We start from the raw sequence: 72089 nt of genomic DNA on the forward strand, positions 1-72089 counted from the left end.
TCTCGGTTTGTAATTGGCCGATTTTTTTTTATTTTGACTCAATTATGTCACGTTGGGTCCTAACGCACCCCACATAGTATCAGTCAAATCAGATCTGGATTGTACATTTAATTACGATTTTTCAAAATAAATGAAATAAAGTGTGTGTCCATATATTGTGACCTACTGTGTAGTTAATAACGGGCATATAATAAATGTCTTACAAGCCTTTAAAGTGTGATCATTGATCCAGATAACTGAGAATATCTGGAAATTAACATATTTGGAGCGTGGAGGAGCTTTGCGATCTTTGACTAATCTTGTTTTTGTGTTTTTCTGTTTTATTTTATATATTTTTGTATTATTTTGTGTATTTTTTGCATCCTATTGTGTATTTCTCTGTGATTATGTTTGTATATTTGAGTCATTTTGTGTATATTTGGTGTCACTTTGTAAATTTTCTGTATATTTAGTCTTCTTGTTTGTTTTTGGTTATTTTTGTCTATTTTTATATATATATATATATATATATATATATATATATATATATGTCAATGTAAAGTAAATGTGTGATTGGAAGTGTGCTCAGACATCGCGGCCTCTCGTGCCTTTTCCCTTTCATTCAGTCAGGGACTGAGTAACATGATTAAATGACAAACTGTGGCACATGATGCTGATCTTTTTTAGGCTGTTTCTCTAATTCCAAAATGAAGAGGAGTGTGGATTTTATTCTGCAGTCTAAATTAGAAAATCTGGTTTTCAAGCAGCACTTTTAGATGGCCAAGTTCCAACTTGGGTCAGTGGTGGATCAGATGCTTTTGCTGCTCAGATCAAGATCAGTAAAAAAAACGTGTTTGATTCTCTAAAGCTGCAGAAATGTCTTTAATTTGTGTTAGCAACACAACATGATGAGAATGGGATCAAGCCTGGCCTTTATCTACTTTAACCAATGAGGTTGTATGAATCAGGGGTTCTTAACCTTTGAGGTCGCAAGACTTTTGGAGGAAGTCGTAAGATGCCTTGAAGAAACTAAAAATATATATTTTTAACAATCTGATCTAGGGATGTACTGATTCACTCAACTCCCGATACGATTCAATTCACGATACTGGGTTCACGATACGATTCTCTCACGATTTATTTTACAAAATGGGACTGTACACAAATGACTGAAAAATATTCCTTTATTTTTTGGGGGAAAAAAACTAGAAAATACTCTATTGTTTTCCTTTTATTTTTCATTATCAAAAGAATCCCTTGATAAACTATTCAAAACAATGCAATTTAACGAAAAATAAATATTTATTTATTTATTTATTTATTCAGTTTATTTCCGTCATGGTTACATTCACTTTTTTTTTTTTTACATTTTTTTTTTTTTTTTTTTTTTTTGTACATGCCGAAAAAGGAGACGAGAGAAGCAGTTTGCTTATCTGGATCCCGTCCCCTGTTTTACCATCGCAAATTTACATGGGTTTACATGTCTCTCTGGTCAAACATTTTTGAGTTGTTCTGAATAGTCCTTTTTTGTGTATTCTCATCTGTAGTCAGTGTTGTCTTTTTTTTTTTTTATTCCTCCTCCTCTCTATCGTTGTTCATGTTGGCGTTGTTCCCTGCCAGACGTTGTTAGCATTCCTCCAGTGCAAGAATAGTTCCTCTTTCGAAGGTGTTTGGAATTTTTTTCCCTTTTCATCCATAGTGTCACCACTCGGGAATGTCTCTTTTGGACACACAAGTTTGCAGCTTGTTTTGTCTCTACATCAAGGTTAATCCAGCTGTTGTTAGTTCTATTGGCAGTGTTGTATTTTCCAGTGTTAGATTTAACTTGTATAAACACATTATTATATCTTAGTTCATAAGCAAGGTAGTAATTTCATTGTACAGGAAAATGTGTTTCTAACTGCACATATGACAATAAACACTTTGAATTTAAATTTAATGTAATCCTTAATCACCCCACCACCTAGCAATTGAAATGAATAAATGACAGACCTTTTTTACTCTTGGTTTCCACATTTAATTCAGTCTCCGTAAAATAATCACAGTCTGAGTTTTGTTTCAGTGTTTATATAGATCTGGGTCCATATCCATGATTACCATCAGTAATGTTGTTGTTTAGGTGGATCCTTCGTATTTTCCCGTCTTCTATCGTTTTGATGAGGATTGGTTTTCCGTTTTCTTCTCCCAGTGGTGTGATGTAAATTCTGCAGTTCCTTGTCCACGTCTTTAAAATCTTTCCTCCTTTTTTTATTTGGCGTGCCTTCCATGTGATGCTTGCATTTTTTTTTTGTCAGGTTTTCATTAATAAAAACCTTCGTTTCCTTCAGCTTTCTTCCTTGCTTCAGTAGTTCTCCTTTGAATTTCATATTCGTGAAGGTTATTTTTACAGCTCTGTTATCATTTTTCTTTGGCAGGAGATGGCAGGAGTTGATGTTGTCAGGGTAAAGGACAATGTCCTTCGACTCCAGGTAGTCAATGACCTGTTGTTCAATCGATTTTGTTTCTTCGTCACTCGCGTAACTCCTGGGTTTTATCTTTAGGCCTGTGATGATGACATCTTTCTCTCTTTCCTTTAGTTCCAGCTGTTCAACCCTGGCGTTCAACAATTTTATCTCTTCAGCATTTCTTTCATTCTTTTCTTTCAGTACCTTTGCTTCGCTTTGTAGGTTTTCCAGTGAGTTTTCCAGCGTCTTTTCCAACGACTTTATCTCGGCAGATAGGTTTCGTAGACCCTCGCGTATCATCTCCTTGACCTCTTCCAAACCCGAATTGGGTTCTGAAGGGCCTCCCTGCGGTTTTCTCACCATTTTCCTTCAGTCTTGGGCCCAATTTTTCAGGCTGTTCAGCTGTAGCCAGCTGTAGCCAAGGTCGTGTTATCGGAGCGAATGAAAACACGTCTGCTCTCTCCAAAGACCAGAGATTTGCTTTTTCTGAATGATCCTGAATGAAATAAATAAAGGAATAATACAAATGAAGAAGAAGCCTTGTAATTTAAATTCTGGTTCTATAGTAAACAATGCAAAACTGCATAATAGTTCTTTTTCTTTTTAAAAGTGCAACTGAAAATGTATTTTGTGCCATAACAATTGGACTTAAAAAAAAAAAAAAAAAAAATCAGTAATTTATAGGGATGTAACGATTCACTCAACTCCCGATACGATTCGATTCACGATATTGGGTTCACGATACAATTCTCTCACGATTTTTTCATTTACAAAATGGGACTGTAGACAAATTTTTTTTTTGGGAAAAAAACGAGAAAATACTGTATTATTTTCCTTTTATTTTTCATTGTCAAAAGAATTCCTTGATAAACTATTCAAAACAATGCAATTTAACTAAAAATAAATCTTGAATTAAATAAATAAAGGAATAATACAAATGAAAATGAAGCCTATTTATTTAAATTCTGGTTCTATAATAAACAATGCAAAACTGCATAATAGTTCTTTTTCTTTCAAAAGTGCAACTGAAAATGTATTTTGTGCCTTAATAATTGGACTTTAAAAAAAACAAAAAAACATCATTGCACTGATTTATGTCATATTTGTTTGGACCAGCAGAGGGCGCTGGTAACACAGTGGTCGGTTGGCATGCAGATATCTTGCAGTGAAGAAGAGAAGCTATGCTAGCAGACAGAGCTAATAGAAAAACGTGACTTTTACAGATATTCAAGTAATATTACAGATATTCTTTCAGTGCTAAAGGGGTAATTAATCATTTATTAACATATTTAAGAGTAGAAGGCAGCCAGAAAGAAAGTATTAGTAGACTCCGCCCACCGCCAACACTTCCGGATAGCGCCCTCTGCTGGTTAAAAAAAGTACTGCGATTCAATTGTCAGAAAATCGATATCAACCGTGATACCTATGAATCGATTTTTAACTGCCTGACGACTAATCGTTACATCCCTAGTAATTTAACTAATTTACGTCAGATATTTGTTTGGACCAGCAGAGGGCGCTGGTAACCCAGTGGTCGGTTGGCATGCAGATATCTTGCAGTGAAGAAGAGATGCTATGCTAGCAGACACAGCTAATAGAAAAACGTGACTTTTACAGATATTCACGTAATATTACAGATATTCTTTCGGTGCTAAAGGGGTAATGAATCATTTATGAACATGTTTAAGAGTAGAAGGCGGACAGAAAGAAAGTAGTAGCAGATTCTGCCCGCACGTACACTGCTGGACAAGAGATAAAAAAAAGTACTGAGATTCAATTTCCAAAGTATCAATGTCAACCGTGATACCTATGAATCGATTTTTAACTGCCTTACGAGTAATCATTTCATCCCTAATCTGATCCAATTTTTCATTATTTTTACCCTTTTTCTGCAACTACACCAAATTTGCCATATTTTAACTTATTTTCATCACTTTTTCTTGCCACATTATTGCTCCTTTTAATGCATTTTTGCTACATTACTCCCATTCTGACATATTTCAATGCCTTTTCTGCATATTTCCCACTTTCAAGATATGTTCAGCACTTATAAACCCTTTCCACCACCTTTTCCTCCTATTGTCACATATGTTGACACATTATTTATATAATATAATAGTTTAAACTGATTGTTCCTTAGTTTTTCTGCTACTTTTTAGCCAATATTGGCACTTTGATCCCTATTTAGAACTTTTAACCAAATTCTGTGGTTTTTAAAATCCCATTTCACCATCTTTTCCACCATATTTGGTCACTTTGAACCCATTTTATTTGTGATTAAAACCAGTATTTCCATCTTTAAGATGACTATAATAATAATAAACATTCCTGGATAACAGTGGATATTATTCAGATGAATAAATAAATGTGGTTATCACAGATTCATAGAACAATGGACCATCATTTTACTGACTTTATGGATGGACCCCAAAAATCTCTCCCCTTTATTCCCCCTTATAGATGGTCCTGTCTCCACATGACTGTTCTTCAATGTTCATGTCTGTGTTCAACCACCTTCAGCTACAGTAGGGGTCCCCGCTCTCTGGGACCTTTATTTTGGGGGTCGTGAGAACCACTGAACTAAATCACAGCACATTAAAAACACACTTCAGATGAAGCTCTGCCTTCATTTTCAGTCACAGGGTAACATGATCACTGGACTAAACGTGACACCTAGCGTGAGATTAAGAATGGGATTAATGGGCAGATATGAACATATTTGTCCGTTTGTTACACCTTCTCAACATTCAGGCACCAGCTTTTCAGGAAGAATAGTGTGTAAACATGTGATTTTGTCACAAAAATGCATGTGAGGCCTTTCCGTGTCATGTTGTTTCTTTGTTTTAAATACAGAGAGTGAGCAAAAAGAAACGAGTCATATTACCTTTTTATTTTCTGTCTGTTTTCCTGTTATTACAGATAATTGGAGTCTATTATTATGCAGTACTATTCATATTAATTATTACATTCGATTCTTTATTTATTCTCAAGTGGGAATATATAAAATGTTCAAGAAATACATTTTTTCCCTCACAATTTATTTCAGGGTTTTTCAACCTTGGGTTCATGACTCCATATGGGGGTCACCTGAAATGTCTAGTCAATAATTTAAGAAAGGAATTACTGATTCATTATGTTTTATTATTATTATTATTTTAAAAATGAAAACAACACACATTCTTCATTTTCTTTTATTTTATTTATATATATATATATATATATATATTTTTTTTTTTTTTTTTTGCTCAAGGACAAGAAAAAGAACTAAACTCTTTGTGTATAAGGAAACTCAAACAGAGAAAAACAATCAGATGTTCAAAATAACAGACAAGATCCATGTATACTTATAACTGTAATAATATGTCTGCTCAAAAGGGAGTGGGAAGAAGAAAGACTTGTTTAATCCCACCCCCAGTTCCTAATTATACAAGTTCATCATAATGCTTTGAGCTGTTTGGACTTCAAGAAATACACAATACGTACTAAACAGAATAAGAGGGAAAAAAACCTATGAAAAACTAACTAATGATCAGTAACTAAGATTTACAAGAATACAAAGCAAAACAACCAACAATGGTAATAAATTCTATTCAGTTCAATTTACAATTAAAGACAACACGAGCCATAGATGTAATCAGTATATTAATTCTATATTCTATATTTTTACCTCATCAAATATAAATCTAAAACGTAATAATATCATATAATAATGTGAAGTAAAATGATTAACAATAAACAAAACAAAATAACATAATATAAATGTTTTTTTGTTTTTTTAAGTCACTAATTGTGTCTACTTTGTGTTTGTAGCACAGTATAACAAAGAAAAATAAAGTCTAATTAAGTGATATTAAAATGGGGTCACGATCCAAAAAGGTTTAGGAACCACAGATTGATTTATTTCTTCTTCTTTTTTTCTCTCTCTTGCTGTTGTAACAAACCTCTGTGGGAGATGAACACATCTCTATTTGATTTTCCTCTTTTATCACATTTTAAGGACATGTGCTGTAAATTAAAAAGAAGGAATCTCACACACGCTCGTATTTAAATTAAATAACAGCAGTGACTGCCCTTCAAACAGGAGGCGGTATCACGTGAAAGCGTAGTGACGGGGCGGGGCCACGGGACCGCTCGTCCAATCAGCGCCTCTGTTGTGCTGCGTTCTATTGGTGGATAAACATTGAGCCGCTCAGTCACAGTGAAAGGAGAGAAGAGGCCGAGTTGTTATACTAGGATTACTCACCTGCGGTTCAGAGTACGGTAGCATCCCGTTAGACGAAGAAGAAGAAGAAGAAAAGGAGACAAGAACGTGTCGCACAGACTACTGTGTCTTCTCCCTCCGCGATAAGCTGCTAGCATCGGTAGCTAGCATTGCAGCTAGCCGTGTTAGCTTGTGTTTTTCCACACGCTGCGGTGCTGCTGACCTCTACCACCGCTCAGCTGAGTCCCTCCTACCTCTGCCCCCCGGGCCTTCATCCCTGTCTCCGGTACCCAGCGTGCTTCCCCGTGGACGGCTCCCGAATATGATCTACAATGAGTCAGAGAGACACTCTGATTCATCTTTTTGCTGGAGGGTAAGTGTTTGCTTCACGGCTAGCTCCTCGGCTAACACTGCTAAACACTCGTGTTTCTGTGCAGTGGGTTGTCAAATAAACACAACAGTTACAATCAGAGTGTCAGGTGTCAGGCACTTTAGTTCACAGGTGTCAAACTCAAGGCCCGGGGGGCGTAACCGGCCCGTTTGAGCTCCCACTTCGGCCCGCAGGAGAAAGTAGAGTAACTTCATTGATTTTGCAGTGGAAAGTTACTGTCAAGACAGCTCAGATCAGATAAAGTGCAAGATAAAACAACAACAACAAAAGAAAAGCATCACACAGACAGAATATACCCAAAACACACCCGAAAAATAGTGCAACGAAGGAGTAAAAATACAACAAACAATAAGAGGCTATTAAAGCTGGGCAATATTGACCAAAACTCAAATCTCGATATTTTTTTCTGAAAATGGCGATAAACAATATTAATCTCAATATTTTTTAACTCGATAAAGTCTGTGAATTGTACTGTGTGGTTGTATAAATAAAAGCAAGTAAAAAAAAAAAAAAAAGATATATCACGATATTGTCATTTTCTATATCACTAAAATAGAAAACTCTATATATCTTGAATCACAATATATTGCCTAGCCGTAGAGGTTATATATAAGGAATATAGATATATATATATATTTACAGACGATGCAAGGAGAGATGCCTTAGACCACATGTGTCAAACTCAAGGCCTGGGGGCCCGAAATTGGCCCTTTAGAGCGCTCAATTCGCCCCCTAGGAGAAAGTAGAGTCGCTTTATTGATCCTGCAGTGGGGAAAGTTACTGTTATGACAGCTCAGATCAGATAAAGTGCAATGATAAAAACATTAACAACAGAAAGCAACACAGAATACACCCAAAAGACACCTGAGAAATAGTGCAACTAAGGAAATATGACAACAAAAAAATGATACTATACATATAAATATAATATAAAAGTGTACTATAAAGAATATAGATGTATACATTTTTACTGATAGTGCAAGGAGAGATGCCTGAGACCAGCGATTCTCAACTGGTGGGTTGCGGAGAGTGTTGTGCTAGTTACTGAAAAAAAGTAACTAGTTACCGTTACTAGTTACTTCATTCACAAAGTAACTCAGTTACTATTTTGATTACTTACACCAAAAAGTAATTCGTTACTGGAAAAAGTAACTTTTGAGTTACTTAGAATTAAAGAATTGTATTATTTTTTGGGTCATTAGTGTCCGTACAGCTTCATATCAGAGCTGTAATAATATAATAATCCACTGTTGATCAACTTTGTGGTGGAGGAATAGTGGTTAAGGAAGCTGGTTTGTAATCAGAGGGTCAGTGGTTGGAATGCCTCTTACTCCTACTCCTCCTGCTCCTGTATTAACATTGTTTTGGATAAAAGCCTCTGATAAATGAAATGTTTATGTATCCAACCCTACAGTTTATAATCATTTACATTAACAGAACTAAACTCTGCTCAGTATTAATCTTTACAAACACCAATCTCACTGAAACACTAAGTATTCTTTCAATACCAGTTTATTTACCTGAGACCAGCAGAAACTGAAAATGTTACAAGGAATTGTGAAATAACTAACATAAAGCAACCTGAATATTATTCAGAATCAAAAATCTAAAGTAAAGTGGCTTCATCATCATAGAAACGGTTGTGTTTAGCCTTAGAATGTTCCCTTACAGCTTAAGTACAAAAACTAGCAACAACGAACACAAAAAACCTTCTAAAATACATAAATGAAAGCAAAAAACTGCTATAAAACAACAATAACAGATGTGCATATAAAACAACAAAACTGCTGCTCAAAAGTTAAAACTGCAATTTTACAGCCTTAGCACAGTAATGTAAAGTAAGCTGTGTGTATTCTGCTGTTGAAAATGTTTGTTATTTACAACAACATACCGTGCAATAGTTTTGCTGACCTGTCCCTGGATAACAGTTGTTACGGCAGAATTTACGGTTGACCTCATTTAGTGACATGATTCATTGCTCTGGTTGAATGATGGAATCCAGGAGAAGCATTGATGATTTTATATAAAAAGTTTATTCTATTGCTAAGTAAAAAAGGTACAAGATGGAACAAAGTGAAACAAAATTAGCGTCCGTCCAGGCGGACGTCCGAAGGAAGTGCCGCGCCCCGCTCCAACAGTTTCAAAGCTTAAGCTTTTTATACAGATAAGAAAAGGTCCCAACAGTGAGAGACAAAAGGGAGGGAGTCAGATGCCCATAGTGGCAATGTTGGAGGATGATGAAGATGTTATGAGAAGGTTTGGCTCCAGTCTTTATCTGTCTTGATAAGTGTGTACGTCAGTGTATGTCTGCATGTGAGCAGAGATTCCTTGGCAGAGACTGTGCTGCACTGAGAATAATACGATCTGTACTGTTTAATCATGATTCAGCTGTTCAAAAGTGTAAAGATTAATGGAGTCGTCATGTATTAAAACATGACAAATTGTACACATGAACATACATTTGAGGATATGATGATGAATATAAAAATGACCATAACATTCCCCACTTTTGGTCGCCTCAACGACCAAATCAAGAAACAAAATTATTATATTCCACCTTTGCTGTCTGTCAGGGTTAACCATTAGCATCGTTATTGTCATACATTGGATATATTCTTCTTTTGTGAGGCACAGATATATCAAGAAAAATGTGGAAATAAACCTTAAAAAAAACTTCATCATTATTATCAATGGCATGAATCATCAAAAATCATCCTTTATTACATCTAGATAAGCAAAAATCATCATTTGCATCAAGGGCATCACTCGTCTTCATCGGCTTAGTTCAGTGGTAACTGGGGTAACCAATAGCCATGGTTAGAATCACACTTGATTGGTGGCATCATGAGTGAAGAACCTTGAGTATTTTCCTCAATCGTAGCAGAAGGGTTTATGACTGTATTCCTGCAACTAGGTGTGAGGTTGTCCTCCCTCAACCTAGCTATGAGCATTTGGTGTGGCTTATAAACAAAGCTAGGCCCTTGTTTTAGAGCGTTTTCTTGTGTGTGTGTCTCAGTGGCCTTGTCGGTTCCCCCTTCATTGTTCGGTCAGCCTCCGTCTCAGCATCAGCTGGTCTCGGCAATCATCTTGGATCCATGTCGCCCGCTGTGCGACCTTCACTGCCGTGTGGGTCGTTCATTTCGGTCGGCGTTGTAGATGATTGGTTGTTGTCTGAGGAAGGGTAGTCTCCACACACCTGGCAACCTCTCTTGGGATCGGAAGGTACCTGAACAGAAGAGGGGGAAAAACACCGAAACAGAACTCTTGGGATTGGCTGGTACCTGAACACAGGCGCGATCCCACTACTGAGGCTTTAGCTGGTACCTGGTACCTGGTAGGCTTTAGCTGGTACCTGGACAGAAAAAAAGGGGGGTGGGGGGGAAAAACACTCACCCAAATAAAATAAAATAAAATAAAATAAAATAAATAATAAAATAAATAAAATAATAAAATAAAATAAAAAATAAAAAAAAATAAAAAAAAAAAAAAAAAAAAATAAATAATAAAGTTTAGGGGTGTTAGGTTTAGTTAACTAACTAAATGAATAGTTAGTATGGCCAGGAAGGCAGAGACAGGTCAGAGGTCAGGATCTTTTCAGATCCTAAAAGGTGCTGCTGCACAATCACACAATGGTTAGGTGTGGGTTAGTGAGCTTTTAGCCATGCTAGCTCTGTAGCCCATTCGCACGCGAGTGGGAAAATTTGAGGCTGAAAGAAAAGCAGGAAGTATTAATTCGATTTTCTTTTCCTGGAGTAAGAAGAAGCATAGCTGGAGTTGCAGTGATTATCTGTGGTACATCTACTTACCTGGTGAGAAGCAACAATTTGAGAACCACTGTTTACAAGGACATGCAAGTCGGACGGAGAAGGACATGCAAGTCAGACGGAGAAGTGTGGAGTGTGATTACATGTCTTCTCAAGATGAATACATACAATTGGGAGACATGGAGATGTGAGAAAGCTAAATGAGTTTAACCAAATAAATAAATAATGTTATTTATTTATTTAAATTGTTTGTTTATTTTCTTTGCTATCTCTTATTTGTGAAGGAGAAATCTTATTCTATCCTTTATTTATTCTGAATAATGTTAACACTCCACACCTATTTACATAGCCTAATTCTTTTATAGAGCTGAATTTGTCAGTTCATTTATTTCATTATTTTCCCTCATAATTATTATTTGAGATGTAATTTACTTAATTTTGAAGGTCAATTGGTGGCAAAAGTGTCTCCTATTCTCTGTCTGAACCAGAGTTTAGCAAGATTATTGGCCCTTTAAGGTTAGACAGAATTAAAGTTAAGTTGAGTCGAACAATCATATTGTCTTTTGCTCTCTGTATTTATCCCATTCGTAGGGGTGACGAGCCCCAGCACGGTTTGGAGAGCTTCCTTAAATGCTTGGAAGTTACTCAACTTTAAACTATCTCTTATTTCAATCAATTATCAAGAATTTCAGGAGGACCCTTTTTTAAATCTCAGGCGACCCAGATTGGGCCACCAACCCAATGTTGAGAACACTTAATTTTTCCCTTAAACGTGTCTAAACCCAGTGAAGGTGTTTTATGGTCTTGCACGCTAAGTGCTGTTGGAACAAGAAGAAAATGGTTGGAGGGTTTTGGGGTATATTATTTTCCTATGATAAAATATAAATCAAAAATCAGAGGGACGTTGGCCCGCTCCCTTCCCTTTTTTACATAAGAATACATTTGGATTCTTAAAACCATATGATAAATATCATTGGAAAATCACTTATCTGATCATTTTGGATGTGTCTCCGTTTTCCTCTCTCTTGTGTCCGCCTGCCTTTGTGCCCTCCAACCTCCTCGACCTCCTTCTCCTCAGCCATAAAGGTCAAAGCCAGGGTCAACTGTACGCTCCTTTTGGAAATTTGAAGATCTGTCCCCACTTTTGCAGTTGGATTGGAAGTCGCTGTAGTCTCTGGAATAGATATTATGTTAGAACATCCACAATATGTCATATTGTCACGTGTCTATTTCAATCTATTTCCCCTTTGCTTCCCAGTTACAGTTATGGACAATACTTCCCTTTAATTCTCATCCTTCATCATAAGAAGCAGTGACCAGGCATGGCGGCGAAGAGGAAGGATCGGAGTCGAGAAGGCGGTGGCATTCTGTTAGGAAACACTCAGAAACAGAAAGAGAGGAAACCATTAAGACTTAACTGGATAATTTAAAATATCTCTTTTCTTTAGTTGGATCTGATTTGTCTCCTTACAGCGACCTGTATTTTGGAAAAAGCTACATAATAACAACAACTAAGACGAAGACGTAGACAAGTGCACACCACAACGAGTATACACATATAACAACAAAAAACATGGACACTGAACATGAACAGTAAGGTCAGTCAAGGTCAAAGCCAGTCATTCCACTGAAAGTGGTATCATATATAAAAACGTCGTTTGGTGTTTTTAAACACCCAGAAAAAACCTTTAAAACCTGGTAAACTTTTTAGAAGGCCCAAGGCCTAAAACCATAGTTCTTTTAACAAGCAGCAGTGTTTTCTGAACACCCCACTACATAATTGGCAAAAACAGGGAGAAGATCTAGTGCATCAAAACCCAGGAGGAAAGGAAGGTGAAACAGAGGAACATGTGTAGTCAAACAGCCATTCATCGGTCAATCACTCAATGACACGTCCACGGCACATTCGCACTCACAACACGGTTCTCTCAGGCATACGTAACGTGTCATCATTCAGTCACTCATGCACCGCACACGTTCATGCCTCAATTTTCACGTCCATGCATTCACAAGGTTTTGCTGCATAGTGTCTAAGTGGAATATAGGTCTCATCTAACCCACCAATGGCGATAGCCAGTCCACCTCCTCTCTCGGGGTCAATGAGCTCTTATTGCCCCCTCATGCTTGGCAACCTTTTAGTGTTAATTAATTGCTTTTTACTGGTATTGTCTGATTACTAAGAGGTACGCTCCTTTTTACTTCCGCCTTGGCGGAGTCTACACTTAGAGTATTGTCCCTTGCAGTACTGACAGTCTACTAGCTGCTGATCAGGCAGAAATCGCACGGCCATGCACAATAACCAAACTCAACCCCGGTCCGCGGGGGAAACTCAACCGCTGTCCATCTCCAGAAATGTAAAAAAGAATCTCTGAATCAGCAGGAAACTCAACCACCGCTCTTGAAAAATAAGAGTTTGGGAATAACTCAACCACCATAAACTCCAGAAGTCTAAGAAAAAACCTCTGAATCGGCAGGAAACTCAACCGCCACTCTTGAAGAATAAGAGTTTGGGAATAACTCAACCACCATAAACTCCAGAAGTCTAAGAAAAAAACCTCTGAATCGGCAGGAAACTCAACCTCGGTCTGCAACCTGAGGGAAACTCAACTGTCAGAACTTTCTGGGCACCTCTAATATCACTCAACATTGAACGGAGCACGCAACCTCTAATAACCCTCACTCTAAGGGAACGTAGAAATTTGTTCAGAATGGTATTCGGTTACCAAGCATGTATCAAATCAGGTGGACTGCTATCCCCCGAAGAGTGCTTTCCCTAGCAAGGTTTATGCTTTTTCTGCACATTAAACCAGGACTTCTTGTTTGAAAAGTAATTGCCTATGTACTCATAGCAACTAATGGGACATTTTTTTTCTCAGGAAAAATTTGGTACCCCCCCCCATGCTGTCGAGTGGCTTTGGGCCGGCCAGACAGTCCGACGCGGTTAAGGGGGAGGCGCGCAAAATGAAAACAATGAATGTTGAACTAGGCTGTCTGTCGCAAGCAGCTTCAAAAAGGGTAAGGTACAGATTGTTTACGAGGGTATCGGTCAAAAAAATGTCAAAATTTAAACTTGTTGAGGCTGCAGTCCTCAATCTCTGTCTCAATTTCCTGAAATTGAGTAAAAACAAAAGAGAAAAAGAAGAATCGTTCAGAAATAACAAAGGAGAAAAACGTGTGAGCTCAAAAAAATCATGGCCAATAAAAATTAAAACTTCAGCTCCAAAAGCTGAAGCAACAGAGGGCTCTGTCTTCAGCGGATGTAACCATATCTTGCATTGTGGGGGGCCTCCCCTCAATCAAGAAAATAAATGAAAGAAAAGCAAACAAAAACAACCTTATCAGTAACACTATTTTCTTCCCCTTTGTTTGTTGTTTTCTCATAAAGGCCAAAGCAGTGTAAATAAATGAGCAACATAATGAATAAAAGCAAAGATAAATGATGGGCACACTTGATCTCATGTGGCAAACAGAAGGGTTCTGTGTGAAGTTCTGGTGGTCCTGTGTTTCTCATAGTTGTGAATGTGGGTGTGTGACTGTATGTCTGGTCTGTCTGCGTGTGAGAGAATAAATGAAAACAAAATAATCTAGTGCACAGTCAGAAGATAGAGGGGTTAGTATTGTGCGAAGGAGAAGCTTGTTGGCTATTTGCTAGTTGTCCCCCTCCATGCCAAAGTTCAAGGCTAAAGTGATTTAGCACTACCACCAAAGGCTGTGGTGGACTTCTTGTTGCTTGGTATCCTTGTGGCTTTTGAAACAGTGTCTTTTTGGTGAAGATTTCCAGCAGACGTGTGACCAGTCTGCAGTTGCTGCCCATCATTCAGGCAGTAGTCGTGGCGTTTAACTCGCAACTCATTGGTGGGGGGAGTGTCCACTCCGACGCCCACAGGTTCTCAGTCTTTGATGATGGGGCATTGGCATGCGGCCCATTCATAGACGATGAAGAGTTGACTTGGGACTGAGCGAGTTATTTCAGCATTGCTTTGCTGAATGGGAGTTGAGTCCTTGAGTCCTGAAAGGTCACACACCTTTGATTGTCCATTTCCTTCTGATGCTTGGTCCTTTGAATGATGTTGACATTCCATTAGCGTAAGAGTTGAAGGTGATTTCATTCTTTCATTGAAGATGTCGTTTCTTCAGGGGGCAACCACAAAGCCAACAGAAACTAACAATTTAAATAATAAAAAATGATAATGATGGTAACAGTAATATTAAAATAAAATAAAATGAAATACTGTATTCATCTGTGTGTGTGTGTGTTTGAGTGTGTGTTGCCCATCAAACATGAAATCAAAATAAAATAAAAATAGTGTCTGTGTGTAATGGCACTATTCTGTAGGCACAGGAGAGGTGAGAAATCACAATGTTGTGTCACAAGTGTGTAGTGCACTAAACTGGCCAGTGAGGGGCGCCACCTCTCTCTTGGGATGGGTGTGGCTGTGCGTGTGCGCGTGCCTGTGTGTGTGCTCTCTCTCTCTCCCTTTCTCTCTCTCTGTACGTACGTGTGTGTGTGTGTGTGTGTGTGTGTGTGTGTGTGTGTGTGTGTGTGTGTGTGTGTGTGTGTGAGTGTGAGTGTGAGTGTGAGTGTGAGTGTGAGTGTGAGTGTGAGTGTGAGTGTGAGTGTGTGTGAGTGTGTGTGAGTGTGTGTGTGTGTGTGTGTGTGTGTGTGTGTGTGTGTGTGTGTGTGTGTGGTCACACGTCCAAAAAAAAGAAAAACACAGCAGCGACGTGTGTGTGTTTGGCTCTCTGTATTTCTCTCCCTTTCTCAAAAGCTGACACTCGTCCAAATGAAAGCATTAAAGCCAAGCCAAAGGGAGAAATCTGATTCCACGTTTAAACAAAATAAAAACAAAGATAAAAAAAAAGTAAAACTCGCCTGAAAGCATGATCTGAGTTCACATCATACCAAGATTGTATATGCGTATGCATATATTATTTGTTATTGGGTTGTTCATCTGTTTGATTCACAGAAACACAATTTAGGTTAGATTCGGGGTTTTAATCTATTTTGCTTTCGGTACAGAGGTGAACTCAGATCATGGCACCGCTGGGATGTTTTGGAAACCTTGTTGCCCGTCTATCTATGGTCAGGACCTCACAGGCTGTCTGTGGGTGTCCGAACGAAACCAAAGTAAATAATGACCAGCCGTATTTTATGCCTAAACAAAATATCCGAGCCCGAAGAAAACCAGAGAGAACCTACAGCATTAAAAAGCACAGAACCTCAACCATTTGAGCCTTTCTCATGGCTATTCACTGCGTCAAAACACAGAACAGCTGAGGATCAAAATCAAAGCTCAAAGCTGAAAATCAATACAATGCTTGACTGGTTCCAAAAAAAATCAACACAGAGCGAATATATATATATGTAAATGAAAATTTATACATATATGTTTATAAAGGCAGCTTTACCTTAGTCCGAATTGGTGTTTGAGGTTCAACCGATGGTTCGTGCTCCAGTCTCTGTCCGAGGGCGGACCACCGCGGGCCAGCCCCGGGGCTTCAAATGTGTCGACCCAGTGCTGGTCCACGATCGACGCCCCACAGAGCAGAAGATGGATTCAGTTCGTCGACGCCAATTGTTACGGCAGAATTTACGGTTGACCTCATTTAGTGACATGATTCATTGCTCTGGTTGAATGATGGAATCCAGGAGAAGCATTGATGATTTTATATAAAAAGTTTATTCTATTGCTAAGTAAAAAAGGTACAAGATGGAACAAAGTGAAACAAAATTAGCGTCCGTCCAGGCGGACGTCCGAAGGAAGTGCCGCGCCCCGCTCCAACAGTTTCAAAGCTTAAGCTTTTTATGCAGATAAGAAAAGGTCCCAACAGTGAGAGACAAAAGGGAGGGAGTCAGATGCCCATAGTGGCAATGTTGGAGGATGATGAAGATGTTATGAGAAGGTTTGGCTCCAGTCTTTATCTGTCTTGATAAGTGTGTACGTCAGTGTATGTCTGCATGTGAGCAGAGATTCCTTGGCAGAGACTGTGCTGCACTGAGAATAATACGATCTGTACTGTTTAATCATGATTCAGCTGTTCAAAAGTGTAAAGATTAATGGAGTCGTCATGTATTAAAACATGACAAATTGTACACATGAACATACATTTGAGGATATGATGATGAATATAAAAATGACCATAACACAGTCACAGTCCGTTAAAATCCAGCCGCTGCAGAGGCTTCCATCACGTTCACCAACGCAGCGTTAGCTTAGCTTCACTGATGCATATATCTTTTGGAGACAGGTAAAATAATACGTGTATTTCCACTCTGAGAAGCTCGTCCTGCTCTCGCATTGACTCGCCATGATTGGTGCACGTGATGTAAACAGAGACACGCCGACAATGCTTCTTCTTCTTCTGTTTTACCGTGGTTGGCACGGCGTCCCACAAAAATTGTAGTGCCACTGTAAACATGAAGTATACTGCAGCTAGCAAAGTAACGGACAAACGTACCATATTGTAACGGTAACTGCGTTATGTCTTTAAAAAATACAAGAGGATCCAGCTGCAGAACTTCCATGACCCGCTCCTCCATGACCATCTCCTCCATGACCAGCTCCGGAAGTGACATCAGGAAATGAAGAAAAAAATACAAAATAAAATCGATAGCATAGCCATGTCAGCTAGGCACTTCCGGATGGTTTATCTGCATTTTAAAATTTTTGTTAATCGGATTCCTCAGCAGTGTTACATTGAAAAAACAAAGTATAATGCACCTCATCAACAACATATAAATTGATCAACATTTCCATGAATGATTTTGAGCCTTTTGATTTCCTCTAGAGACACAATTGTTTTATTTGTGCTGCAGTCCTATCACAACCTCTTTGTTTTAACCTTAAAACGGGGATAAATGTAGGATAAATTCAATGTATAAAGATTCACAGCATTGTTAGTACCTTAACACTTTAAGTACAACACATGAAGGTTAAATATTTCATTAGGTCCATTTTATGATAACTGTGTCATATATTATTTTTTGTGATTAAAGTAATTCTTACAGCCCAGAGCTAATTGTTTTATGAAACAATATCAAAACATTCAAGATGTGGTTTTACATTTTGTTACAGTTGTGAATAGGCATACTGTTATTAACCTATTAAGTGTAAAATGCCAGATACAAATACATTGACATTAGAACCACTAAAACTTACCTTGGCGAGCACTAACAGTAAATGTTGTGAAAATACTTCTATAATTTTGTTCCAAAGAAGTATCAAACCAGTATTATTTAAGATATAAGTAATATGGATCATACTTTGTGAACTACAAATGAAGTTATGTAAGATCAACACAAAGCAATATTAAACAAATACAGTAGGCTGTAAACATGATGAAACTTAAGGAAGACATCTGTTTTGTGTCTGTATTTAATTTAATTTTAATTCAACTTTATTTATAAAAATCCAACTAAAAGAAAAAGTCACATCATAGTGCTCATAACAAAATATATATATATAAAAAAAAAAACAACAATTCCACATAAAAAAGCATCAGCTACAGTGGAAAAAAAACTCCCTTTTAGAATAGAAGCTTTTATTGTCATTGTACATATGTACATTATTAAGGTGCTCTCCAAGAATGACATAAAACACACTTAAATAAAATACTGGAAAAGGAAAGACGTATAAATATATAATACTATAAAAAAAACTCAGCAAATTATATACATTACCATACACACAATATAAAAATATAAAGTTAAGAGATAAATAAATATAACTCAGTGTATTACACTTTGATGTGGATTATTGCACATTGTTCATGGTTCTCATGGCCCAGGGATACAAACTGTTAGTCATTCTGGAGGTGGAGCTTTGATTGATTTGTATCTCCTTCTGAGGGGAGCAGGGTGGGAGGGGTCAGAGAGGATGGGTCTGATGGTGGCCCAGGAGAGCTCCTCCTGGATGTGAACACCCAGGAACCTGAAGGATGATACTTTCTCCACCAGGTCACCATTGATGATGAGAGGAGCATAGTCTACTGGGTTCCTCTTGAAGGTGATGGTGTTGTGTGTTTCTTTTGGATATGTGTAGGGACATTTTTTCAGAATATTAACAGGCTACAGTGAAGATATTTGACCATTTTAGACTGTACTTTAGGTGAAAGAGTGGAGGGAACTGCAACTGTTGAAGCAGGTTGTGAAGGAGAAGGAGTGACTAGGATAGGTTCAGTAGAGGTAGGTAGGCATTGGGCACATATTGAGGTGTACTTCCATATGACCCACATCTCTGCACTGTAAAGTGCAACAGCAAATCAACATATCTAAAACAAATAGAAGCAAAAATAAAATGATTACTAGACAAAGAATAGAACAAGGACGGAAATAACTTGTATAACTAATAGGAGCATTTTTTTAATCAGCATTGATATCAGATGTGCATTTACACAATAGGCTGTCTGCGTGTATGTGAATCTTACCTTTAAATGCTATTGTATTTTGCACATGGACATCAAAGTGTTTCTCCAACTTATATAACTTAAATGACTGTAGTTTTGGGAAAATGAGGCAGTGATACTGAAGCAGCAGCTCACCTCAGGTTTGACGTCTTTTTTAAAGATTGAAACATGCATCTGAAAATAACAAAACGTTTAAAACATTAAGCATCAGTGAGTGAACTGGGTTCATTTGGAAAAAGTTGCTTTAATTCTACAACAATAATTCTTCGGTTTTTTTGTTTCAAAGCCAGATATTTTCCGGTATAGATATAGAATCAACTGTACTTTTTAAAAAGACAAAAACAAAACAATGTGCTACCATTGGTATTTTGATTATCTTGAACTTAAAACAATACAGAAATGCATCGGTTTTTTTTTGGAATTTGGTTTTCCAGTTTCTGGTTTTAAATTAAAAATAATCAATTTTTTTTAAAAATTTGGTTTTGAAACTAAATAACTAAAGAACGAAGGGTACACGAAGCCGTGTATCATTCGTTCATCATTATATAACAAAAACATGAAAAATGAAAAAAAAAACACTTATTATTTGATATTTGTTTCCAAAACCAACATGAAAAAATGAAAAACGCCTTGTTTTTCAAATTCAAACTATTTTGCTTCGGTACAGAAAATGGAAAACAAACACCTTTATTTGTTTTCTCCATTACCGATTTGCAAAGTACGTGACCCGGAAGTGAAGCGTTACACATTCTGAGATATCTTTAGCTCTGCAACACTTAGGAGTCTCTAAATCCTCCTAAATGTCTGTGAGGAGGTTCTGTGTTAAACACCAGCTAAAGCAAATAGGACACGTTTCTGATGCACAGTTGGAAGCAGCGATCTTGTCATGCCGAACTGCCGTTAGCATTAGCCGTTAGCGTCGGATGAGAGTAACTTCCGGGTCACGTACTTTGGCAAATATGAAATATGATACACGGATTTACACGGATTAACAACAAAATTTGGTCAGAGAATGATTTTTATGTAACAATCGACACAAAACCTTCAAATCTACATTTAAAATGTGTACAGTTTTAATTTATATTATGAAGAACCTCTGCTAAATAAGACAAACAATGCCATCCTTTTTTAATGGACACACAAATACAATAACTCAAACGATATTTTTATATTTCCCAGGGTAAACTGTGAAACCTTTATTATAAAAAACGCACTCGATTACGACTGTTATTACAATCTAAATCAAAATTAACCCTTGCGACTAATTTCAATGGCATGACATAATAGAAAGCTTAAAATTTGTACATATTTTAAAGAAAAATAGCCCACGTTAGCTCTGCCTCATTTAAAAAAAAGAAAAGCTTTGTGCTAATGTCGTTCTTGTATTTTAAATCAACAGATCACCTGAAGAAACTAATAGTAATAGTCTGCAGCTGGACCCCTCTCGTCTGAGCACTGCATACGTTGAAGATTAATAATTTTATCGATATTTTAACATAAACAAAACTCTTTACCTACTATGTCCTGAGAAAGGCTGTTCCAAGAAAAAACACACGTGTACCACTACTGTCTCGTCTAACAATAGAAGAAGAGTAGCTTCTTTTCCTTTGGTTGTTGACGGCAGTTGGCACCCAAAATGTTGCAATACTGCCACCTTCAGGTGAAAAGCTGCTGTGCAGGAGCCCATATATGGAGGGTTAGATTCCAGAGCGGGGCATGGAAGACCGGGGCATGGAGTTTCTGCAGCTGGACCCCTCTCAAAAAATATTGCGTTACAGTACTAGTTACTGTCAAAAGTAATGTTACTGCCCAAAACTGGTCTGCTCTGATTTAAGATTCAGTGATGAATTGTGTGGGTTTTTTTTTGTGTTTTTTGGCAGTTTAGCCCGTGTTTAGTGCGGTTAGACTGTGATTTTGAAACGGCCAGGATGGGAGGGGGGTGGGCGGTGCACCATAATAAACGCTCCCTGAAACATTTCCCCATTAAAAAAACGTACTTTTCCTCACGGTGATGGCGTTTCAACCCGAATCTGTCCATTTTCACGTTCAACGGTAGATTCCGTTTTCATTGGTAAATTCTGTGATTTCGTTAACGTGGATTTTTATAGGGCCCTAGTGTAGTTGTTGTCAGCGCACTCAGATACTCGCTGCAGCTCGTACAAGCGTGTGTCCTATAACCATCTCTGGTTGGCCAGCAGCCCATATTCTGATAACACTACTTCAAGAACACAGAACAGGCTTTTGTTCTCCTGTGCAAAAAGTGGCACTGAACACTTGGTTTCATATTTCAAATTAAAATCAAGCTGCAAAAACAAACACTGAACTTTGGTTGCCAACAATGAGGTTTTTTTACTCTAATCCAAAGTAGTGTAAACATGACCAAACACATTTTCCACATCTAAAAGAACACAAAAGTACAATTGTAAATAACACTACATCAAGTTCACAGAACAGACTTTTGTTTTGTTTTGTCTGTTGTGTAAAAGTGTTTCTGACTGATTGAACAATATATTTTTAAGAGAGAAACACTTACAGTACACAGCATCTTTTCAGTAAACACAACAATAACAGAAAGCAGCATATTTCATATTAAAACCACGAGCTGCAACACTGAACTTTAGTGTGTACGCCGGTTCACTTGCTTCCCAAGTTCCCATCCTCTTTTACTGGTTGTCAGGGTTTTAATGGCCACATTTACATGGGAGCTTTAATTCCTCTTTAAAGTGGAATAAAATGCTAATTAGATTCCAAATTAAACTTAATTCCGAATTAAGTGGCTGGTTTATTCCGTTTTTTAATTCAGAATTAAATAATTCCTCTTTCTTAGTTAATTCGGGTGGTTCTGCACTCACCCAACGACGTGCTGGCGACGACATTATCCAAGATGGCGGCGGCTCGGACTCCAGCCGAGACTATTTAAGAGCCTTAAAAGACATGGATATAATGAAGAGTAGATGGAAACAAGCAGACTTTCACACGGACACACACAAACTTATTAAACACACGGACCTCGGTAAACGGAACAGGCTTCACCGGACGGCAGGCACTAGGACCCAGAGTAAATACGGCCCCGTACTGCATTTACAGGCTGTAACATCACAGAGTCATTTTACCCATTGTTAGAGCTACTGTCTTTACCAGAGAGCAACTATTTATTCCTGGTGATTGTTTTCTGGAGTTTTACTGGGATTTATATACCGGTGATTCGTTCCTATCTCCCTTCCACACCTTTATATTAAATTAAAACAGAGCAAATTGTTTCTTACATTCCCACATGCAGGTATGGACCAATGAAAATAAACCTACAGTAAATTTCCACACATATTTAAGCTCAGTTAAGGGTCAACCATTAACTTAGTAAATTCTGGTTTTCCAATAATTCCCATTGTAAGTTTCCAACTTCCCACTGGTTGTGAAATTCTGCTAGTTGGAATATTGTATAGATGCTCATAGGGGTGTCAGGTTTATTAAATCATCAGCTTGATCTGGTTTAATTATAAGAAATCAGAAAGATATATTTATCAATCATAACTTTATGTAACTCATTATTAGATAAATGAAAAAGATTCATCAGCAGTAAAAACACTAATTGAGTTATTTATGCTTTTCATGTGCTTTTTTTTTAAAATAATTTTATTTCAAGTGAGGGAATAAATGAATTACATACAATAACACTAGTAATCAGCTCATGAACTCTGAGTCAGCAGTTATTGTAGCCTTTTTTTATGTGTCTACTGTTGATGTATTAAGATGTATGTGTTTGTAAGGAACCTGTTTACACTAAGTTGTGATTTTTTTTATTTCTAGTTTTTATTTATTGTGATTTTTATTGTTATGATAAATACCAGAAATTATCGGGATACTTTTTTTTGTCAATATCGCCCATCCCTACTTCTGATACAAATCTGGTGTTACGACTTTGCCTATTTGGTCGATACCAAACCCATACAATCCTCACACATACGTTTATTATTGTGTAATATTAGTAATATTAATATTATAGTGATCACACCATTTTACTCAGACTACAGTAGTCAGCAACAGTAGGTGTAAGGAAAACGGACCCATGTATTATTTTATTATTAATTAACAAACAAAATGTCATTTTCACAGACAACTGTCATCAAAAGTACTCTGCATTTTTTTTTTAACAGAACAAAGAAAACAATGAACTAAAAAACGTGTCACGCAACTTATGAATAAATTATATAATTGTGTAGTCTACTTAGTCTGTTTATTATTAATATTTTGCATTTTTAATGTTTTTTTTCTGCAACACAAAATATTAATAAGTGAGCGTCCCATTTATTATTAACCTAATAATAATTATTATTATTATTATTATATTTATATTTAAATTAAAAGAACCTGAAATAACCTCAAATCCAATAAAAAAAAAATTATATAATATTGGAGACTTTAGATGCAGGCCAATATAATGTGATACTCTTTTTTTTTTTTTTTTTTTTTTTTTTTTTTTTTTTTGGCTGATATCGAACCAATATCAATACTGGTACACCCTTAAATGCTAATTTTTATGTTTTGATATGATACATTTATTTAAAATGATTCCCAATTTCTGCTTAATTCCAGTGAGTAATTTCCATAAAGTTTATAGTTTTGAATACTCCCATAATTCCCAAGTTTAAGTTCTCGTGTAAATGTTCCGCCCCTTCACAACCATACCTGGAACTCAAGGACATGTAGTGGTATTCAAACCAGCAACCTTCCAGTTATTGGATGTCCTGCTCTACCCTCTGAGCTGCTGCTGCTGCCCAAAACTGGCTCAGGCTTGTTATGTATTTATCTGCACTGAAATAAAACCAATGGAATGGACAGAGGTACAAACTCTGCAGGTTGTGACCTTTGACCTTTGACCTTTGACCTGATCTGATTTCCAACCATTCTAATGTGACGGAATGTTGGAAAAGCAAATGAATGCCCATGTTTTGGAGAGCACTGCAGGTGTAACATAGTAAACTACTAACAGTGTTTACTAAAGTAGAGGTTCTCAACCTTGGGGTCAGGACCCTATTTGGGGTCGCGAGACACTGGGAGGGGGTCGCCAGAGGCTTCAAGAAACTAAAATTATTTTTCGAACAATTTGAGCTAGGGCTGAACGATTTTAGAAAATAATCTAATTGGGATCTTTAGCATTAGCTTGATTTCTAGCTTCAAATGCTTCAAATACAGTGGTGTGGTGGTTTCTTAAATGGTGAAGGAGGTCGTGTTTTGTTTGCAAATGTTATAGTTCTGGAAGTTATTGACGGGCAGATCGAATCCATTGATTCCGAGTGACATAATTGGGATTTTAGATATGTCATCAATAACTGCATTGATTTACAATAGTTATACAGTACACCATCATATGCTACTCATGTATTATTAATAATTTGTTAATAATGCACACGTTGAGTTTATATGCGCTGATAATAATAATATCTAATTATTATTATTATTTCAATGTCTTACTGTTCAAAAGTGCATCACAAACCATCTAATCTGCTCTAGCTCTATTGGTCTACGACAGTCAACTGATCACTTCTGGAACTATTGTGAGACTCCATGAGCCGCCGTTGCTGTAAATTCTTTTTAAAAAAAAAACCGTTGGAGTGAATGTAGTTGTCGCTACTCTCTCTCTACGGCTGTGGTTCACACATGACCTGGTGGGCGGGGTCTGTCAGTCATCTCACAGCAGAATGAGACAGTGGGTGACTTTATGTCTGACTTTAACACCTTTGCGGAGGTAGAAAAGAATGGCGGAAAAGATCGATTTCATATGCAAGGATCGGCCAATCCCCGATCCCCCAAAAATAAGAGAAATCGGCATCGATCAATCGATCGGTGCATCCTTACTTTGAACCCTTTTTACCACTTTTTCTGTCTGTTTTTATCCACTCTGATTTGCAACTTTTAATCAATTTCTGTGGTTTTTAAAATCCCATTTCACCACCTTTTCCACCATATTTGGTCACGTTGAACCCATTTTATTAGTGATTAAAAATAGGATTTCCATCTTTAAGATGACTATAATAATAATAAACGTTCCGGGATAACAGTGGATATTATTCAGATGAATAAATAAATGTGGTTATCACAGATTCATAGAACAATGGACCATCATTTTACTGACTTTATGGATGGACCCCAAAAAGCTGCATGAAAAGGTTGAGAACCACTGCACTAGAGGAAGGAGTTAAAGCTCTGTGGTTTCTTTTGTTCTCCTGATGTTGTGGCTGTAGGGAGGGAAGAGAGAGATTTTAAAATGATTCTACCTGACCCAGAGAGACAGGGGGCGGAGCTATGATCATTGAGAACACGCCTGTTTCTGTGAGCGAGACTTTTATCAGTTACTACTCATCTTGTGCCTCCTAATTTCTTTATTGAACTCTGAATTTCAGTTTAAAGTGTGATCATTTCATTGGTTTCTGAATTCTGAGTCTGTTGGGAGTGATTTTTGTTTAACTTGAACAGAAATCTGAATGAAACTAATAAGCTTTACACGATCAGGAGGTTGTTTTTTTTATATATATAACATTTGTTGTGTGTGTGTGTGTGGGTGCGTGGCCCTTTAACTGCAAATAAATGTGCTGGTCACGCGACCATGTGCGGAGTGAGGGAACATGTGACCGGATCAGATCCATTATAAGCTGTATGCCGTTTTTAGTGATCAGCAAAATAAACATTGCAGCTGTTGAATTAAACTGGAATCTCATGTGATTCTCAATGACTGCTGTGAAGCATCTACAGAGAGTAAACTAGCTATGGACACAGACCACACTGGAACTATGTGAAGCATCCATTAATTAGCATTAGCATTAGGAGCAAAGACATATTTCCTGATTGTGGCATCGTATAACCTGCTGTTGCTTATAGTGCTTAATCACAGGCGCACAGCGGAGGTGGTGCGCACACACACACACACTTCTTCTGTGTCCACCGCCCTGAAAGAGACAGAAGTGTTCACTATGAAAGCAAAAGTAAATGAGAGGCATCGTTAGGGTTGGGCATCGTTTGGATTTTAACAATTCCGATTCCGATTCTCAATTTCAATTCGTGTTCTAAACGATTCTCGATTTCGATTCTTTGAGTTGTGCTGGTCAACAGGTCACAGGTTTCACAGGATAATTTTTTAATTTGAAAAAGCCTTTACACAGGCCATTTTTATTAATTCACTTAGTTGATGTAGTTTAAAATGGTTGCTGTAATGTAACTAGGGTATTCAATTAACAAAGGTCCCCAACTGTAACTGTAAAAGAACCTGTTTATATTGTGGGGAACATATTATATACATAAATGTAATTGGAGTCTAAAGCCACAAAAAAAACACCACTTTAAAAAGAAAATAGACTAATATAAGACCTCTTTACAGTTATTTGGGTCATCTTGCGCGACTTGCGGCGATGACGCGCTGGTGACGACATAATCCAAGATGGCGGCGGCCCCGACGACAGCCGACACTATTTAATAAAAGCCTTAAAAGACATGGATATAATGAAAAGAGTGGATGGACAGAAGCATAAACATGCAGACTTTCACATGGACACACACGGACTTATCAAACCCACACAGACCTTGGTAAACGGAACAGGCTTCACCGGCCGGCAGGCACTAGGACCCAGAGGTGGAGTAAATGCGTCCCCCGTACTGCATTCACAGGCTGTAATATCACCAGTTTATCATTTTACCAGTTGTTAGAGCTACTGTCTTTACCAGGGAGATAATATTTATTCCTGCTTCGTGTTTTCCAGACTTCTACTGAGATTTTTACTGGTGATTAGTTCCTATCTCCCTTGCGCTCCGCGGTCCAAACTGAAACCATGTGTTATTGTTGAGCTGCTGATTCAAAACTACAATCAAAATAAAGGTGAAAACAGTTCTCATGGGTGGTGTTCTGTGTTATAGTCATAAACATGCAGACTTTGACACGGATACACGGACTTATTAAACACACACGGGCCTTGGTAAACGGAACAGGCTTCATCGACTGGCAGGCACTAAGACCCAGAGGCGGAGTAAATATGTCCCCTTACTGCACAGGCTGTAATATCACCAGTTTATCATTGTACCTGTTGTTAGAGCTACTGTCTTTACCAGGGAGATCATATTTGTTCCTGGTTATTGTTTCCCGGAGTTTTACTGGGCTTTTTAGTTCATATCTCCCTTTCACTGCACGGTCTAAACTGAAATCGTAGCCACACACACACACACACCAGTCGCGTTCTGAACACATCTTATACAAACCCCGCATAAAAAAACAGCGCAAGCCGCAGAAACAAACTAGTATGGGCATTTATGACTCGAAAACAATAATCGAAATGCAAACATCTTTGTAACAATTCTGGAACCGGTTCCTATCTGAAACCGGTTCTCGGTGCCCAACCCTAGGCATCGCTCCGCTCTAGGACTCTCTTTTAACATGTTCGGCCTGAATAAACAAAACAAATGCGCACACATACAACACACACACAGACACTAACAGCAGACACTGTCCCCTCTTTCAGAGCTGGTAGACTGTGTAAGAAGTCCGGTGCTCAGCTGCTCTGCTGCCAACCGATCGACATTTTTACCGTTCACTCATAGGTTTTAACCTTTGTGCATAAATGTGAGTGAAATAAAGCCGTGTCGCGTAAAGCAGACAACACTTCGGTGTTAATGAGACGATAAAACAATGCAATGGGAGCATCTACAGAAAGTTTCATCATGACAATGATGTCATTGATCGCATCGGCGAATTAAGAAATTACAGAAGATCACATTACCGTATTTTTCGGACTATAAGGCGCACTTAAAATCCTTTAATTTTCTCAAAAATCGACAATGCGCCTTCTAATCAGGTGTGCCTTATGTATGAAATTAACTACTGTGCTTCAACATACTGAACTGAAAAAGTGAGTGTATTGTTCTGTATTTTATGTGTTAAACCTGAACAATGTTGAGAATTATTGTTAATGAGTTGAATAAAGTTTGACTTATCTGACTATTTTATTTCGCTTAATGCGTCTTAATAATAATAATAATAATAATAATAACAAACCGGTGCGCCTTATGTATGAAAATAGACCCAGTCAGACCCATTCATTGATAGTGCGCCTTATAATGCGGTGCGCCTTATAGTCCGAAAAATACGGTAATTACATAAAATGCAAAATATCGGCTGATGCGATATAGCCGATCAGATTGGTGTAAAGCCTAGAAACTAATTTGTTATGTTTGTTTATCTTTTGTAGCAATGGTTAACGTCTAACTGGTTGCGCCCACACAAACGCTCTACGCGCACACACACAAACCACCACACTCTGCACGCTCACATACAAACACTCGTGGTGCGCGCGCACAAACACTGCATGCACACACAAATCTCTGCAGATGAATTAAACGGCTCTATAGTTTGAACCTAATAATAATAATGCATTGGATTATACTGTATATAGTGCCTTATAGGGCTGGCGATACCCTCGTATGATATATTGCATTATTTTTCCCTATGATAATGCTATTATCATGATACGGCAATAACCAATATATCAAGGGAAATTTCATCCACGATACATCATGATATCTGTCACTGAAGAAATTCAGAATTTACCTACTGCACTGAATCCATTTAATAGGATTTACTAAACATTGTTTATCAATTTCACATGAATGACGGTCAAGTAAAACAAAGTGTATACTGCACAGTGGCTCTTCCCCACACACACACACACACACACACACACACACACACACACACACACACACACACACACACACACACACACTGTGCATTCGTAAATATCCACTCTATACCTATTGTCTCATGGTATTATCTCTGTGTATCATGTGTATATATATACATAGTTTTCATCATGTCTTGTATGTTGCAATTACAAAAAATTATTAAATATCTTCATATCAATATTTTTGCACACGCCACATCTTAGACACTCAAAGTGCTTTACAGAATTACGACATAATTTTTTCACTCCACACTTAGTGGTGGTAAGCTACTCTTGTAGCCACAGCTGCCCTGGGGCAGACTGACAGAAGCATGGCTGCCATAGTGCACCATCGTTTTCTCCCACCACCACCAACACTCACACACACACTACATTCATACTTGGCAATGTGGGTGAAGTGCCTTGCCCAAGGACACAGTGACAGATACCACTGGAGCGACTGTCCCCCCCACTGGCCCCTGGAATTCTCAGTGGTCTCCATCCAACTACTAACCAGGTCCAGACCTGCTTAGCTTCAGAGATCTAACCAGATCATGCAATGACAGCTGGAATGGAAACAGTTTGAACTTAAACCACTGACACTGACATCACCCCTCACCTCTGCTCTCCAGTCCACTGTGTGATCATGTGATGGCCTGCCTGCCCTGTGTTGACACAGCTTTTTATCTGCGTTCATACTATTTGAATAATAACTCGATTAACCCAGAAACTGGACTCTCTGACGGTGTGACAGAGAGGAGGAGCCTGTCCAAGGTGAAGGCCATCTTGGTCAATGAGTCCCACCCACTCCATGATGTGCTGGTCAGTCACAGGAGAACCTTCAGCACCTTTAGAACCATCAACACCAGGCTGATCCCACCACGGTGCTCCACAGAACGCCACAGGAAATCATTCCTGCCTGTGGAGATCAAACTTTATAATGCATCACTGTAACTGTATATTTGTATTATTATTATTATTTATTTTTCACTGCTGTAATATGTGTGTATTTAATTATTATTTAATATCAGTCTTCTACTTAATTACATGCATTTTTTTTCTTCTCTTTTTCTTTCTTTCTTTGTTTAACGTTTATTCTTTCTATTTGTAATATTTCTTGAGCGGCTGTAATATAAGTTATTTCCCCCTGGGAAAAATTAATTACTTCTGATTCTGAATACCAATGTCACTCCTACGTTTGATCTCAACCTTTGCTTTATATAATCATGTCACAAATGTTAAAGTGCCCTCATGGTTTATTTGCAAACAAATATTATGTAACGGCTGCTGAAAAACATGATCCATTAAGGCTGGGACCATATGCTTTTGTTCCCATTGCATTTTAATCACCATAACTTGATAGTGATGATTATTGCTTGGTTGTAATTATTGATTATTATTTTGATTATCATATTTTGTATTTTTGGCCAAAAAACGAATCCACTGAAATAAATTAATATGCAAATTATTAGTCCCATTGCATTTATGGCTCTAATCTGAATGAGTATACATTTTAATTTTGCAATTGTATAAATTGATTAAAATGGATATAGCTTATGTATTTATTTTAGTCATTTTTGTTGTTTTGTATATTTTTGGTGTAATTTTCATAATTTTTCTTTTTGTGTTTTTGTTGTAGTTTTGTATAGTTTTGAGTCTTTTTTTTATGTGTGTTTTTGTTGTTTTGTGTTTTTTATGTAATTTTGTGTACATTTTCATTATTTATGGAGACTTTTGTGTTTATGGAGTCTTTTTGTTTTCAATTTCTGTTTTTGACGCCATTTTGGAGTATTTTGTGTATTTTTGTTTTAGTTTGTTGTGTAGAATAGAATAGAGTACACCTTTATTGATCCCCAGAGGGGAAATTCACTTTTGCAACAACACGATTAAACAAGATCAGATGATAAGAAACACAAATTAATTACAACACAAATAATACTGCAAAAAAATTAGAAAATATGTATGTTTTTTGTGTCATTTAGTTTGTTTTCTTTGAATGGATGCATAACATTAGACCCAGTTGCCCATGTGTTTGATTCTGATCTGAGGGCCAAATCATCATTAGACCTTTTATGTGTTTTTAAATTCACTTTGTCTATTTTCTTGTCAATATGACACATTTTTGTTGCCTTTTTGTGTGTTTTTCGAGTCATTTTGCGCATTTTCATGTGCATTTTGTGTCTTTGAAGTCCTTTTCTATATGTTGTTGTTTTTTAAGTCAATTTGTGTTGAAGTGTGTGTTTGTCATCATTTTGTGTACTTTTAACATTTTGTGCATTCCGTTTTCTGTGTTCCTGCATTTTGTGCGTCATGTTGGGCTTCATTTAACTTACAACTTCCTGTTTTATAATTTTTTTTGGGGGGCTGCACAAAATTAGACCGAGGGCTGCATGTGGCCCCCGGGCCACCAGTTGCCTTTGTCTATTTTAAGGTATTGGTTGCTTATTGTAGAATATAATAGAATAGAATTAACCTTTATTGATCCCCATGGGGGAAATTCACTCGTTGCAGCAACACCATAGAATAGCCAAAGTACAGTAAGAACAAAAATAAAAACCAACATAGGATAAAAGTGCAAATATACAGCTGTGGGACAGACATCAATTAGAAAAAGATTAAAAAAAAAATCAAATAAAATGTATAACAAAACAACAACAATGGCATAAAAAACACAACAATGTGCAAGTGACAAATGAAGGAATATTTGTATGGCAATAAAACGTGGATTAATGCGTTTCTTGCTGAAGGTTGGATGTCTTGGTTAGATATTAGATGCTTGCTCAGTTTGAGACCAATGTGTCTATTGTTATGGTCTGATTGAGTAGTGTTTAATACATGTGGTCACACCATTGTTAGTGAGCAAGTCACAGAGCTGCTATTGTTCACTGAAGCATTTCTACAGCTGTTTGTCGTCTACGTTCCATGGATCTTTAACATTCCATCAGTGCAGCTAAACTTTAGTCGGTCTGTGCTTCACATCCTCACCTCCTCTACCTGTTTCTCTCTCTCTGTCATTCCAGATGTGGAGGCACGGTGGGGGCGATACTCACCTGTCCGCTGGAGGTGGTGAAGACGCGTCTGCAGTCGTCCTCCATCACGCTCTACGTGTCTGAGGTGCAGCTCAGCACCGTCAACGGGGCCAGTGTGGCCCGCATGTCGCCTCCTGGTCCCCTTCACTGTCTCAAGTGGGTGTCCCAGTCACATGGTCTGAGTATATACAGTATATATTTTTTTGTTTGTATTTTGCTGTTTTTATCTGTTCTATTTATTATTCAGTTTATTTCTGTCTAGGGATGTAACGATTCACGATACTGGGTTCACGTTACGATTCTCTCACGATTTATTTTACAAAATGGGACTGTAGACAAATGATGATTGAAAAATATTCCATTATTTTTTTGGGGAAAAAAAATAGAAAATACTGTACTATTTTCCTTATATTTTTCATTGTCAAAAGAATCCCTTGATAAACTATTCAAAACAATGCAATTTAACTAAAAATAAATCTTGAATGAAATAAATAAAGGAATAATACAAATGAAGAAGAAGCCTTGTAATTTAAATTCTGGTTCTATAGTAAACAATGCAAAATTGCATAATAGTTCTTTTTCTTTTTAAATGTGCAACTGAAAATGTATTTTGTGCCTTAACAATTGGACTTTAAAAAAAAACAGTCATTGCCCTGTTTACATCAGATATTTGTTTGAATCAGCAGAGGGCGCTGGTAACCCAGTGGTCGGTGTGCATGCATATATTCTGTGCAGTGAAGAAGAGATGCTATGCTAGCAGACAGAGCTATTTTAAAAAACCCCGACTTTTACAGATATTCATGTCATATTACAGATATTCTTTTGGTGCTAAAGGGGTAATGAATCATTTATGAACATGTTTAAGAGTAGAAGGCGTACAGAAAGAAAGTAGTAGCAGATTCCACCCTCTGCTGTTTTAAAAAAGTACTGCGATTCAATTTTCAGAAAATCGATATCAACCGTGATACCTATGAATCGATTTTTAACTGCCTTACGATTAATCGTTACATCCCTATTTCTGTCTTATTGTGTGTTAGTGTAATTTTTGAGAGTTGTTGGTATTATTTAAATTATTCTCTCTGTATGTGTTTTTGGTGTCGTATGGTTTTCTTATGTCGTTTTATATGTGTCTCTGTTATATTTTGTGTATGTTGTAGTGATCTTGTGTATGTTTCTCTCATTTAGTGTGTCTTTGTTGTGGTTTTGTGTGTAATTAGGGATGGCTCTTGATATGAATTTAGCAATTCCGATTCCATTATCCTTACCTCTTATTGATTCTCATTGGGTGAGGGAATGAAATAATATAAATTGATTTGTTTCTTTTAACTCTTTAAAAAGACAAAGATAAGATAATGGATTGTTTTCACTGGATAATAATAAATACAATATATGGCACTTTGGCTACAAACATTTGAGAATATTTACAGTGCTCCTTTTGAACTTGAAGAACTTGATCCAAAACTAATTCAGACATAAAACGAATAATTCTTCTCTAAAAAAAGAACAAATTGACCAAAAGCTTATCAACTGTGTTAGACTATTAGCTATTTCTGTGCAGAAAAAGTAGCGTGTTTACCTTGTCAGAAAGGACATGAGATGGTTCTGGTCTTAGTGTCTCTAGCTGATGGTGTTGAGGATTCTTGAACACAGATGTATTTCTCAACTAAAGTTGACACCATTGGCAATGTGTCCCTTTTCATCCACCACCAGAGGGTGGCGCTGTCTTTGGTTGAGATGGGAAGAAGGTTTCTATGTAGTTGGACTTCTTCATCCACTCTTTGGACTATGTAGTAGGGACCTATAAAATCCACGTTTACGGAATCACGGAATCGACCAATGAAAACGGAATTCACTGTTGAACGCAGAAATAAACAGAATCGCATGAAACACTGTCAACAGGATGTTTTTTTTTTTTATTGGAAAATGTTTCTGTGGACTGCTAATTAGTTTTTTATTGAAAATTGCCAAATACAATGTAATTGTTTGTTCCGCAACTCCTTTGTCCTGAACTCCTCCTAGGCTATTAATGTAGCACTAATGACACGTATGTCAACTCATAGGGACAACGTCAAGGATGTGCAGTCGGCCTTTTTTGCCACCAAAATGTCAAGGTCGCGTCAAGTGTCAGAACCCAAAATTTTACAAGTTTGATCCTTATATTTCTGAAAAGTTAATCTCAAGTGGAGTAATTTATTTTCTTGGATCGAAACTGTACGACCTACCAGTAAAAAGATCAGTAGGGGTCAAAGTTCATGACCTCACAAAAAAAAGTTCTTATAACTTGCGCACAAATTGAGATACAGTTCTCAGACTGGTACCATTGAACAACATTTCTTTTCAAAGTGTGACCTTGAACTTTGCTCAAGGTTAAAATAAAATAAAAAATCCCCTATAACTTAATGACACATGTCATCTCATAGAGGCAATGTCAAGGATGTGCAGTCGACCTTTTTTTGGCGCCAAAATGTCAAGGTCACGTCGAGTGTAAAAAACACAATTGTCCATATCTTTACCAATATTTATAGTACAAGTTTGATGCTTATACAGTATTTATGAAAAGCTCATCTCAAGTGGAGTATTTTATATATTTGTACCGAAGCTGTACGACCTACCAGTAAAAAGATCAGTAGGGGTCAAAGTTCATGGCTCACACCATAATAGAAAAATAGATATAACTCTAATATACAAAGTTTAAACTGCCTCATATTTGATACACGTGATGACTGTTCATCCCTAAACAAGACTCATTGAGAAAACTACCCATCATGCCTTGCGGTCTCAGAGCGCTCCGCTTTTAGTGGCGTCCAACGCTAACGGCTCTAGCGGAAAGACGATATGTTATGTTAACTTCAATTTTGTGTTGGATGACTCTTATAAGATGGGAGCAGGTCGCTGATGAAGAAAAAGCAGGCTGCGATCAGTGGGAGGAGCCTATGATGTCACTGGAAAATCCTTCGCCATCACATTCTAAATGCTGTGTCTTGGCTGGTTTTCCCTTTACATTTAGCACGCCATAATAGAAAAAACACTATAGCTCATATACAAAGTTCAAACAGCCTCATATTTGATACACATGATCTGTCCAGCCCTAAACATGAATCAATGTGAATATATTCACCTATTCACTCAAGATCATATTTAAGGTCAAGGTCAGTCTTCTGTTTTTCCTGCATTATTATTTTCAGTTTATTTAGTAAAAACAACAACATTAAAGGACATTACTCAAGAAAAGACACACAATAAGATGTCTTCCACATGAACATTTCTTACAATTCAGAAATGTGTACTTTTAACCAGTTTTATGATATAGATTTGTTTTCCACAAATTTTGCAGTTTCAATTTTCAATTGACAAATACGTATTTGCTTTGCGAATACAGGTTTTTCCTAGTTTAAATAGTTCTCTTTCAGTGTGTGTTTTTTGTCATTTTGTATTTTTATGTATTTTGTAGTGATCTTGGGTATTTTTCTTTCATTTTGTGTAATTTGTTGTTTGTCTGTGCTTTTTATTGTTCAGTATATTTTGTGTGTTTTTGTTGTTGTTTTGTGAGTTGCTGGTAATATTCAGTGGGATTGTCATTTTTAACTAAAAATAAACATTATAAAACCCATGTTTTTCATGCTTAATTTTCTTCTCACTCAAGTACCCCCTGTTGTGCCATCGCCTACCCCTAGGGGTGCCCCCATTTGAGAAACACTGCTTTAGAGCAGTGCTTTTCAAACTGTGGTGTGGAATGGAGGTATGACAGGTGGGGCGCGACAAACAGGAGGACATTTTTAATTTTTATTTTTTGTTTTTGTGTGTTTTTGTTTGAACAGTCACACAAAGTTTACAAAGGGTTGCATAAGACACAATTTGACTGATCTTTACAAGTTCTTCAACGTGCTCATAGTGGGTTTTTTTTTCTTCTTCTTCAGGTTGATTTTGGAGAAAGAAGGACCTCGCTCTCTATTCAGGGGTTTGGGCCCAAACTTGGTGGGCGTGGCACCATCCAGGTGAGAGTGTTACGTCCATCGCTTTAGGGGACAGGGACATTATGTGGATTGTTAAACTGAGCAGATTGGTTATACTTGCATACGTTACTTTAGTAGTTATTAAAAAACTACAAATTAGATCAGGGAACAACAGTTGGAATCAGGACATCCACATTTCACTCTTTAAATTTTAATTTGAATAATGTTTAAATAGGAATTCAGAATCAATTTAATCCTAGCCTGGAGATTGAAAGGATTTTATTCTACTTTTATATTTAAGGCAGACAAATTTGCTCCAAAAACACACAATATTACAGAAGAATACACAACAAGGACAACATCAGATACATAGAATGGCTACAAATTTACACAAAAAAAAATATTATATATATATATGACCAATACAAAAATTCAGAAATTACAGAAAAATAAACAAAAAGACTGCCTAATTACAGTGATTACAAAAATTGAGAAAATTACACCAAAAACACATAAGACTGAGAAAAAGAACACAAAAGTTACAGAAAATAATCAAAAACACAGTAAAAATCCACAAAGTGACTAAAAAAAATTAACAGGACCACTATAAAAACATAAAAAACATTACAGAAAAATAAACAAAGACTGCAAAAATACACAGACTATAATACAACAGAAAAATGACAAAAAAATGAAAAATGCCACTCCCAAAATACAAAAACCAGACAAATGAACAAAAAATGACTTCAAAAATTAACATTATGACTCCAGTAACACCAAAAATAATGGAAAGATAAACAGGTCTCACACCTGGTGTGGGACCAAGACTGACACTTAAATGATTGATTTACACCCGTGAGTGACTGGTGCTCATTTCCCCGTGTGCAGCGAACCGTTGAAAATGAAGACAAGATGTCACTTGTCCTTCCACGTCGACTGTCACTACTTCAACTAGTTAAGCAGTTAAGCATCACCTGACAGCGATAGCAAGACCTTCATTGGCAAGGCGAATACGTATTTGGCAAAAATTACAACTTGTATCTGGATTTGTTGACAAGTTTGTTCTTTTTACTAATGCAATTGAAAGTAATAATGCTGGAAAAACAAAAGACTGACCTTAAATGTGACCTTGAGTGAAGGTCAAGGTCACACATTGAAAGGAAATGTCGTTCAATGGTACCAGTCTGAGCACTGTATTTCAATTTGTGGCCAAGTTATAGAGAAAAAAGTATTTATTTTTTTTTGTTTTTGGCTGAGCATCATCGTACTGAGAGCGTTGAGTCTCACTTTATTCACTTTTCTGAGGAGTTCTTGACCTTAAACTTATAGGAAATAGTTTTTGTGACTTCATGAACTTTGACCCCTACCAATCATTTTACTGCTAGGTCGTACAGCTTCGGTCCAAGGAAATAAAATACTCCACTTGAGATGAGCTTTTTATAAATGTAAGCATCGAACTACAATTATAATTTGCAAAAATGCAAAACTGGGGAACCATGTTACAGTTCTTTGTACAGTTCTACACATATGTCATTAACAAATATTAAAAAATGTTTCATATCAATCTTTCACACATTTTACCATTACAAAATAAATAAATAAATCTATGGTTTTACTGACACAAAAAAAGGCTCAGACGCCCTCACCAAAAATATTAAAATCAATATTTTCATTGATTTGGAACCCTAACAAGGTAATCAGTAGATAAGAGATAAATTAAATGATAGATATTTGTTTTTAGTGTATTTTACAGTTGATTTAGGACCCGTTATCATAAGCGATAGTTAACTTTTATTAGGTTATTTATTTTAGGCTCAGTAATTGTGATTCATTGTACTTTAACTTTAGTAATTGAGAAGGTAATTGTATATTCTGAGGATAAAAATAATAATGATCTTTTATGTATTGATCCATGACGCCTACATAATCGTTGGCAGCTTTAGCACTAAAGTGTGTGCATGCGTGTGTGCCTGTGTGTGTGTGTGCGCGGAACAATGCCACAGGGCTGTTTGTGGTCACCAGGTGATGAAAAAGCCTCACGTCTCCATGTTCATTAAGGTGTAGTTTATCATCAGATTAATGCGTTTCTTTTGGAAACAGCAGCAGCATTGTTTAGAAAACAGAGCGACTGCTTCCGTTTCTCACTTCTAATTATTAACTGTGGGCTAAAGGGTGAGGAGAGGAGCAGAGTGGAGGCTAATGTAGCAGATGCACACGTGGAGTGTAAGTAAACTCCTGGTCTGTGATGCTGATTAAAGACGAGCCCCGAGCGTCACATCTGTGCTGCTCCAACACCTCCTGATAAGAAGATGGAGTCTTTTTAATTAGAAGAAACAAACAAGGAATCAGCAGCTGGTTTGTCTTATTTTCTTTACTAAAGCTGAGAATGGAGAAGCGTTATATTTAGGGATGTCCCAATACAACTTTTTCACTTCCGATATGATACCGATATTGCAACCTTGCGTATCGGCTGATACTGATTCGATACGATATCAGCACGAATTATAAATGCTTTTATTGCTGATTTTGTAGTTTTTAATGTTAGAAAAGGCTTGATTACTCAAACATAGAACAATAGTCAGCAACAGTAGGTTACTTTGTTGGAGTTTGAACCACAGTCACCTATGGATAGAAGTGCTGGAGCGGAACATTTTAGAGCGCTTATATCGGTGATTTTAGATGTAGTCCGATAAAATCTGATATTTGTTTTCTGGCTGATATCGGACCGATATCCGATATCAATATCGGATTGGGACACCTCTTGCTGTGTTTTGGCCACGGTGGAAAGGGGCGGCACTGTGAGCAACAGCTGTCACAGTCCATCAAACACAATCCTGGCTCTGATTGGTTCTTTTTGCTCGGTCTCGGTGCATTCTGGCAATCTGCCAAAGGCTGCAGGAGCAGCAGGAGGAACTCAATGAGCCTGTTTTTTTCACACAAAATACTAGTTTCATGTAAGGCTGTCCTTACATAGTGACAGCTTTAGCAAATATGACAAAAAGTCACTTTTATAAGAGTTACGGACTGCACCTTTAACGTCTTACCGGGTTAAATCACCAAGGTAACTTAGGCTGAACACCTAACCTGGTCTGGTAACCAGGTTATGAAGTGGATCAGATATGAGCGAGTACTGAAGTCCCGCCTCCTGAACAATCAGTTCTCTTGTAAAATGAGCTGCCTATTGATTAAAAATCCCGGTTGGTGCACATCTGCCAGCTGTAATCTCAACCCCTTTAATTGGAGCGTGCACGAAGGCAGGCTGAAATCACCTGGCTTAAGTAAACGTGTTTGTATCCTGCTTCGTAGTACAGCTGCTCTCTGACAGATAATGTTTGGTTAGGTGAAGCTAATCATCTTTACTTCATCTCCGTGTAACATCCCCTCTTCCTTTTTTTCTTCCTTTCTCTTCCTCTGTGTTTTCCAACAGAGCCATATACTTTGCTGCTTACTCCACTGCCAAAGAGAAGCTGAATGGAGTGTTGGAGCCCGACTCCACGCAGGTGCACATGGTCTCAGCAGGAATGGCAGGTAACGTAGCTCACCTAGAGGAAACACTTTATCTTTTTAAATGATGCTGTAGGTTTCATCACAGCAGGGCCACAGAAATGTGATCATATCTGATCTGAGGGTCACATGATCAACATTCATGTCAACATTAGTGACTGTTTCCATTCCAGTCTCACACATTCTACAAACTGCAGCTTTATTACAGTAAACAACAGTTTGTGTGCTTTTGTTTTCTGTTTTTTTCTTTTCTTTTTTTTTTGGGTTAGTGTAGTTGTTTTGTGTATTTTTGTTGTTGTGTATATTTCTTGAACAATTGTAATTGGCTTGAGTTTTTGGAGTACATTTGTGTATTTATGTCATCTTTTTGTGTCTTTATTGTTGTTTTGTGTGTTTAGAGTCGTTTCGTGTATTTTACTCTCATTGAATGTGTTTTTTGTGTCATTTTGTGCTTTTTTTGTGGTTCTGTAATTCAGTAGACTTAAGAGCTGTTCTACTTATTACATCAATTCCCAGACTGACTTTGACTGTAGTATCATACGCAAAGTTAGTCTTATTGTGTAAAGGTTGCTGATTTAATTTGTGTTTGAATAAAGCAGATCTCTCTTTAATCCTGAACCCATTGCTGCCGCCACTATTCTAATCCATGTGTTCACATATAGAATGATTTGTTCTGAGGTGAGTTTCTTTAATAACTCAGCTTTATTTACTCGTCACTCTTTCTGCATCCAACTTTTAACATGACAAACGGCTTCATGTGATGCGACGTAGAGGTTTACTGCTGCTGTAACTCTGACACTACACACTGGTTGTATTGTTCACCCACTAATAGTGAACAGGGTTGGCTTAGACCGTCATGACACAGGTTAATTTTTCCCTGAACACACCTTGAACCAAGATGGCACCAGCGTGTACCGGCTGCCGTCTGTCTGCTCTACTGGAACTTTTGTTTGTGGCCGCATTGATTGAAATTTTGTGCCAAAATGTCTGCGCTGATAGTGTATGACCATCAGGCACTTATTGATTTTAATTGGTCTTATGAGGTGCGACTTAAATACAACTTTGAGGATCTAGCATCTAGACTCCCTCCACACTTGGCCTCAGTACCTGCTTACCTGCTGCCCTCACCTGTCTCACGGAGGAAGCATGCCGAAAGACTCCTGCTGAGGATTAAGGCGTACTGGAGGTCCAATCCCAGGATTGCTCCTGGATGCCATGAAACTCATGGATTACGGTGGATCCAGCCTGTGGCTCCCATGCATTTGGACCGCGGCCAGCATCATCTGCCACTTAGATGCCACTGTGCAGTCGCCTCCCCCGGAGCCGCGGGATGGATTACGGATGCTTTTGACCGCTGCGTCGCTGCTCTACGCCTGTGTTTGCTAGATGCTAGCCAACAAAGCTCATCTCCTGAAGGACCTGTTCATGTCCCGCGAGCTGGATCTTATGTGCGTCATGGAGTCATGGCAATGGGAGAATGAGTATTTTCATCTTAATGAGCTGTGCCCTCCAGACTGATTCGTGTTTGGAACTCCTTGGGTCATGTGTTGTGGAGGCGGTTTGGCGCTCGTGTACCGAGACTCTTTCAGCTGCAAACTGATGGACATGAACATGTACAACTCCTTCGAGCTCCAGATGTGTAAGGTTGGAAACAAACACTCTTTTCACAGTGTTTTAGTCTACCGACCTCCCGGTCCTGCTCGTTTATTCCTTGATGAATTCACTGAGTTCATGTCATGTATTGTTAAGCTGGAGAGTGTATTAATTCTTGGTGATTTCAATCTCCTCCTGTCCCATGGCAGCTGATTTTGTATCTCTAATGAATTCTTTTTACTTTGTACAGCATGTGTCGGGTCCAACACACTCTAAAGGTCATACTTAACATTTGGTCTTTTCTTTTGGTGTAAAATTGACCAACTAAAATTGAAGATCTTCTAATAAGTGGCCACTGCTGTATTGTATTTAATCTGTCATTTACACTGGCACGGACTAATACCAATGTAAAAAAGCAGAGACGCATTATTAATGACTCTGCAATCAGTGGGTTTTCTGCCTCGTTTGACCCAACTACCTTTGCTAGTTGTGATGATGTTGACACATTTTTGATTAACTTTAATAGACATTGTTTGACTGTTTTGGACACAGTAGCACCAGCTAAAAATACTCTAGGTTCTCATAAAAAACCTTGTCCATGGACGAATGAAGCCATTTTTAGCTTTAGGAGAAGCTGCTGGAAAGTAGAACGGTTGTGGAAAGCCACAGAATTAGAGGTGCATAGACTCCATCTTATAATTCAATTCAACTTTATTTGTATAGCACAATTTACAACAGTCATTTCATTGCGCTTATCAAAATATAAAAGTCATAATAAGAAAGAAAAAACCCAACAAGATCCATATGAACAAGCATTTAGCAATAGTGGGAAGAAACGACTTTAACAGGAAAAAGTCTTCGTTAGAACTCAGAGAGAGAAGGACGAGGAGAAGGCACTGACTGCAGAAAAAACATGATACATTATTATCAAGTCAGCCTGTCTTGGCCTTGGGCCTCACTCCCAGTGGCCTAGTCAACACTTATTATAAAGGTGACAAATCTATTCCCGTTTATTGGTAAGCTAACAGCAACTCGGTGGTCTGTGAATGCGACCGTTCACAGACGAGCCGATGTCCGCTCTAGCGGTTAGGTTATGTCATGATTCAGATAATATATAAGAAATGATAATGGAGTTAAATGAAATAGTAAAACACGCCCGCTCTGCTTATTTCTGAAATCTTGTTTTACGGAATAAGAGAAATCGTAAAGTCTTGTTTGACATCATTGAAAATTTCTGGAACTTCTTTGTGAACAAAGTGCAAGACATTAGGGCCAGTATCATTCCTTCTTTGGCTAGCTTGTTCACTGCATTAGCCCCCGTGTGTTCATGATCCTCCTTCACTCATGTCAGCCTACAGGTTGTAGAGGTTTTAGTGAGCAAGATGAAACCCTCATCGAGCCCTGTGGACGTTGTTCCTACTCCCCTATTTTTAAAGGGTTTTTTTTGTTGTCGGTCCTTGGGTGGTAAAATTGATAAACCTTTCACTTCAATCTGGTTCGGTCCCCAGGCCAGCTTCTTTAAACACATTATGGTGAATCCCATTCTTAAAAAGCCTAATCTTGATCCCGGAGAGTCTATAAATTACCGACCCATATCTAAACTTCCCTTCATGTCAAAAATCATGGAAAAAGTGGTGGCTAAGCAGCTAACCTCATTCCTGGAGCAACATGATTTTTATAATAAATATCAATCTGGCTTTAGGTATATCCACTGAAACTGCTTTTGTGAAGGTTTCCAGTGACATACAGTAATGATGGCCGCTGTCTCTGGTCACTACACAGTTTTGGTTTTACTTGATCTGACATCTGCCTTTGACACTGTAGATCATGGTATTCTCATCGATCTACTCAAATCTGAGATGGGGTTTTCTGGTGCTGTTCTCCAGTGGTTTACCTCATATATAAATGGAAGAACTTTTAATGTTGCTATTAACAATGTAATGTTGAATGTGTCCAACCTGACATGTGGAGTGGCCCAGGGCTCTGTCCTGGGGCCTGTTTTCTTTTTATTGTACCTGATGCCTCTTGGTCGGTTGATCCGTGGTTTTAAAAATGATCTCCAGTTGTATTGATCCTTTAATGACTCAGAGTTTCACTTTTTATTTGAGTTCTTGAATTGTGTATCAGAGACTGGCTGTCATCGAACTACCTTCAAATTAATTCTATTAAAACAGAAACTCTGATCATTGCTCCTGATTAAAAAATAAATTAAAAAAAGTCCCTCTGATGAAGAACTCCCTTGGTGCTCTGGGCTCATTGGTGAAAACCAGCCTTAGATACCTTGGGGTTGTGTTTGATCAGTCAATGTCTTTGGAGGGTCAGTGTCGTGTCAGCTGACCAAAAACTGTTTTGATCACCTGAGAAATGTCTCTAAAGTGAGGAATCTGTTGGCAAAATCGAATCTCGAAATGATCATCCACGCGTTCATATCGTCCCGCATTGACTATAGTAATTCTGTTTTCACCTGTTTCAACAAGTCAACTCTGAACAGACTTCAAATCGTCCAAAATGCTCTGCCAGACTTTAGACTGGTGTACTCAAACCAGCCCACATTCTATTTCATCTTCATTGGCTCCTGGTCAAATTTCGTATTGAGTTTAAAATTCTTGTCCTGACCTCGGTCGCATGGTCAGGCTCCTCTGTATATCACTGACTTACTGTGCGCCTACACTTCAGGGTGCACCCTTTGGTCTTCAGGCCAGGGTCTCCTAAAGATCCTTAAAACTAATTTTAAAACCTAGGGAGACCTGGCGTTCCAGACTGTGGCCCCCAGACTCTGGAATGACCTGCACTAGTCCCTCCGGGACTGTGTGGACTCTTTTAAGAATGATTTGAAGACTGCGCTGTTCAGAAAAGCCTTTGGTTAAATGGATTTTAAACTTTTATTATCCTTTTATCATTTTATGATGCTGTTGTTGTAAATTCTTTGTTTTACTTTCTTTTTATGATGTTGCTCCTGTTGTTTTAATTTCCTCTCTGTTCTGTACAGCACTTTTTGATTTTTATCTCAGAAAACCACTTTATAAATAAAAAAAATACTTACTATATACTTACTTTATGTAACACACACAGCTACACATGCTTTTTTCATGTACTCAAGGACAGCCTCCATTCGCCTCCTCAGCAAATATTTGTGCGTCTTTCTTTCACTTATCCAAATATCACCTGACCGTTTATTCACCATGCAGCGTCTGAGTCCCACCAGAGTCTGTGTTACAAAGGTAGATATTAAGCTCCACCCCATGTTTAGACAAATATCAGTAAGAGTGCAGCACTGTGATTGTGGTCAGAATCTGAAATACGTCTCCTCTGATCCAATTGATGGTGAAATAAATCAACACTTTGTTGGAGAAGTTCACTTAGAAGTTCACACCAACAGTGTTCCTCTCTCTACGTGCTCGTGACACAGGAAGTTACCTGTTACCACGGAGATAGTGAGCCAGAGCTTAATTTGCTGCTCTAGATTTATGAAAGACAAGACAGGCCTCAGCTGGGAAATATGGGAAACAAAAGTTGTGAGGATAAATAAAAGGTAAGCACAGGTTATATTTTCATTTTCTGCCACGCTGCTGATTCATTAGAGGAGTTATGGCCTTATTGGTGTACAAGTTAAAAGTGGCTAAATTAGTGATTATTCTTCACTGTCCTTGGTGCTGAAACATGGCAGATGGTTAATGGACTTGATTTATATAGCGCTTTATCACCACACTAAAGCAGTCTCAAAGCGCTTTACATATCAGCTCATTCACCCAATCACTCTCACATTCACACACCAGTCGACCACTGGGAGCAACTTAGGGTTCAGTGTCTTGCCCAAGGACACTTCGACACATAGTCAGGTACTGGGATCGATCCCCCAACCTCTCGATCAGAAGACGACCCACTACCACCTGAGCCACGGTCGCCAGATGTGACATCTATCACTCAGAGTTAGAGACGGATGCACTCTAACGACGATTGCCTGTGCTTCTTTAACGCTGATTCATCATTATTTTATGAATCATTTAGGTTAATTGGTTGGTTGTGTTCACGTGATATTATTGGTTCATTTAGTTAGAAAAAGGCACTTTCAATTTATTTTTATTCCGTGACATTTTTGTGTCTCTTTCACTGCCGGAACACGCGGCCGGTGTTCCAGGACCTGATGATTTAAGCCCAACGGAGAGGGAAGCCTTTTCAAAGAGGTGTAAACGGACAGACAAAACGCAACAAAACTTTAGCGTTTTCACTTTAAAAAAATTGTTGTGTAAACGGGGCCTAGTTTTCCACTCAATCATCTAACACTGGTTTGGTGCACACAGTTAGTGTGAGTTCATTTTAGAGCCTTAGCGACCATGTTTGCAGGTCCATTCTGTAACTTAAACTTTACCATCACCTTTGTTTCAGTTTGACTTTTGGTTTGTCATTCATTATGGGCTATATTCTCCCATGCGCAAAAGTAGTAAGTAGTCTTCCTCAAACCTCCTGCGCATCACACTCGATCACGCTTTAGAGCTCACAGGTGTCGTATTGATAATGATGATGATGATAACTGATGCGCGCTGATCGTTTTTGAATGTAGACATTAATATAATCCCAGAAACAAACGTTAATCTGTTGTTGGTATCAGGGGGGAAAAAAGAGATATTTTAACTGTGGCTCGGACAGAAAAATGTGTCCGATCCTCACACTGCAATAATCTGATCAATTATCTGATCAAATCAACCTGTTACATTGTTTTTCAACAAAGGCCTTTCAAATTAAAAGTCTACTTTATCATTTTCATGGATTTCAATGATATTTACAAGCGTTGGGAAAACTCCATGTACTTTGATTTCTGGACAGCCCCAAAAAAACGACATCATAGCCCTGTCGGCCTCCCTGGCTTCAGAACGTTTTCATTCACAGACTTAACGCGCTTTGGGTCAATTTTTACGCGTGGTGGGTGTGTCAAGAACCTGGACCGGATAATACACACAGTAGATACACAAGTAACTACAGGCACAGAAAAAAACGCTTAAAGCTGATATCCGGAGTTTCTGAGAGGACGTCTCGATGTCCCGCCCTAAACAGCCTCACTTCCTCCCCCTGCATCTGCAATTTACCAGAAGCCACGCCTCTACTTTTCTGCACGTGCATCGTGGGACATAACAAGGTCTCATTGATATAGGTCTATGGGTCAGGTAAGAGCCAAAATCCTATTTACCTGTTTGCTGTTGTGACACGCGGCCTTGTTCCCATGCACAGTTCTACATTCACTTTGATTGACAGTCTCAAAAACATGAAGTCAAAGCCTATTGGCTGGGTGCAGTCGGTGATCATTTCCATTTGTATAGGGGTCTATAGGACGAAGGAGGGAATTATATACATTAATGTATATGAATGACCACCTGCAGTAGACCATAGTAAAAGACTAGTATTTTTTTGCATTTCAAAAAAATCATACATAAACATAGATTTTTCAGAAACTCTGAAATCAGTTTTAAGTCCAGAGCAGAGAATACGGCTCTATATGAAATGTGTAACAAACCCTCATTAGTGTGTCCTCTGTTGGCCTCTGGATAAGACTGACTAAGCACTGCTGGTGTTTATGACTCTCTCACATGAACTGGATAAACTCAACCCTCTTCATAACTAACATAAAGATTATAGATTGTAAATCTAGATGAGTTTATTACAGTCAGGTCACTGCTTAGTCTTTATTATTGTTTGTTTGTTATTATTCATCCTCAGGTTTTACAGCCATCACAGCGACCAATCCAATCTGGCTCATAAAGACACGTTTACAGCTGGATGCAAGGTAGACACAACACACACATTTCATCATGTCCAAAGGTTCCGTTTTCTCCCAGAATGCCTCTGAAACTTAGTAACACACTCAGTGCTCACTGTGGGCCTCATTTATCAACTGTCGGTATGTTCAGATTTGGGCGTACAACGTACGATCCAGCAAATTCACCAAACTTTGGTATTTATCAATTTAGAGGTGATGGTACGCTACGATCAGATCTCACGTCAGGTCTGAGCTCGTGTAGATAATCTGAGTGGATTAGTGGAGCAGCAGCAAAAGCCTGAAAATAATTATTAAACAAACCTCAGCTGTCATTTAAGCATAAGCAGACACACATTCAGAACAGATGAAAATTGATTATTAAAACTAATTAAACAAAATTAATTTAGAAAAAAGCCCACATTATTACTGATGTCACTTTTTTGCCTTTGCTTTCACAGAAAACCATATAACCCCGCTAATAACCTGTGCTACCGAGCTCAATGTGTGCACACACACATACACACACTTAGATCCTTTGTCCACTATCGAACTCAGAAATTAAAGATACAAGTCAACTCAAAGGATTCGTATGTTTACTGAGATTAATGCTTGAGTCTGTTTTGGTAATCTACTTCACACGCAGACTCAATCATAATTGTAATCACTTAAATGATAATTGATTCCATTTAATCACGATTATAGTTTAGATATGAGCACAGGTGAAACTACCTACTCAGCATTTCTGCTTGACGCACCTCTGACGGTTCCATGAATGTTCTCTCTGTAACCGCAACCCGGTGTCACACAGGAAACACATCATCCGTGTCTGATGCTTGTGACTGTGTCTCTGCAGGAACCGAGGGGAGAGTCGGATGAGTGCGTGGGACTGCATGCGTCGGGTGTACCAGGCCGACGGCTTCCGGGGCTTCTACAGAGGAATGTCGGCGTCTTACGTGGGCATCTCAGAGACTGTGATCCACTTCGTCATTTACGAGAGCATCAAGCGACGCCTGCTGGACGCCAAAGCGCCGCAGAACATGGATGAGGAAGAGGATCCTTCAAAAGATGTTTCAGACTTTGTGGGAATGATGCTCGCTGCTGCCACCTCCAAGACCTGTGCCACAACTATTGCTTATCCTCACGGTGAGAAGGACAGGCTTAGATTATTTTATCCTAACCTCACGGTGAGAAGGACAGACTTAGATTATTTTATCCTAACCTCACGGTGAGAAGGACAGACTTAGATTATTTTATCCTAACCTCACGGTGAGAAGGACAGACTTAGATTATTTTATCCTAACCTCACGGTGAGAAGGACAGACTTAGATTATTTTATCCTAACCTCACGGTGAGAAGGACAGGCTTAGATTATTTTATCCTAACCTCACGGTGAGAAGGACAGACTTAGATTATTTTATCCTAACCTCCTGGTGAAAAGGACAGGCTTAGATCATTTTACGCACACTCGCAGAGGACGCACGCACGTGTGCAACAATTATTACAATGTACAGATTAAACCCCCTACATTGCTGAACACTGAGTGTAGGGGGCGCCATTGTAGAGGCCTTTACACTCAACAACCCTGAATATCACACGATGACCACGGTTATATGTTTTTAAATTCTGAATTAAAGTATTCCGTGGTAGAGTGGGTCATCCAATAACCGAAGGGTTGGGGGTTCTGCTCTATCCAAGTCATTGTCGTTGTGTCCTTGGGCACGGCACTTTACCTACATTCCGTTGTGTGAATGACAATATCTTTGTTTTTGAACATTTGATTGTTCCCATTAATCAAAGATTATTAAAGGATGATCCAAAGCTTATTCACTCATTTAAACCTTCACAGTTCAAACATGTGAGAAGTGTCTCACACACTCTTATTCTTGGTCTACAGAAGTAATCCGTACTCGGCTACGTGAAGAAGGCTCCAAGTATCGCTCCTTCCTCAAGACTCTAACCATGGTTCCCAAAGAGGAGGGTTACCGCGCGCTGTACCGTGGACTCATCACCCACCTGGTCCGTCAGATCCCCAACACCGCCATCATGATGTGCACCTATGAGATGGTGGTCTACCTCCTAAACGGTTAGCGCCTTCTGCTGTTTGGAGCGCTGCTACGAACCTAGAACTCAAACAGTGACTCAGCATCAACAAGGTGGAAGGTTTTGGAATGGTAGTGAAGTAGCAACACAGAAATGATTCTACGTGTGAATTATTCTCCCCTCATTCTCTGATTCAGCTCCACATTAGGCGTGTCCAGCCTCTAAATATGCTAATAGCTAACAGACGTGTAGCCTAGCTAAGCTGTGACGGTGAAGGATGCTCAGCGGACCAATCGGGAGCCGTGCCTTGTGTGGAGACGGTCGGACACGTCCCAGTGTTGAATGTGAAGTGGTCCCAGTATTCTACTGGTGTGAAGGCCATTCCTCTGCAGTGTGTGAAACACGTTTAATCACATGGATCAGTGATCAGCCAATGGGAGCAGAGCACAATCCCCACTCACCTTTAAGTTACGCTTATGGCTCTGAAAAGGTAAAGAAATAAAACCCCACTCATGACAACAGCAAACACTTGAGTGTCATCGTGAAATAAACTAACAAACTTCTATTAGAATGCTAGTGTTACCTATTGATTTATTTTTTATTAGTGATGCACGATATTATCGATATTGGCTTTAAAATGAAGCGATAAAATGAACCAATAAAATAACAAGATTTGTGACCCATAGACACTACATTGACATGAATCTGACGATATAATACAATAAGATTCACGATTTACATGTCACAATACGATATATCCCAATACTAAACAATGCGATATACATGGAAATATCAATAATTACAGATTTCACTCTTAACAAGTACAAAATGGTATGAAATACATTTTTTTAACTTGTAAGAACGAGTAAATGGTAACTAACTTTAATTCAAATGCAAATATTATTTTAATATCTTTATATTTTAATTATTTTTTTTTATTAAATTTTTCACAAAAAGTGATTCTTTTAAGTTCTTAATTTATATATATATATATATATATATATATATATATATATATATATTTAATAACCACATACATCTGCCCAGTATGATTTATTAAAAATAAAGTGCAACTTCCAAAATAAAATGCATTGTGGAGTGATGTAGTTTAATAAGGTCTGATGGTGCGTTCACTGACACCTAGTGACTGGGAGTTTACGTGCTACGCATGTTAGCGACAAATGATTTTTTTCTCTTTATAAAAAATATAAATTAGGATTTTTTTTTAATCGATGCGATAATCACGTGGTGAAATATTGCGATATATTGCCAAATCGATTTTTTTCTTACAAGCTTAGTAGCAGGGTTGGGGTCAATTACATTTATCAGTTACAATTACGTTTTCAATTATCCATGTTCAATTACAATTCAATCAGGATTACATGTTATTTTGTTAGCCTTCCTAATCAATTAAAATATAGGTTTTAATATTTTTGGTTTGGTATAATCCTCCATTTAGTTTTTTTTAATTTATTTTAATTGTAAAATGTGGTCAAACTTGATGTGAAACATAGTTTATTAATTGTTAACTACAGTACATAGAACTGTAGCATGGTTCCCCAGTTTTGCTTTAAATTATAATTTTTGTTATTCGTAATATAAAATAAAATTTTGTAGAAATTTTCTGACAATTACAAAGTCAATTATCTAAACTCCAATCACTATTTAATTACATAATTATAAATAATTATCAGTTACGCAATTACAATTGTAATTGAACCCAACCCTGGTTAGTGGACACGTACGTAGACGCCTCGTAAATTGAATTTATGCATTTTTTTTGTTCAAATATATTGAAAAAGAGCGAGAGGAGGCGGAGAGCAGTGATGCCTCACCTGTGACATCACTCGAAATGTTCCACTCAGTACTATGCACTAACTCTGAGTATATACTACCACAGTCTACTACAGGGGCGTCAAACTTATTTTAGTTCAGGGGCCAAATATTGGGGGGGGGGGGGGGGGGGGTCGATGACGGATCTTCACTTCATTAATTATTCATTTTATAACCAATTTTTGTGTAGTTTAAAGGAATTTTGTGGAATTGTTTGTGAGAAATTGCAAGATTTGTGGAAAAATTTTAACTTATTTTTACAATTTGCAATTAAAAATGACTGCATTCAACGGTAAGCCCATAAAATATGCACAATATCAATATGCACATTGTGCAGTGTCATTATATTTGTGAATTTAAGATATCTACAAATTGGATTATTTGGTAATTTACACAATAATGTTTTCTCTGTCCTTTTTAGCGTCCCGGCGTAACATGTTATTGACGATCAAATTCAGCCGCCGCATTTATCAACAATGTCTCGTCCTATGACACAATGTCAACTCATATTTTCACACAAGGTTGATAAATGAGGGCCATTGAGTGTAAATCCCTTTATGGGTATTAAAGTAATAATGAAATAAAACATATAAACACCTGTTCCAGTTACACGCCAATAACCAAGAAAGAAGAAAAAGAAGATGTGTACCATTTTAATTATTCATGTAAAACAGAAGAAGTTTCTGCTTTTTGTGATTTTATTTTAAAAGTCATTAAACTTTGACTATTTCCTGTGGTTTTAGAGTCAGTTTCACAGAATTGAACTAAAATGAAACGATGAACAAAAAAACGCTTAAACTAAAGAAAGTTTGCATTTGACAGTGTTGTGGATATTTTCTGTAATTAATTTAGTTGTCTTTCAAACAGATATTGTAATGTATTGTATAATTTTCTTTTAATATTGATTTACATTTATTTCTGCCATCATAATTATAATTTATTTTATTGATTTTCTGTATAATTGTATTGTTAAAACATGTGGAAGGAATTAAAGAATAAGCAAAAGCTTTTGACATTTTTTTTTTTAATTAAGGTCAAAATTTAAACAATAATCAGAATTCATATATATATATATATATATATATATATATATATATATATATATATATATACACACACAGTATATATATTCAAACTTGTACCATTTCAATGCAAAAATAACACAATATATGTAAGAAAATCTTCTTGCAAAAGCAGGAAAAAAATTAATTACAAAGAAATAACTGCTCCTATATACAAATATAAAAGTAAAATTACAAACACTTTAATTTCCCGCCTCATACGTGTATCTATGACACACAATGATGGATCTTATAAAAATGATGTTTTTATCACTCAGATACTCTACATAAGTCGGTCAATAAGTATTAAATATTTTAAAATAGAATCTGATGCAAAAATATTTAACGTTTGGTGTGAAAACAATAGTTAATTAATAATGACGTGTTTTACTGACGTTGAAGAGGTTTTTTTTTATTTATTGATTTTGCACAAGGAATGTTTACTGATCATCATGTCTGTTTAATTAGTGCTGTCAAGAGATTAAAGAAATTGTGTGATTCATTAATCTAATTAATTCACCTAAAAATTACTGAGAAAAGTTCTCAACTTCATTTAAATGATTGATATTATTGAGGCAGATCAAAAGCTAACAGTGTCTTTATAAAGTCATTTATTGTTTTAGAAATATAGAAATACAGTTGTTTAAGATTGTGTATTGTTTTAATTAAACAATTTCAAAAATCCTTTTTAATTTTTCCTGAATTTTCAGGCGACCTCATTTAAACTCCAGGTGACCCCACATGAGGTCCCGACCCCAAGGTTGAAAAACATTGATTTAGTTGCTCTTGGACAGATTTATTTCTATATTTTTGATCACGCCTGGGGGGGACACTTTATTAATTTACCACTCTCATGTACCCCCTGCTGTGCCATCACGTACCCCTAGGGTTACACATACCCCCATTTGAAAAACACTGGTTTAGACCATCAGGAGGAATATTGGTGTGTACTTCTGTATATCCAAATAATAGAAAATATTAATGAAATACAAGATGTAGTGCTATAAGTTATCACATAATAAGCAGCAAGAGCACTTTTCTGATCAATACAGTTATTGAACACCAAACATGTTGCTTTTTCCCTGCTAGCTGCTACATGTTAGCATTGAGGCGCGAGCTGCTACATGTTAGCATTGAGGCACGAGCGGCTACATGTTAGTATTGAGGCGTGAGCTGCTACATATTAGCATTGTGGCGCGAGCTGCTACATATTAGCATTGAGGCGTGAGCTGCTACATATTAGCATTGTGGCGCGAGCTGCTACATGTTAGCATTGAGGCGCGAGCTGCTACATGTTAGCATTGAGGCACGAGCTGCTACATGTTAGCATTGAGGCGCGAGCGGCTACATGTTAGTATTGAGGCGCGAGCTGCTACATGTTAGCATTGAGGCGCGAGCTGCTACATGTTAGCATTGAGGCGCGAGCTGCTACATGTTAGCATTGAGGCGCGAGCTGCTACATGTTAGCATTGAGGCGCGAGCTGCTACATGTTAGCATTGAGGCGCGAGCTGCTACATGTTAGCATTGTGGCGCGAGCTGCTACATGTTAGCATTGTGACACGAGCTGCTACATGGTGTCAGTGCCCGATCCTTTCACGGGTCTGATCGCACTCGTAGACTACGTCACTTCCTTCACTCGCAATCTTTACGATAGACCTCCTGGGATGTGGTATTTGAATGCAAACATACTTTTGTTAAATATTTTAATAGTACACATGTAAATTTGACTGTTATGTGGTGTTTTTAATTCTTGAATTAAAAAAAAAAAGACAAAAAGGAAAAACCACCACAAGACAATATATATACAAAAACGGATCAAAAGACAATACACAACATTGACAATCAAAAACCAAACATAAAAGAAAATAAAAACCAAAATAAATCGGAATTCACTCAAAACATACATTTGTAATTCTTTTTAAACAGCAGGGTTTCAACCTTTTCTGTAGAACACGAACTGTCGTAAAATAGGCCGACCGGATGTAGACGTGTTTCGCACATGCGTTGGAAGGATTCGAAACAATCAGGCCCGCGAAAGAATCGGACATTGACAGATGTAGTGGCATTGAAGTACTAGCTGCTACATGTTTAGCATTGTGGTGCTAGCAGAGCTCCGCTGAGCTTAAAACTCTTTCTTGCACAATTTTCACACAACTTGTCTTTAGTTTTCCATCCAGTGTTTTTTGTTTGAACTAATGTAAACGGCAACGTAGCGCAGTAGTCTCCCGTCTTGTATTGTTGTCTGTGCATCAGTGTTATGGTATACTGGGAATTCTTCGCACTGTTTTTAATGCAATTTGTTGTATTTTAATTTATTAATTATGCACTTTAGGTTGCCGATTCAAAACTGGCCGGGGACTACAGCCGGAAATTAGCCACAAAGGATGTGTGTGTGTGTGTGGGGGGGGGACTATCGGTTATCAGCCAAATGAGATGTAAAATATTGAATATCGGCCAGAAATCCATTATCGTGCATCACTAATTTTTAATCCTTTGGCTAAATGTTGAGTGAAGCTTTAGCTTTAGCTGTAGCTTCAGCCTTAGCTTTAGGGGTCAGAGGGTGAGTAGAGGTTGTCCTCAGACACACACACATGAACATTTCTAATGGATAAGTTTAAAAAGTGACTCATTCAAATCAACAGGATTTAACAAACTATTTGTCCACATTTTTATGCCAATATCTCTCATTTCTGCATGTGTTGTAATTGTGTTCATTTGTCAGCGTCTAAATATTGGAAGTTGTTATTGCAGCACTTTCTCTTCATGATTTTTACCTGATTTAAATGTTGGAGATCCTCATAGCAGCGTCTCCTCACAAACGCACAGGTTTTAATTCATTATGAGTCAGGGTTTTTTATTGTGTGTGTGCGTGTGTGTGTGTGTGCGTGTGTCAAATACATTTTGTATTTTCCATTGTTGTTTGTTTTTGAGTAAATTGAAGGAGATCTAACGTGATACTAACTATAGCAACATGTTTGATCTAATAATTGTAACATTTACTAATGTGATAATGTTTATGGTGCCAAAGTTAATGCAACATACTGTAAAGAGTTTTCAACAGGCGGCGCCTTCATCTGTGACGTTTCTCTGATCTTTTAATGTGAAAGGTTTACTGCTAAAAAAACATGATGTTGACAGTCCTGTTGAACATTAAAAATATGAATTCTTAAAAGTGTCGCAGCAGAGCAATTATAAGTTGGATTATTTGACCATAAACTAATGAATTGGACACAAAAGAACCAACAATTACAATTCAGTTTCACTGAGAAATAAAATGACATGTTGGACTTATTTTGTGATACTTTAAGAGTAATAAACCTGATCGGAACATGACGCAACATTATTCAACATTGCTGTTGTCAAATTGTCATGATAGAAATGTTTGTTAAAAGAAAAAAGTAAAAATGTGCCCTAGTTTGTTCTCCTACACATAAATAACATATAAAGTATATAAAAAAAAAAACAATATAAACACAGATTTACGTCCCTGCAGGATCTTCACTTTCATTTCCTTCATTTTGTGACATTTTTTATTTAATTTGGTGAAATCTTGTGGAATAATTTCAGGAAAAATGCAAAGTTGTTTTAACAATTGGAGATTAAATATTGTGGAGTTTCACTGAATGTGTGTACAGTAGTGACTGAGAGCTCATTTATTTGGTTATTGACACAAAGAATAAATGCTTTAAAGCAGTGGTTCTCAAACTGGGGTCTGTAGAATGAATTATTTTAAAAGCTATTAATCATGTGATATAATTACAAATGTGTATCACTCAATATTATTATGCATTTTATTTGAGAAAGTGAAAGTATAGAATACTTTTGTTTAGGGCTGGGCGATATGGCCTTTTATAAATACCGCGATATTTTTAGGCCATGTCACGATACACGATATATATCTCGATATTTTGCATTACCCTTGAATTAACACCTTGATGCACAAAATCACACCAGTATGATGATTCTATATGTCTACATTAAAACATTCTTGATCATACTGCATTAATATATGCCAATTTTAAACTTTCATGCAAAAAGGGGATATCACAACTAAGTCAAAGTTGACATAACTGTATTTATTAAACAGTGAGTGGCTCAAACATAAAATTGTCAACACGTTCTGTGCAAAATTGTCACAGAGACATTTCAAAACAAGACATTAGTGCAGGATGCATCTCACATGGCATTTCAAAACACAAAATTAAAGTGCACTTTTTGTACATAATGCCACTACAATATTTTAAAACAAATAGTGCCCTTTTGTGCATGTTGTCATTAAGATGACATTTCAAAACAACACTAAATTTAAGTGCACCTTTTGTGCATAATGCCACTAAGATATTAAAAAAAATAAATAAATAAATAAAATAAAAAAATAAAAAAGTCCGCGAGTTTAACGGTATGGTCATTTTCAACAGCGCACAGACTACAAGCTGCGATATATCGAGTATATTCGATATATCGCCCAGCCCTACTTTTGTTTCATATTGGTTGTGGTAAAGAATATATATTTTCCCCCTTTTCTAATTTTTTACATTATTATTCATTATTTGATAATAATTTTTTTAAAAAAAACAAAAATGTAATTTTAATCAGTTGATCAATTTATAGACTGTTCAGGAGACCCCATTTTAATTCCAGGCGACCCCAAATGGGGTCATGACCCCAAAGTTGAAAAGCTTTGGTGTAACTTTGAAAAAAATGTAAACTTGGATAAATTAACTTAATAAAGCTATTTATTAGTAAAGTGCAATTTTTTTATGCCCTCTTAATTTTTGAAAAAATAATTATTTAAAAAAAAAAAAAATAGTTACATTTTTCTGAAATTTCAGGTGACCCCACATGGGGTCCTGACCCCAAGGTTGAAAAACTCTGATTTAGTGGCTCCTGAATACACTTATTTCTGTAGTTTTTATAATTTCTGGTCATCTCACGCTTGGGGTGGGACAAAGACTGACACTTTATTTGTTCATTTTCCACTCCCTCTTTCTCTCAAGTACCCCCTGTAGTGCCATTGTGTATCCTAGGGGTACACGTACCCCCATTTCAGAACAAATTATTTTGGGGAACTGATTGGGGCACTGAGGTGGGTTCTATTAGTTTGAGAACCCTGATGTGAAGGGCCAGATTTGGCCCCCGGGCCATAGGTTGGACACATGATCTAAACGCTGCAATGCTTCAGTGTTCTGTGCTATAGCGCCCTCTAGTGACACTTTGGAAGTCCCATTCTACACAGAACCAGAGGTTTGTCATCATGTTTACTTTAAATGTGTTGATGTTCAATGTGACCACAGGGGTGCTCTACCATCATCTCATTATAACATGATGTCATTATCTCATTATAACATTATGTCCTCTGCTCTGAAACAATTGTGCGTGCGTGTGTGTGTGTCCTCCCAAACCTGTTTTTGTAAAAACTAAATGTGAATAAATCGACATGATGCAAAATGTGTTTAAACGTGTCTCTCTTCACATCAGATTAAACACATTCTGAGCGCTCTTATGGAAATAGATTTCTGTTTATTATTCAATCAAAAAAATACTTTTCAAACAAAAGAAAAGTGTTTCCCAAATCTGGGCCACAACCAATCCATAGCAGTACCAGATGTGACCTAAATGTGGACCACAGTACATTATTCTGGCCCATATCTTTTCTGGTCTGGTGCATATATCAGAATTGTTGATTCTAATTTGCCATAATTCAACCATAACTGGTCTATATATGTTTTAAAATGGCTGAGCCACTTTTGGTACTTTATCTGTGGGCCAGTTTTGGTTCACATTTAGATTAGTTGATGTTAATGTGCCATAATTCAGCCTAAACTGGCCCAATACTGTTTTAAGAAAAATGGCCCACATTTGGTTGATTAATGGACTGACCACTGTCACATTGAGAACAGTTGCTCATGCTCACTTTCCACTCACTAATCAACATTAAGCCAAAAAATAAGGATTTTAGTAAATAGTTGCATTAATGCCAGACAGAGGCGTACATAACGTTGTAGACATACACACACATGTACAACCACACAAAACATTCCTAGATGAATGAAATATGTTTAATTAAACAAAACCACTAACACACATTTTTAACTTATCATTAACAACTGGTCAATTTCACAATAGTATGAAAATAGCTAAAGTTGTTCCTCTACAAAACTGAAGACAAACGCCAGTTCACAAATTACAGACCTGTTTCTTTTCTCCCACAATTCTCAAAAATTCTACAAAAAGTTTTCAACAACAGGTTTCATAGAGAAGTATAACTTACTCGCTTATAATCAATATGGATTCAGAAGTAACCGATCAACATCATGTTACGGCAGAATTTACGGTTGACCCCATTTAGTGACATGATTCATTGCTCTGGTTGAATGATGGAATCCAGGAGAAGCATTGATGATTTTATATAAAAAATAGTTTATTCTAAACTAAGAAAAAAGGTACAAAATGGAACAAAGTGAAACAAAATTAGCGTCCGTCCAGGCGGACGTCCGAAGGAAGTGCCGCGCCCCGCTCCAACAGTTTCAAAGCTTAAGCTTTTTATACAGATAAGAAAAGGTCCCAACAGTGAGAGACAAAAGGGAGGGAGTCAGATGCCCATAGTGGCAATGTTGGAGGATGATGAAGATGTTATGAGAAGGTTTGGCTCCAGTCTTTATCTGTCTTGATAAGTGTGTACGTCAGTGTATGTCTGCATGTGAGCAGAGATTCCTTGGCAGAGACTGTGCTGCACTGAGAATAATACGATCTGTACTGTTTAATCATGATTCAGCTGTTCAAAAGTGTAAAGATTAATGGAGTCGTCATGTATTAAAACATGACAAATTGTACACATGAACATACATTTGAGGATATGATGATGAATATAAAAATGACCATAACATTCCCCACTTTTGGTCGCCTCAACGACCAAATCAAGAAACAAAATTATTATATTCCACCTTTGCTGTCTGTCAGGGTTAACCATTAGCATCGTTATTGTCATACATTGGATATATTCTTCTTTTGTGAGGCACAGATATATCAAGAAAAATGTGGAAATAAACCTTAAAAAAAACTTCATCATTATTATCAATGGCATGAATCATCAAAAATCATCCTTTATTACATCAAGGACATTACTCGTCTTCATCGGCTGAGTTCAGTGGTAACTGGGGTAACCAATAGCATCATGAGTGAAGAACCTTGAGTATTTTCCTCAATCGTAGCAGAAGGGTTTATGACTGTATTCCTGCAGCTAGGTGTGGGGTTGTCCTCCCTCAACCTAGCTATGAGCATTTGGTGTGGCTTATAAACAAAGCTAGGCCCTTGTTCTAGAGCATTTTCTTGTGTGTGTCTCAGTGGCCTTGTCGGTTCCCCCTTCATTGTTCGGTCAGCCTCCGTCTCAGCATCAGCTGGTGTCGGCAATCATCTTGGATCCATGTTGCCTGCTCCGCGACCTTCACTGCCGTGTGGGTCGTTCGTTTCCGGTCGGCGTTGTAGATGATTGGTTGTTGTCTGAGGAAGGGTAGTCTCCACACACCTGGCAACCTCTCTTGGGATCGGAAGGTACCTGAACAGAAGAGGGGGAAAAACACCGAAACAGAACTCTTGGGATTGGCTGGTACCTGAACACAGGCGCGATCCCACTACTGAGGCTTTAGCTTTAGCTGGTACCTGGACAGAAAAAAGGGGGGGGGGAAAAAAACAAAACAGAACAAAACAAAACAAAATAAAATAAAACGAAATGAAATAAAATAAAATAAAATAAAATAGAATAGAATAGAATAGAATAGAATAGAATAAAATAAAAGTTTAGGGGTGTTAGGTTTAGTTAACTAACTAACTGAATAGTTAGTATGGCCAGGAAGGCAGAGACAGGTCAGAGGTCAGGATCTGAGAGCTTTTCAGATCCTAAAAGGTGCTGCTGCACAATCACACAATGGTTAGGTGTGGGTTAGTGAGCTTTTAGCTAGCTCAATGTTATCTGTAGCATTCGCACGCGAGTGGGAAAATATGAGGCTGAAAGAAAAGCAGGAAGTATTAATTCGATTTTCTTTTCCTGGAGTAAGAAGAAGCATAGCTGGAGTTGCAGTGATTATCTGTGGTACATCTACTTACCTGGTGAGAAGCAATTTGAGAACCACTGTTTACAAGGACATGCAAGTCGGACGGAGAAGGACATGCAAGTCAGACGGAGAAGGACATGCAAGTCAGACGGAGGAGTGTGGAGTGTGATTACATGTCTTCTCAAGATGAATACATACAATTGGGAGACATGGAGATGTGAGAAAGCTAAATGAGTTTAACCAAATAAATAAATAATGTTATTTATTTATTTAAATTGTTTGTTTTATTTTTCGTTGCTATCTCTTATTTGTGAAGGAGAAATCTTATTCTATCCTTTATTTATTCTGAATAGTGTTAACACTCCACACCTATTCACATAGCCTAATTCTTTTATAGAGCTGAATTTGTCAGTTCATTTATTTCATTCATTTCCCTCATAATTATTATTTGAGATGTAATTTACTTAATTTTGAAGGTCAATTGGTGGCAAAAGTGTCTCCTATTCTGTGTCTGAACCAGAGTTTAGCAAGATTATTGGCCCTTTAAGGTTAGACAGAATTAAAGTTAAGTTGAGTCGAACAATCATATTGTCTTTTGCTCTCTGTATTTATCCCATTCGTAGGGGTGACGAGCCCCAGCACGGTTTGGAGAGCTTCCTTAAATGCTTGGAAGTTACTTAACTTTAAACTATCTCTTATTTCAATCAATTATCAAGAATTTCAGGAGGACCCTTTTTAAATCTCAGGCGACCCAGATTGGGCCACCAACCCAATGTTGAGAACACTTAATTTTTCCCTTAAACGTGTCTAAACCCAGTGAAGGTGTTTTATGGTCTTGCACGCTAAGTGCTGTTGGAACAAGAAGAAAATGGTTGGAGGGTTTTGGGGTATATTATTTTCCTATGATAAAATATAAATCAAAAATCAGAGGGACGTTGGCCCGCTCCCTTCCCTTTTTTACATAAGAATACATTTGGATTCTTAAAACCATATGATAAATATCATTGGAAAATCACTTATCTGATCATTTTGGATGTGTCTCCGTTTTCCTCTCTCTTGTGTCCGCCTGCCTTTGTGCCCTCCAACCTCCTCGACCTCCTTCTCCTCAGCCATAAAGGTCAAAGCCAGGGTCAACTGTACGCTCCTTTTGGAAATTTGAAGATCTGTCCCCACTTTCGCAGTTGGATTGGAAGTCGCTGTAGTCTCTGGAATAGATATTATGTTAGAACATCCACAATATGTCATATTGTCACGTGTCTATTTCAATCTATTTCCCCTTTGCTTCCCAGTTACAGTTATGGACAATACTTCCCTTTAATTCTCATCCTTCATCATAAGAAGCAGTGACCAGGCATGGCGGCGAAGAGGAAGGATCGGAGTCGAGAAGGCGGTGGCATTCTGTTAGGAAACACTCAGAAACAGAAAGAGAGGAAACCATTAAGACTTAACTGGATAATTTAAAATATCTCTTTTCTTTAGTTGGATCTGATTCGTCTCCTTACAGCGACCTGTATTTTGGAAAAAGCTACATAATAACAACAACTAAGACGAAGACGTAGACAAGTGCACACCACAACGAGTATACACATATAACAACAACAAACATGGACACTGAACATGTAAGGTCAGTCAAGGTCAAAGCCAGTCATTCCACTGAAAGTGGTATCATATATAAAAAACGTCGTTTGGTGTTTTTAAACACCCAGAAAAAAACCCTTTAAAACCTGGTAAACTTTTTAGAAGGCCCAAGGCCTAAAACCATAGTTTTTTTAACAAGCAGCAGTGTTTTCTGAACACCCCACTACATAATTGGCAAAAACAGGGAGAAGATCAAGTGCATCAAAACCCAGGAGGAAAGGAAGGTGAAACAGAGGAACATGTGTAGTCAAACAGCCATTCATCGGTCAATCACTCAATGACACGTCCACGGCACATTCGCACTCACAACGCGGTTCTCTCAGGCATACGTAACGTGTCATCATTCAGTCACTCATGCACCGCACACGTTCATGCCTCAATTTTCACGTCCATGCATTCACAAGGTTTTGCTGCAGTGTCTAAGTGGAATATAGGTCTCATCTAACCCACCAATGGCGATAGCCAGTCCACCTCGTCTCTCGGGGTCAATGAGCTCTTATTGCCCCCCCATGCTTGGCAACCTTTTAGTGTTAATTAATTGCTTTTTACTGGTATCATCTGATTACTAAGAGGTACGCTCCTTTTTACTTCCGCCTTTGCGGAGTCTTAGATTATCGCCCGTGGTACTGACAGTCTGCTCATCTGCTGATCAGGCAGGAATAGCACAGCCGTGTCTAACTCAACAAACTCAACCGCGGTACCAAACCGCGGGAAATTCACCCGCCGTCCGTCTCCAGAAATGTAAAAAAGAATCTCTGAATCAGCAGGGCTCAACCACCGCTCTCGAAAATAAGAGTTTGGGAGATAATTCACAACAGTACCAAACTGAAGGAAAACACAACCTTCGGTACCAAACCGAAGGAAAACTCACCCGCCGTCCGTCTCCAAAGATAAAAAGAATCTCTGAATCAGCGAGGCTCAACCACCGCTCTTGAAAATAAGAGTTTGGGAGAATAATTCATAACAGTACCAAACTGAAGGAAAACAACCTCCGGTACCAAACTGAAGGAAAACTTTCGCACAACTGTCAGGACTTTTATTGGGCACTTCTAAGATCACTCAACATTGAACGGAGCACGCAACCTCTAATAACCCTCACTCTAAGGGAACGTAGAAATTTGTTCAGAACGGTATTCGGTTACCAAGCATGTATCAAATCAGGTGGACCGCTATCCCCCGAAGAGTGCTTTCCCTAGCAAGGTTTATCCCTTTTTCTGCACATTAAACCAGGACTTCTTGTTTGAAAAGTAATTGCCTATGTACTCATAGCAACTAATGGGACATTTTTTCCTCAGGAAAAATTTGGTACCCCCCCCCATGCTGTCGAGTGGCTTTGGGCCGGCCAGACAGTCCGACGCGGTAAGGGGGAAGCGCGCAAAATGAAAACAATGAATGTTGAACTAGGCTGTCTGTCGCAAGCAGCTTCAAAAAGGGTAAGGTACAGATTGTTTACGAGGGTATCGGTCAAAAAAATGTCAAAATTTAAACTTGTTGAGGCTGCAGTCCTCAATCTCTGTCTCAATTTTCCTGAAATTGAGTAAAAACAAAAGAGAAAAAGAAGAATCGTTCAGAAATAACAAAGGAGAAAAACGTGTGAGCTCAAAAAAATCATGGCCAATAAAAATTAAAACTTCAGCTCCAAAAGCTGAGGCAACAGAGGGCTCTGTCTTCAGCGGATGTAACCATATCTTGCATTGTGGGGGGCCTCCCCTCAATCAAGAAAATAAATGAAAGAAAAGCAAACAAAAACAACCTTATCAGTAACACTATTTTCTTCCCCTTTGTTTGTTGTTTTCTCATAAAGGCCAAAGCAGTGTAAATAAATGAGCAACATAATGAATAAAAGCAAAGATAAATGATGGGCACACTTGATCTCATGTGGCAAACAGAAGGGTTCTGTGTGAAGTTCTGTGTTTCTCATAGTTATGAATGTGGGTGTGTGACTGTATGTCTGGTCTGTCTGCGTGTGAGAGAATAAATGAAAACAAAATAATCTAGTGCACAGTCAGAAGATAGAGGGGTTAGTATTGTGCGAAGGAGAAGCTTGTTGGCTATTTGCTAGTTGTCCCCCTCCATGCCAAAGTTCAAGGCTAAAGTGATTTAGCACTACCACCAAGGCTGTGGTGGACTTCTTGTTGCTTGGTATCCTTGTGGCTTTTGAAACAGTGTCTTTTTGGTGAAGTTTTCCAGCAGACGTGTGACCAGTCTGCAGTTGCTGCCCATCATTCAGGCAGTAGTCGTGGCGTTTAACTCGCAACTCATTGGTGGGGGGAGTGTCCACTCCGACGCCCACAGGTTCTCAGTCTTTGATGATGGGGCATTGGCATGCGGCCCATTCATAGACGATGAAGAGTTGACTTGGGACTGAGCGAGTTATTTCAGCATTGCTTTGCTGAATGGGAGTTGAGTCCTTGAGTCCTGAAAGGTCACACACCTTTGATTGTCCATTTCCTTCTGATGCTTGGTCCTTTGAATGATGTTGACATTCCATTAGCGTAAGAGTTGAAGGTGATTTCATTCTTCATTGAAGATGTCGTTTCTTCAGGGGACAACCACAAAGCCAACAGAAACTAACAATTTAAATAATAAAAAATGATAATGATGGTAACAGTAATATTAAAATAAAATAAAATGAAATACTGTATTCATCATAGTGTGTGTTTGAGTGTGTGTTGCCCATCAAACATGAAATCAAAATAAAATTTTAAAATAAAAATAAAAATAGTGTCTGTGTGTAATGGCACTATTCTATCGGCAGGGGAGAAGTGAGAAATCACAATGTTGTGTCACAAGTGTGTAGTGCACTAAACTGGCCAGTGAGGGGCGCCACCTCTCTCTCTTGGGATGGGTGTGGCTGTGCGTGTGCGTGCGCCCGTGCGCGTGCCTGTGTGTGTGCTCTCTTTCTCTCTCCCTTCTCTCTCTCTGTACGTGTGTGTGGTGTGTGTGTGTGTGTGTGTGTGTGTGTGTGTGTGTGTGTGTGTGTGTGTGTGTGTGTGTGTGTGTGTGGTCACACGTCCAAAAAAAAGAAAAACACAGCAGCGACGTGTGTGTGTGTTTGGCTCTCTGTATTTCTCTCCCTTTCTCAAAAGCTGACACTCGTCAAATGAAAGCATTAAAGCCAAGCCAAAGGGAGAAATCTGATTCCACGTTTAAACAAAATAAAAACAAAGATAAAAAAAAAAGTAAAACTCGCCTGAAAGCATGATCTGAGTTCACATCATACCAAGATTGTATATGCGTATGCATATATTATTTGTTTATTGGGTTGTTCATCTGTTTGATTCACAGAAACACAATTTAGGTTAGATTCGGGGTTTTAATCTATTTTGCTTTCGGTACAGAGGTGAACTCAGATCATGACACCGCTGGGATGTTTTGGAAACTTTGGTTGCCCGTCTATCTATGGTCAGGACCTCACAGGCTGTGGGAGTCCGAACAAAACCAAAGTAAATAATGACCAGCCGTATTTTATGCCTAAACAAAATATCCGAGCCCGAAGAAAACCAGAGAGAACCTACAGCATTAAAAAGCATAGAACCTCAACCATTTGAGCCCTTCTCATAGCTATTCACTGCGTCAAAACACAGAACAGCTGAGGATCAAAATCAAAGCTCAAAGCTGAAAATCAATACAATGCTTGACTGGTTCCAAAAAAAAATCGACACAGAGCGAATATATATCTATGTAAATGAAAATTTATACATATATGTTTATAAAGGCAGCTTTACCTTAGTCCGAATTGGTGTTTGAGGTTCAACCGATGGTTCGTGCTCCAGTCTCTGTCCGAGGGCGGACCACCGCGGGCCAGCCCCGGGGCTTCAAGTGTGTCGACCCAGTGCTGGTCCACGATCGACGCCCCCACAGAGCAGAAGATGGATTCAGTCGTCGACGCCAATTGTTACGGCAGAAATTTACGGTTGACCTCATTTAGTGACATGATTCATTGCTCTGGTTGAATGATGGAATCCAGGAGAAGCATTGATGATTTTATATAAAAAATAGTTTATTCTAAACTAAGAAAAAAGGTACAAATGGAACAAAGTGAAACAAAAATTAGCGTCCGTCCAGGCGGACGTCCGAAGGAAGTGCCGCGCCCCGCTCCAACAGTTTCAAAGCTTAAGCTTTTATACAGATAAGAAAAGGTCCCAACAGTGAGAGACAAAAGGGAGGGAGTCAGATGCCCATAGTGGCAATGTTGGAGGATGATGAAGATGTTATGAGAGGTTTGGCTCCAGTCTTTATCTGTCTTGATAAGTGTGTGCGTCAGTGTATGTCTGCATGTGAGCAGAGATTCTGGCTTGGCAGAGACTGTGCTGCACTGAGAATAATACGATCTGTACTGTTTAATCATGATTCAGCTGTTCAAAAGTGTAAAGATTAATGGAGTCGTCATGTATTAAAACATGACAAATTGTACACATGAACATACATTTGAGGATATGATGATGAATATAAAAATGACCATAACAATCACAAGCTTTAATTCAACTAATAGAAGAAATCACAACTTCCATTGACAAATGAAAATATACTGTCGGGGAATTCATTGATCTAAAAAAGCATTTGATACAATAAACCATGAAATCATATTCAATAAATTAGAACAATGTGGGATTAGGGGATTGGCACTAGAGTGGGTGAGAAGTTATCTAAAAAACAACATTGTGTGTGGCGTTCCACAGGGGTCGGTGTTGGGCCCTAAATTATTCATTATTTACATCAATGACATATGTACTAATATATCACAAATACTCAATTTAATTTTATTTGCTGATGACACAACTGTACTTGGTTCAGGTGAGAATTTACAGCAACTTTTACACGCTATCACTTCAGAATTCATCAAAATGAAATACTGGTTTGATAAAAACAAACTATCACTAAATCTGAGCAAGACAAAAATCACGATATTCAGCAACAGAAAAATGAATCACCAAGCACAGGCGTAGATAGAGGGGTAGACATAGAAAGAGTTCATGAAATCAAATTCCTTGGGGTGACAATAAATGATCAAATTAGCTGGAAGTGTCACATTAAATACATCTGCACTAAATATGGAGAAATATTTCTGTAATAACTAAAGCAAGCACTTTAGCAAACAAATCACTCCACATTCTGTACTGTTTCACTGGTCTTATCATACTTACATTACTGCACAGAGATCTGGGGTAATACATGTAAAAAATCACTAGAGTCACTATTCATAATGCAAAAAAGAGCCGTCAGAATTATTCATATGTTGGGTATCTGGAACACATCAATTTTTTAGTTTTATGATATTGTAGAATTCCAAAACAGCACAATATCTATATAAAGCAAGGAATGCTTTATTATCAAGTAACTTACAATCAATCAATCAATCATTATTTCAGACTCCACAAAGATCCATAGAGAACATTTAAAATACAGACGTAACAGAGAATATTACTATTATAGTCCATATATATGAGCTGTACCCTGATTACTGCTCTGGTCAGTCCGTATAAGAGCAATTATGATTTCATTATGTGAGTCCATGAGCCTTATCATACATTAATAAACAACCATTTCTTATTACAGCATTTAATGTGGTCACATTATTCTGTACAAACTTTCCCAGTGAGGAACTTTCAAAAGAATCCTGAAGCATCTTTGTATGCTACATGTAGCCTTTGTGTAGCAGCCACCACTAGTGGGCAGTGTAGAGTGGTGTGCACAAGGCTTTAAACAAAGCTATTTTTACATTTACTGTACTGCCTCTGAATGTCATCATAATCAGAAAGGTCACTCCTGATAATGTTTCATGAAAGAGAGAGATAGGGTATGATTTAAGGGAAACGTTGAATTTTAAGATTCAGAAATGTCGAACAACAATGAAAAGATTCTGTGTAACAAATAATGGAGTAAAGCTATAGAACAGACTGAGTGTGGAACAATGTCCAACCATCAACTAGTTAGAAATAAATAAACAAATCATTTTCACAAGATACAGAGAGGAGGGAGGTTTTTTATTATTATTTACATATTTATATATATATATATACTTATGTATCTATTTCTTAAATTTTGTTTGGTATTTATTTCTATGAATATCTGATATACTGTTGACACGGATATATTAATTTATAAAACCAGGTATAGTTATCATTATATTAGCATACATTGATGTGTAAATATGTTGCTATATTACCATATGACAATCATATAGAGTTGTACATAGGAAATGAAGTGTGTGTATGTGTGTATACATATATAATAGAGATTAGGGGTTAGGATTAAATACGTTTTTATACTTCTTCCTACTCCTTTTCGAACATGTTAATGTTAATGATTGATATATATGTATTTATTATGGATTTATATATTATGGATTGTTACTTTCTTTTTTGTTTTGTTGTGCTTATTTCACTGTCTCATGTTCAAAATAAAGATAAAAAAAAGAAAAGAAAGTAATAATGTGGCTAAAAATGTCTCTGATCTATTTTTCCAAGAACCACAGAGTCTGTTTTATGTCAGTTATAATCTGATAATATGTCTTCCATTTAATAAGAAATGGGTTTTAGATTATTTAAAGTTGTTCAAAGCATATTATTGCATGATCTGCATCTCTTTTCAGTCTTGGTGAGTTTCCGTGAACACTCTGATGTGTGTGTCCCCTTTAAATGTTGTTGCCGCAATGAATTGTGGGTCATCATTATGTATCAGGATTGTATCAGTGTTTCCTAGGCTAAATGAGGTTATAAAGGAAGCATTGAGCCTCCTTTCCTTAGCTTTTTAGAGAATTGAAATGCTCCTTATCATCACTTAAACACTTCCCGGGGTTAAGGAAAAGTGGATAGGAAAGAAGATAGGAGGGAATATTCAGACAGCCTTTGTGAATATCTTCACTGATGCATTAAATCCTATAGATGTAGTGCACATATGTTCCACTAGGGGTCAGTAGTCCATGCAATCAGAGACCTTCACTTTCACAGCTTCACTCAGTGACACACACACGTGTTTTCTCCTCATTGTTTTTGTAGATTTGGACAAAGTTGAGGAAAGAAAACTAGGAAATTATTCCTGAAAGTTCAATAGGAAAAGTTACAGCATTGATGGAAATAGAAACTACTGAATATTTTACAACTTCTCCACCAATGAGTTCGTATCTTCACCAGTGTTTGTTTGTTTGTCTGCAGGAATACATCTAAAGTTTTAATCAAAGATAGACATTAGACCATTGGAACATCCTTTACATTCTGGATCAAAAAATCCAAAGAAGGTTTTCATTTAAATTTTTTGTTGCATACTCAAAGTTTTTGGGTTGAAAAAACATTTATTTAAAACCTATTCAGCTTTTGACCTCAGAGTGAGGGGGCGCTAGCGCACCATCTATATCTGTTTCACTGCCACAGCTCCACTCCGGTGCGTGCCAGAGCCAATCACAGTGGCGAGCTAGAGTCACGTGTGCGGCCAGAGCCAATCGCTCGCTGAAGACGTGAAGCAGCACCAGACCTGCTAGCAGGCAAACGAGTGAGAGAGAGGAAGATAGTTTAATGGCGCATTCACAAAAAGGCGTCGAAAGCGGCAGGTTTACATTCACAATACATGGTGGACGCGCTTCTAGGGAGCGTCGGATGGTCCCGCTGTGCGTCCCGCGCCTCCTGTGTGGCGTGTTTTTGAAGCAGTGCGTCCGGCGCTTCCAACGCGGCCGACGCTGGAGTTGGGTTTGTTGAACTTTTGGAGCATATCGCAGCGTGTCAACCAATCAGGAGCGTTTCCCAACCGTGACGTATTCACAATAATGAGAAGAAGAAAAAAAAACACTAACTGGAGGCAGAGACAGATGGACAGGCGCTCTTCTGCTGGTATAGAGGCCTGTAGATGGGGTCCTGGTAGGAGATGTGAGCGCCAATGCCTGTCAGCTGCTCATCAAACTGGGCACGGGAGACACGGAAGTAGCGCAGAGGAAGCGACTCTCGTCTGAGCGCAGCTCTGGTGAATCTAGAAACAGCGCCGAGGAGCAAATAAAGCCAAGCCTGTAATAATAATGTAGAGCTGATGAACGGGAGTCAGAGGGGCGTGTTTAGCAAGGAACTCCAAACGTTATTCTCCATTCACACACACTTCTCTATAGCCCTCTGACGTCACAGTGCACACACCAACTGGAAACACCGCCTTCTCATCACAATAATGTTTCCACCACTTCACAGTCACTGGCTGGATTATGAACGTACCTGATCGCCACAATATCATCCATTGTATGAAACACCACCGCCAACAGAGAAGCCCCTCCCCTCGACGCGCGTCCCAAACATCGTCGACACTGGTGACAAGCGTCTGTGTTCAAGCGTCCAACAACGCGCTTGAGGCACAATTTTGACGTTCGATACGCGTTTGGTGTGAACGAACCATAAGGCTCTTTCACAAGTTTTAAGCTCCTGTGAACTTCTCTTTTGATGAAACATACTTTTTGACTCTTCCTTATTTGGTGATTACGTTTCTAAACGTTTATTTTCATGTTTGTTTAACAGTTCGTGTTTAGACCGGACAGACGGGACCCAGAAGTTATTGACGGGCGAAAAAGGCCGCGGCTGTGTTGAAAGCGAACAGCAAATTCCTCCGTGGATACGACATTATAAACGCTGATATTTTCAATACGTGCTATATCACCTAATGCGCACCTTGGAAACAAAAAAAAACCAAAACAATATTTATACAAAAAGTACACAAAATGACAACAGAAATGCACAAAAATATACAAAATGACTCCAAAAACACCAAAATGAACTCCAAAAAAACACACATTACAGAAAAATACACTAAACAAAGCGTTCAAAGGTCTGTCAAATATTCAGTTGTTAATACAAAAATCCAAAAACACCCCAAATTGCATCCAAACAACATGACGTTGGTAACTTTACACCATGATTTATTGGCTCCATCAGTGACAAAACTGATGTTTTAAAAATAACATTTTTGCATTTAATGAACATTGAATATGTATTTAGCAAAGATTATCAAGTAATCCTTGTCCAAAAGTGGCAAGAAAAGAGTGAAGTGACTAAAATTCAATTTACCATTTAAAATTGGCCAAAAATAGTCAAGAGTGGCAAAAAAGTGAACAAAAAAAGGAAACTTAAATGAGAAAAATGTCTCAAACAATAGTGAAAACGGGCCAAAAATGTGGAAACAAGATATAGGGGAAAAGGTAACAGTATTTATTGGAAAGGAAAGGTATTTATTGGGCAAAAGGATGCCTAATTGGATAAAAAAAATAGGCTTTAAAAAGGTTAAAGAAAGAACAAAAATTAGAAAAAGTGTTAAAAAAAAAAAACAAAATTTGACCAAAGAAATCGGGGGAAAGGGATATTTATTGGCAAATGGAGCTAAAATCTGAAAATGAAATTAAAATTAAAAAAAATTAAAAAAATTAATAAAAAGGTAAAAAGGGATTATAATTACGGATGCTCAAGAAATATTACAAATAAAAGAATAACCACTAAATAAAGAAAGAGAAAAGATAATGGAAAATGTACATAATTAAGTGAAATACTGTTAATTAAATAAAGACTAAATACAAGTGCACACATTACAGTAGAAAAAATAAAACAAGATAAATAATAATAAATAACAATACAAATGTACAAATAGAATACAGATATATAACAGGAATCAATTTGAAGTTTGAATGAGCGAAGACACCAATAGATTTGTGGACTTCTGTATGGTGTCCACTGATAGTGGGATGGTCTGGACAAAAAATGCCAGGGCTACATTTTTGTCCCAGTCACCCTGGATTCTGACTTCACATGTGGATTTGATCAACATACGTTGGGAAAATGGTTGGAAAGGGTTTATGTGCTGAAAATGTCTGGAAAGTGGGGGAAAAAATGTGCAGAAAGGGCATTGAGGATGTTGATAATATGGCAAGAAAAAGTGATAAAAAAAATAGGTTAAAATATGGTGAGTTTGGTTGGTAGTTGCAGAAAAAGAGTAAAAAATAAGCAAAAATAAATACACATTAACCAAAACAAAAAATACAAGATGACTACAATAAAATGACTAAAGAAATATGCACACAAAAGGACAACAAAATACACAATAAGACAAAAATATATAAAATGACAACAACAAAACACAAAGTAACCAGATAAGAAAAGTTAAAATACACAAGAATAAACAGAAATGAATAAAATGACAACAAAAATTAAAAATACACAAAATGACGACAGAAATATAATCAAATATACACAAAAAATTACTACAAAAAAATACAAAATTACAGAAATATGCACTCGGGGTATGCTACGAATCTAGATTACCCTCTTATTGCGCTAATTTCCAGGATTTAATCAGTGTGTGCTGGACTACAAAGCTTGCTGGAGGTTAATCACTATGGCAATTAATGCTTTTTTTTTTTTTTACCTTGTCTGCACATGCTGTCAAAGGTCAACACTACAAGTGCAATCATTATGAGACAGTAATGCATGTTTTTGTTATTGCAATAAAATAAATTGATTTATTTTTATTGCTTAATTGTGACCATCACCAGCCCTCCCTAAGGAAGGGTAAGAAACACTTTATTAAAGGGAGGATATAAAAAGGGAGAGAGAGTGTTGCACCGAGGGGGAGGGGAGAGAGGAAAGGAGGAGGGAGGAGAGACTCAAGGTAGGAAAAAAAAGGGTGGAGAAGAATAGATTATTTTACAGTGAGGGTGAGATGTGAAGTTGTAGAATATATTGTGCTTATTATGTTGTGTAATCAAGCCAGTATAGTGACTAGTGTGA

At 37.7% G+C, this 72089-nt stretch overlaps 1 protein-coding gene across 2 annotated transcripts; it reads left to right on the top strand.

Moving 5' to 3' along the window:
- Positions 1-6603: 6603 nt before the first annotated feature.
- On the top strand, positions 6604-51672 carry LOC114474751 (solute carrier family 25 member 36-A). Of its 2 annotated transcripts, XR_003675390.1 has the most exons (8): positions 6604-6997; positions 31907-32071; positions 35833-35910; positions 39296-39396; positions 46678-46744; positions 47571-47860; positions 48612-49247; positions 51012-51672. XR_003675390.1 is itself a non-coding variant. In XM_028465256.1 (7 exons), exons 1-7 carry the CDS (start codon positions 6957-6959, stop codon positions 48803-48805), a joined length of 936 nt encoding a protein of 311 aa, XP_028321057.1. In that variant the 5' UTR covers positions 6604-6956; the 3' UTR covers positions 48806-49579. The 2 variants fall into 2 exon arrangements, 1 of the variants encoding a protein (XP_028321057.1); XM_028465256.1 differs by lacking the exon at positions 51012-51672 and having other exon boundaries at positions 48612-49579.
- The last annotated feature ends 20417 nt before the right edge of the window (positions 51673-72089 follow it).

The sequence above is a fragment of the Gouania willdenowi genome, chromosome 13 (assembly GCF_900634775.1).
Source record: "Gouania willdenowi chromosome 13, fGouWil2.1, whole genome shotgun sequence".
NCBI lineage: Eukaryota > Metazoa > Chordata > Actinopteri > Blenniiformes > Gobiesocidae > Gouania > Gouania willdenowi.

Coding starts and splice junctions, on each gene's coding strand:
- LOC114474751 (XM_028465256.1), top strand. CDS start 6,957: ATGAGTCAGAGAGACACTCTGATTCATCTTTTTGCTGGAGG. Junction 39,397..46,677: donor GGTCTCAGCAGGAATGGCAG/GTAACGTAGCTC, acceptor ATTCATCCTCAG/GTTTTACAGCCATCACAGCG. Junction 46,745..47,570: donor CGTTTACAGCTGGATGCAAG/GTAGACACAACA, acceptor GTGTCTCTGCAG/GAACCGAGGGGAGAGTCGGA.